This window comes from Colias philodice, chromosome 21 (genome assembly GCF_061535455.1).
Source record: "Colias philodice isolate Cphi_HAF_F1 chromosome 21, ilColPhil1 Martin Lab GWU primary, whole genome shotgun sequence".
Lineage (NCBI taxonomy): Eukaryota > Metazoa > Arthropoda > Insecta > Lepidoptera > Pieridae > Colias > Colias philodice.
Window position 1 is genome coordinate 10,474,069 of NC_143106.1, and position 72,089 is coordinate 10,546,157.

General features: G+C 34.8%; 4 protein-coding genes across 7 annotated transcripts; 1 reads left to right on the top strand and 3 right to left on the bottom strand.

The window, feature by feature from the left end:
* Nucleotides 1-755: 755 nt before the first annotated feature.
* Nucleotides 756-4,791, bottom strand: LOC149479176 (uncharacterized). The gene is made up of 7 exons (XM_089709106.1): nucleotides 4,632-4,791; nucleotides 4,361-4,536; nucleotides 4,119-4,242; nucleotides 3,274-3,387; nucleotides 2,797-2,982; nucleotides 2,574-2,677; nucleotides 756-971 (listed from the first exon to the last, which is right to left on the bottom strand). Exons 1-7 carry the CDS (start codon nucleotides 4,789-4,791, stop codon nucleotides 756-758), a joined length of 1,080 nt encoding a protein of 359 aa, XP_089565232.1.
* Nucleotides 4,792-8,904: 4,113 nt separating this feature from the next.
* LOC149479177 (uncharacterized) lies at nucleotides 8,905-22,825 on the bottom strand. The gene is made up of 8 exons (XM_089709107.1): nucleotides 22,660-22,825; nucleotides 22,259-22,446; nucleotides 17,515-17,635; nucleotides 13,559-13,705; nucleotides 13,236-13,421; nucleotides 12,903-13,012; nucleotides 9,250-9,414; nucleotides 8,905-9,064 (listed from the first exon to the last, which is right to left on the bottom strand). Exons 1-8 carry the CDS (start codon nucleotides 22,823-22,825, stop codon nucleotides 8,948-8,950), a joined length of 1,200 nt encoding a protein of 399 aa, XP_089565233.1. The 3' UTR covers nucleotides 8,905-8,947.
* A 23,154-nt stretch (nucleotides 22,826-45,979) lies between these two features.
* On the bottom strand, nucleotides 45,980-58,269 carry LOC149479178 (uncharacterized). 4 transcript variants are annotated; one of them, XM_089708916.1, is made up of 8 exons: nucleotides 58,156-58,269; nucleotides 57,715-57,899; nucleotides 57,439-57,559; nucleotides 55,339-55,485; nucleotides 52,745-52,930; nucleotides 50,873-50,982; nucleotides 48,365-48,529; nucleotides 45,980-46,141 (listed from the first exon to the last, which is right to left on the bottom strand). In XM_089708916.1, the coding sequence occupies exons 2-8, from the start codon at nucleotides 57,871-57,873 to the stop codon at nucleotides 46,028-46,030; spliced, it is 1,002 nt and encodes a 333-aa protein (XP_089565042.1). In that variant the 5' UTR covers nucleotides 57,874-57,899; nucleotides 58,156-58,269; the 3' UTR covers nucleotides 45,980-46,027. The 4 variants fall into 4 exon arrangements, with proteins under 4 accessions (XP_089565042.1, XP_089565043.1, XP_089565041.1 ...); XM_089708917.1 differs by having other exon boundaries at nucleotides 57,715-57,931; nucleotides 58,156-58,263; XM_089708915.1 differs by lacking the exon at nucleotides 58,156-58,269 and having other exon boundaries at nucleotides 57,715-58,123.
* A 5,669-nt stretch (nucleotides 58,270-63,938) lies between these two features.
* ND-B22 (NADH dehydrogenase (ubiquinone) B22 subunit) lies at nucleotides 63,939-66,342 on the top strand. Its single transcript, XM_089708613.1, has 3 exons — nucleotides 63,939-64,132; nucleotides 64,587-64,729; nucleotides 66,086-66,342. The coding sequence occupies exons 1-3, from the start codon at nucleotides 64,035-64,037 to the stop codon at nucleotides 66,277-66,279; spliced, it is 435 nt and encodes a 144-aa protein (XP_089564739.1). The 5' UTR covers nucleotides 63,939-64,034; the 3' UTR covers nucleotides 66,280-66,342.
* Nucleotides 66,343-72,089: the final 5,747 nt, after the last annotated feature.

A 72,089-nucleotide genomic window follows, 5' to 3' on the forward strand; every position in this document is an offset into this window, starting at 1 on the left:
TTGATAAAGTGTACTCAGTTTGAATTAAATCCAAAGCAGACGAGGGATCTTTGTCTGTGGCGAAAAAAAAGACAAAAGTACGCTTCGCGAATAAAAACTCCGCCGCGTATTTACCGCGGACTCAACGCACACGGTATGCGGAGAAAAGCACGCTATGGAAGCGAAAAGAGGTTACATCGCGGACTAAAGTCCGCCCGCGCCGTGTGCGTCGCTTCACCTAGTCACACGTGTTCTATTGTTTTCGGGGACTCCTCCATACTTTTGTCCGGTCCGCTGTCGCCTGTCCGCGGTTATACGGGGGTCTTTTTCGTCGCGGTCCTTAATTCCTAAATACGTAATTCCTCGTTTGCGTTTCTTGATATAGTTGTAAGTGATCTATTTTAACGGACAAAAAAATCCGCGGACTGAAATCCCTCGTCTGCGCAAGCCATAAGCGTGTTTTTAGTTGCTGTATAAATTTTTATAAATTTTCAAGTTGTTCTACATAGTTACCTAATTATATACTTATACGTTATAAACAACAACGATTGTTTTTGTTTAAAACCAACTTATGATAAATTATCCTAATTCATGAAATGCTTATGACCAAGCATAAAAATGTTTCAATCCTGAATTCTGTCTGCTGCATCACATACTGGGTAAAATAATTGACGAACTATCTCAATACTTTTTCTCAAAGCGATTTTGTCTGAAGGCTACAAAGAATGTTGTAACGAATCCCAGAATCTGAAAGAATACGTTCTAATAAGGTTTCTTTATAGTAATGTAAAAAAATATGAAACATTTATAGTTAGTAATTTTATAATAACTCTTGTGTTGAGAGATCTGTCCAAGGTGCAAATGCCAAACGGAGAGAAGGTGGGCTCGTTGAGACAGCACAGATAGTTGAAAAGCTTCAGCTCGTTGGCGACTTCCACATCATTGTACCGTTCTCTTCTTGATACATTTATTAAGACTTTTGTCATCCTTAGCTGTGGATCGCGAAGTTTATATTTATTCACTGTACTTACCTAGATTAATAATACATAATTCTAAAAAAATGGCAGCCCAGTGGCGAGAACTTCGGACTGAAAATCGATAAGTCGAGGTGAGAGGAGTATATAATGTGTGATTTTACAACCTAATTAATAAAACATTATGTATCTAGATCTCGGGAGTATCATTTGTCTCTTAGCACGCAGTCCCTATATAGACCAGTGCCAATCCCTTCCAAAATGATAAAAACCTAAAAAAAATCACAGTAGGATGAAACCCGTTAGAAAAGTAGGGGAATATGATAAAATTGAAAATATTTATTTTTTCGCCTTATTTCAACTTAATTAAAAAAAAACAACCTCATTTTCAATCGAAAATTCTGACGTCAAAATATCAGCTTTTTTCAAAAAGTTTGGGGGCTTTTTGTTCGTTGAAATATCTACTTTTTGATGGTGTAAAATATAATATATATTAGGTACCATAAAACGTAGTGATTTAAATTCTCTTTGCATTACCATAGGAAATTTACTCAGAAAATGCATACAAACAGTGTGATAATGAGCTTTTACTAAATCAATTCTTTTCATCCTACTGTGGTTTCATCCTTCTGTGGTTTTTTTTTGTTTCAAAAGTCAGCAAATTTCTCAAACGACTTGAAATGTTTTTATCGACATCATTTTGTTTATGAACATGCTGTCAAATGTTAGCTGTGGTATCGTTACTTTGATCAGATGAAATTTTTTCTTTTGAAATGTTACCGAAAAGCCGATACAAGAGAAAATATAGAGTTCGAGAAGTGTGCCTGATTTAGTAAAAGCTCATTATCACACTGTATTTATGCATTTTCATTTTTCTGAGTAAATTTCCTATGGTAATGTATATAATATTTTACACCATCAAAAAGTAGATATTTCAACGAACAAAAAGCCCCCAAACTTTTTGAAAAAAGCTGATATTTTGACGTCAGAATTTTCGATTGAAAATGAGGTTGTTTTTTTTGTATTAAGTTGAAATAAGGCGTAAAAATAAATATTTTCAATCAAATAAATTACAGTGTATTTGGGACATAATAAGGTAAGATTTCACCAAATTTTGTAGAAAAAAAAATTTTTTTGAAAAAGAAATAAAAAACCAAATAAGTACTAGGTTTTTTGAATTTTTCACCTAAATTTTGAGGTTATGTGAAAAAATTGCAAATAAAAAGGTTGTCGTACTTATTATTACTTACCTACAACTTTGCCATTGAACTTTTTTCCATAGGACTTGTAGTTTTGTCGGAAATCAAGAGAAACCATTTTTTAGCCTTAAAAGCTCCCCCCTCCCACTTCCCGAACTCGGATTGACTGTAATTTATTTTTCCTTTAATTTTTATCACATTCCCCTCCTTTTCTAATGGGTTTCATCCTACTGTGGTTTTTTTTGTTTCAAAAATTATCGGCATTGCTCTAATAGGCGAAAACATTATGATGATACTGATGATGAATGATGAAGTTAGTTGTCAGGCTATTGTTTTGAAGGTAAGTTTTTGTTTCACGTTTATATTAATTGATTTAAGGATAATGTTATATATACCTAGTTATAATTATTATTTAACTCACCTGATGTTGAGTGCGATGGCACGGTTCTATCACTAGGATCGTTTTGACGGTCGTATTTACTACCCATATAAATTCAAGACAGGATATCAATATCCAGCTCAAATCTGTAAGTTAAACATTTCATATTACGTAAATAGAAATCTACTGAGGGCAAGCAGAAAGGAGAAAATAATAAAATACGAAACGAACGGAAAGTTACTACAGAATAGATAAATTGCGTTACTTTCGCCATTTTCGGGTTCAACCAGCACGTGCGCTGACAGCATGAGCCTCGTAATGGTGCCCACAAGAAGTAAAATGCTGATCACCGCTTCGCTCGCTGATATCTCTCTGATGATGTCGCATATCGACATGTAAGCTAGCGCTTGTTCCCTGACCTTTACCGCGCTCCACGAGTGATCTATTTGATCTGACAACAAATAATAATAATTTAATCAATACGCATCCGGAAGAGATTAGGTACCTACTCTGTAGACTCGATCTCCTCTTTATCTCACCTGTGCTCGGCCCGAGAACTGTGGAGACGTTTAAGAAATTGTTTCTCAGTATCTTTGTCCACTTCACATTTGAAGTCTTCATTCCGTCTTAAAATTTTAATTAATTTAAATAATATTTAAATAACGATGAATTTCCGCGGATCCGAACAAACAGCAACTATGTAGTACCTACTTACCAAACTGAATTTTTTTTTTTAAATTACGGTTGACTGCGCTACTCGCCGAGTGTATACGAGCCATCATAAATAGATTTTGGAATGCGATCGAGTACGTGGTCAGCGTCATCGTGACTTGCATCAGTGTTATGTAGATGTTCCCTGAAAACAACCAAAACCTTCAATGCTAGAAGTAAAAAGACGTATTGAATTTATTAGAATACTAGATTTCCTCCCGCGGCTTCGCCCGCGATTGCAAAGAAAAACCGCATAGGTTCCGTTCCTGTAGGATTTCCGGGTTAAAAAGTACCTAGCCTATGTCACAGAAAATAACTAGTATTGTGCGTTTCACGAGAGAGTTCCCCTGCCGTTATGTTGGCATAGCTGACTGTCAAAAACGTCAAAGAGCTAAGAAGCGTTACAGAGTTGTCGAGGTTTTCCGAAATTTATAAATGTTTTAGAGATTGGCATCATGCCGCATACGCTTAGAAGTGGTGAAAGAGAAATGGCTCTGTAACGCTTCTAAGCTCTTTGACGTTTTTGACAGTCAGGTATGCCATCATAACGGCAGGGGAACTCTCTCGTGAAACGCACTATAGCTAGCTACCTGTGTCAAATTTCATTGTAATCGGTTCGATAGTATTTGCGAGAAAGTCAAAAGTCACAATTTGTGGTTATTTGGATTTTTTTTGAAAACCGTATAGTTTATTAAAAAAGACCTCAGACCGAAGTTCTAGATCTTATAATTCTCTACACAAATGGTCTTCATGATTTCTTTCCTAAGAGTTACTTTTCGTGAGATATCGCGATTAGAAGAGACACATTATTCAAATCTAGTAATCAATAATTATTGATCCCTTATGGCTACACTGAACACAATAAGCAACACAAACCTGCAGTGCAACCTAATATAAGAAGGTATGACAAAATCATCATTTGTACAACGCCCACATAAAAACAAATAATAATGATCCATTTCCTCTCTTTCTTCTCCGAAGTCTTACTTCGTGGTGTGATCTGAAATGTTAATAAATATATAATCTAGTGAGTCTATTGTGTCGGGACGAACTAGGTGCAAACATATTTTAGAAATTGGGGAATGTAACAATAATTGCAGTATTAAACGATGAATTACTTTGACCAGGAGGTTCAAGCAGTGGACCCAGTGACGCATGCGGCGCTGGCCGGACAGCAGCGCCGCGTTGGTCAGCAACACGTAGGAGCCGATGCAAGTCAAATTTGTCACGTATCTGTACATGTTGGTCTCCGGAGAGAAATACATTACGCGCATCCCCATCCAGCTTATTAAATCTAAATAGAACAAATAATTGTAACTTTTTTTATTGAACCAATAAATGCAACCTATGCAATTTTTTCAATCGATGCAAATCAATTAGTTATCTTACTGTATAGTGGGAGCATAATGCAAAAGCTATAGAGCGTGAAGGCGTGCCCCGCAAGCGATGCGAGCGGCAGCGGGCACAGGCCGAGCGCGCGGCACACGCGGCACGCCGCTCCCAGCGCGCCGTGCACGTCGCTCTGTGGCCCCGTTCGCGTCTCGGCCATTTACTTTATTATATAAATAATAAAAGCACTAAAATTAATTGTGTCAATGATTTGTTTAACTTATGTTTAAACCAAGAGTTAGAACAAATTTGGTAGGACATTTCGGTCACATTTACGGTGATGCTCTATTGCGGTTCTATAGCTACTAAAATCGATAGATATTAAAATCGAAATCTATAGATATTAAAATCGTGAGTGCCCATAAAAGTATCTAAGTAAGTAATTCTAATAAAATTGAAATAAAACGCATTTTAACTAAGTACTTGTGACGAGCTAGTAGATACGTGAAGCGTTTTATAGAAAGCCATTATTTCGGTGTGCTTCGATTTACCTCACAGATACCTATGTATGTCTGTGATTTACCTATTGATCTGAATTATAAATACTCAATGTATGTACCTAGTCATTATAGTGATGTTTTACCTAAGGTCAGCTCACACTGAGACAAGAGTTGCGACTCACATAAAAAGCAATTATTTTATAATGAAATTGTTTCTGAGGGTGAGCACTGAGAAATATCCTAGTTTATATACACTACAGAAAAACTGTGAACGTTGTACATATATAAAAACATAGCGGCCCGCTCCGGCTTCGCACGGGTATTAAAATATATAATACTAGCGGTCCGCCCCGGCTTCGCCCGTGGTACATATTTACGTTTTCTCTACATAAAAACCATCCTCGTACTTCAAGGAATATAATAAAAAAAGAATTATCGAAATCGGTTCAGCCGTTCTCGAGTTATGCGCTTACCAACACATTTTGCGATTCATTTTTATATATAAGACTAGCTGTCCCGGCGAACTTTGTACCGCCCTGTCAATGAATGTTGTGTTACCTTTTAGCTGAACTAATTTAGGCTTTGATGAACGTAATACAATGATACAAAATAAATATTTATATGGATTGATATGTAATAGTATTTTAATTTATTACTTCAAACACGTCTCAGAGAAAAATGATTGAATTTTAATAAGCTGTGCAGCATGGATTAACTCTTTTCATTCTTTAACTGTTATCGACCACGCCATCGTTTCGTTTCACTTTAGTTGTGATAATAATTCTACCATTATCATTAGGCGATCGACGCTGATACAGTGGGTAACCATCGTTGCTTGTGATGGTCTTTGCCATCAATTTTCGTGGATACCTTTTGGTACACTCGCTGTCAACCATGCATGGTGTTTGTTGGTTGATGGTTTCACACGGTCCATGAATCATATTCGTGATAAAAACGTCATGTCGGTCTGGATCGGTTTTAGGATTAGCAATCCCCGCACACTCATATATTTTATTCTTTCGACTAACCAAATTAAAATGTGTGCATGCTGCAAGTCAAATTTTCGTCATTCGATTGAATACATCCATCATTGAATAATCCCAAAGATGTGTTCCTTTAATGTAACTCATCAGTGATCGGATTTTTTTCTTGAAAACACGTGTGGTGATGACGTGCCGATCACTTGATATTTGTCGGGGAAGCAACAGTTGCATAATTTCCATCCATTTCGGATTACATATAAATGTAATGAATAGATCTGGCCGACCATAATGACGAACATATTATTATGTCATTGCATCTTGCACATATTCACTTGGGCTACCTGTGTATGTCGCCGGTAAAATAACCAATATACCAACATTTTCTGCATCTTCTTCTGTGCTAATTGCATGGCGTAAATGGATGCAATCTTCAAAACGCAATTTAACTTGTTTATAGCTACGCAATATTGCTGACGCAGTCGACGAAATCGCAACAAATAATTTTAATTTTTTACATTTTTTATTGAATTTTTTTTTAATTTTAATTTTTTCTAGCTGGCCCGGCGAACTTCGTACCGCCCAGTCAATGAATGTCGTGTTACCTTTGGGCTTGGAACTAATTTAGGCTTTGATGAATGGGAATACAATGATACAAAATAAATAAAGATATATACATTTTATTTCGATGAATAACACATAGGTATAGGAAAAAGAATAAAAAAAAACAATAATTAGATACTTGATTATTTCATACACGTGCCAGAGAAAAATTATCGAATTAAACTACGTTTTGCAGCCTGGGATGCATTCGGATTAACTCTTTTCATTCTTTAACTGGTGTCGACCACGAAATCGTTTCCTTTCACTTTAGTTATGATAGTTCTACCACTATCATCTTGTTGCCTGTGATAGTTTCTACAGTAAATTTTCGTGGATTCCTTTTGGAACACTCGCTGTCAACCATGCATGGTGATTGGCGGTTGATGGTGCCACACGGTCCATCAATCATATTCGTGATTACAACATAATGTCGGTCTGGATCGATTGAATACATCCATCATTGAATAATCCGAAAGATTAACTCATTGCTTGAAAACACGTGTGGTAATGTCGAGCCGATCACTTGATAATTGTCCGGGACGCAGCAGTAGAATAATTTCCATCCATTTTGGATTTCATGTAAATGTAATGAATAGATCCAGGCCGACCATAATGACGAACATATATGTCAATTGCATCTTGCGCATATTCATGCGTATGACTTGGGCTACCTGTGTATGTCGCCGGTAAAATAGCACCTAAGCACCTAAATAGCCCAATATTTTCTGCATCTTCTTCTCTGTGCTAATTGCATCGCGTAAATGGATGTAATCTTCAAAACGCAATTTAGCTTGGTTCAATCGAATGAGCCAGGGCCTCCGTTTCAATTTTAACGTTATAATATTATTTCAACGCAATATTGTTGAAGCAGTCGACGAAATCGCGACAAATAGTTGTCAGAATTTTTACATTTTTAGAGATTTTTTTTTAAATAATTAATCGAACTATCCTTCTTGGTTAGTTTCCTCACCGAAAATACCTTATCAATTTCTGAAAGCACGCGTAAACACAAATATTTGAGGAATTTTTATGTATCTGCTTTAATTGCACTTTTCAATAATTGATTTAAAAAAAATACAGACAATAGTTTATTCACCATTTTTACTTTTTAATTATTTTACACAAAATACATTTTTGAACGCATGAATGTCAAACAATATTTTGACCGTATTCAACCGTATTTGACAGGATTGACAACTAATGATTGACATGTACGAAAATCAAAATTATTTTTATATATAGTGGCCCGCCCCGGCTTCGGCCGTGGTACATATTTCGCAATAAAAGGTAGCCTATGTCCTTTCTCGGGTATCAAAATATCTCCATACCAAATTTCATGCAAATTGGTTCAGTAGTTTAGGCGTGATTGAGTAACAGACAGACAGACAGACAGAGTTACTTTCGCATTTATAATATTAGTATGGATATACAGGGTAGAAATTTTCCATGGGCCTTGGCCGTTATAAAAATATCTTTAAAGTGATCAACAAGATATAAATTTCTTATGTCTCAAAGTACCTAATATAAGTAAGTATATTACATTAGACTTCTAGAAGCACTTTTGAATCGTCATAAACTCATAACACAGTTTTTTACCAACGTTTTTTTTCATTGAATTTACTTTCTAACTTCTATGTCTGCTTGAAGTGCCTAAAAGTGCGTCCACATTTGTATCAAGTAATCGTATCCATATCACACGTATAGTATCGAGTATGTGCATGCTAACCCTATGTTCACACGCAGTCACAGTTTTTTTGCAAGTCTCTAACGAAGCGGTTTTTTGCATGATTCGGTTATGTGGTACCGTACCTCTTATTTCCAGACAATTTTTTTTTATTTCGACCAAAAAAAGACAATATACATAAAACGTACTGATAATATTATATCCTTATATCATTCTGAAATATACATTATACTTAAAACTGCTTACTTGCGTAACCACAAAGTGTGGTATAATAGTGGTAAGTAACTAATTTCTTTGTTTTTGTTTCTTATTTCAAATTTTCTTTTGTTTTAGGCACCTAGTTTAGGCACCGGTCTCAAACTTAATTCTTTGTAATGATATGTGTAAACTAATCCTTTCCTTATTTTTATTTTACTCGTCGGGGAACGCATATCCCAGAAGCAAAAATACCTATTAAAAAATTCCACCTTGTACTATATATTACAATTTACAAGTTACAACAAGTAGGCATGAAGTAGGTATCATATTTAGGATTAAATGAAACAAACAATTATTGTCATACACAGTTTTATTTTATTACTCATGAAATAATAATTATTGTTCGAAAAATTACATAGAAGTGATATTGAAGGGCAAGGGCTGGATATCCTGATTGCTGGTAGACTGAAAACTGACTATCTTGAACTGCAACTCCACGAGTGCGTACGTCATCACAATACTGAACGTCTGAAATATAAAACCCATTTTAATAATAATTTGCAATCTCACGACTGAAAACGGGCCTCACAGACTGGCATTACATGTATTAGTAACGGGCCAAGCGCAGAGTACCGCGCTCTGTTCGGCTTGAGATAGCCAGCAGCTGCTGCGCGCGCGGTATATACTGCGGTATATACAGGTACACAACTCACAGTGAGCAGCAGCGCGCGCGAGTAGTGCAGCATGCCGAACGGCGCGACGGGCGCGGCGTGCGCCAGCAGCTGCTGCGCGCCCAGCTCCAGCTCCTCGCACAGCAGCTCGCCGCAGCCCGTCCACTGGTACATCACTTTGGCCATTATGCATTTTAGTTTCGTTTTCTGCGGGTCATAATTGGAACTATTACACACGGTGATTGATTTACGTTCGAAAATTCTTAGTCAAATCATCTGGTAGGTAGTCACCTAAAAATATGCCGAAAGTTTAAAAAAACCGGCCAAGTGCGAGTCGAATATTGTAAAAATTTCATCTATCACGTTCTAGCTATCGCCACAATATAGCCCGGTCAATTTAAACCAAAAAATGAGGGTACTACTACATAAAGTCCCAACAGGCTGAATTTCTGTGAAGTTGTTGAAAACATAATTATAAACAATGTCTAAAAGTTCCCCATCATTCCCCTGTAAGCTAAAACTTTTATTCACGGTCAAAGGTCAAAAAAATGAGTTTTTCGCGATTTTCAGCAAAACGGTAAGTTTTATCATAAAGTACCTCAGGCAAAGATTGTAGATCATAAAATTGTCTATAAAAAATGTATCAATACTTTTTTTCTTACGAGCCACCGTTTCTAAGATATAACGATTCAAAAAGTTATATAAGTTTTTATAGTCATACTCGTCATACTCGTCATACGTCATACATACACAGTCGTATTTTTTCTGTAATAACTTTATTATACTTAACTACATATTCTATAATGGCACACACAAACTGTTCTGTGAATGGATGTAAATCTAGATCGAAATCCCAGGAGCAAACAATATTTTAGCTATAGACTGTATTTGTATCTGTACAATTTAAATCAATGCTATGTATATATTTTCCTCATTATTTTCTTATCAGAATCTTCGTCCGAATGCGAATGCATTACATAGTTGAATTTTATAATAGTCACGTAAATATTTAGCAGTGCAATTTATGTCATTATATATTTATGAACAAATAAATTACATCTGATTTAATAATCGCAATTATTTTGAATGTATATATGAATAAATGGTTACATCATAATTGTAATAATTACAATTATGATGTAACCATTTATTCATATATACCTTCCGCCCTGGGGGATAAGTTTAGGGATACTTTCTTTAAATATTGTAAATATATTGTAGAAGTAGTCAATAAGCGAAATAATGGGGTGTGATGTGATTCTGTGATATTAGGGATAGTTTCAATTGTTGTAGAATTTATTTTATTTATTTTATTTACCAGTATTTTAATATTTAATTTTGTATTTGTAATATTTTTATTTTGTAATAATTCTATTTTTAATTTATTATGTGGATATAAATTGTGATTGTAAATAAATAAAAAAAAATGAAAATAACGTCTCTGGACAATATTCCAGAGGTGGCGCGAACACCCTGTGATGGCGGGTGCCTTTTAAAAAAAAAAAAAAAAAAAAAAAAAATAATTACAATTGTTTAATTTCCCCTTTTGTTGCAACCTTAGCATATTTTCGTGTGGCAGCGTAAAAATTCGAAAAGTGCACCTAAAAATATAGAAAATCATCATTTTCAAAAACTTTACCAGAAAATTTTGTCATTGATTGACATGTACATTGGTAGTACAGTGATGATGCATGATATCATCACTGTTGTTGGCTCAGAGGAATAAACCTAATAAACCTATAGAGTACTTGTATCGAGCGTATACAATTTACATATATTTGTTTCTCTCTATCTAAAGAAAACGTCGTATGAAAGAATGAGATAGCTATAGACTACAAGCTACGTTTCAACATAGTCATGGCACCATTTTTACTATAGGTACGTATTTAGATAGATAGAAGGTGATAGTGATGGGATGTGCTTCAATCGATAAAATCGTGAATGCATTTTGCATTTACGGTTTCGTGAAATAATAAATAATAAAAAAAAAACAAAATTATTCATAAATTTCAGTTGAATACAATATTATTTGTTTAATCCTACGAATATAATAAATGCGAAATTATGCGAGAATGGATAACTTTCTCTTTCACTGCTGAACCGATTACAATGAAATTTTGTACATACACACATAGGATAGGTTTTATACCGGAAATCCCACGTGAACGGGAACTGAGCGGGATTTTCTTTAAAAACGCGGACGGAAAGCTAGTATATTTTAAAATAAATTTTAAAACTTGAAATGTAACTAATTTAAAATAAAGATCAATAAAGTTAAAGGAGTGAGGAGAAAGGCACAGTCAGCATGAATTTTAACAAGTTCATAAAAGGACAGTCTTAAAGAAAACATTTTCCTTACATCCTACTAATAAAGCGAAAGTTTGTGAGGATGGATGTTTGTTACTCTTTCACGCGAATACCTACTACTAAACCGATTACAATGAAATTTGGAAAAATTACTTTTGATCCCGTAAATCCCACAGGAATGGGAACTATGCGGGTTTTTCTTTGAAAACATATTAAGTATGTATTTCAATAGTAGTTTCTCATCTATGAGAACTGTCATTTAATCAACCGTTTAATTTTCACATAGTTACACATTTAAAGTAAATGTGTAAAAAAATTTCCAAATAAAAATTCACTCACACACAAATGTATTTATTATCTAAAGGAACAAAAAAAACGTAAGCGTAAGATTGCACAATTTTTCTAGAGTATCCATCTTGATAACACGCAGGCTCGAAATGCAGTGAACACAATCTAGCAAATTTCGACGGCGTCCAATCTACACGTCTCATGTTTTATACCCATTTTTTATTTAGCTCTGGAAATCTAAAACAAAATGAATTTATTAATAATCTAAAAGAGAAACAACAAACTAAACAGATAAGTCAAATAAAACAACCACGTGGTATTTTTTATTTTCCTGCTGTAGAAAATTTACATCTATTATTTGCTACAACAACTACATATAAATCTGATATAAGAAACAAAATAAATAAATCAACGTTAATATGAAAAAGATTTTTTGTCATAAATCGATAATATACGCTAGATGTGTTACATCACTACGGTGGTAAACAAAATGCCAAACGTGATAATATTGTGACATTTTTTAAAAATTATTTAATTCTTTTGTATTCCACAACCCCATAAAGTGGGTAAATGTTACAGTTACAACATAAACTTATAAAAAAGCGCTTGATAAAACCTTCAAATAGGGTTAGAACATAAATATTTATCAATTTGCTGAAAATCACTTACCGATGGAAAGATATTATTTCATTGTTTTCATCCAAAACTCCCATTCGACTAGTAATAGCCGGTAGCTAAACATACAATAGTCATTTTAGCACACTGACAAATAAAAAGAAACACTATACACTTTATATTTTCTAAATATTTCGTTAAAAACACTTGACGCACTGAGCCCACCAGCTGGTTGGAAAACAAACTGACTGCCGGCGCGCTACGTTTGAAGACAGTGCAGATACTCTATCGCTATCTCAATCTGACTTATGCTGTTATTGACTAAGAGTAAGTAGATTAGAAAATATGTATTTTGTTCTGTCTCAATATAAGAACTCTAAGGTTGTTGGCAATTTCGAATTTCCCTTAAATTTTTAAACTTTAATCATCATCATGAAGAAAACAGTGGCTAAGAAATAAGACTACGTAAATGTCGCTAGTGATACCTCATTGTTGATTTGATGAAATGATTCATAGAAGAGTATGGGTCTCAGCACCTGCAGCGTGATCCAGACTGAGTGGCGCGATATGTACCACCAGTCAGCATTCTTATATCCTGTAAAATAATATTTATAAACACCATTCTGTACGCTTAACGGGACGCAAACGCCGACCTGAGTCACTGCCTATGGTGCTACTGGCTAACAAGTGTCTTTACCTAAAAATTTATTTTCCCAGTAACTAATTGTCAGATTTCTGAGTTTTTTATGATGTTTAAATACCTATTATGTTTATTTTTTATATCTAACCACCAAAAAAAACTGAATTGTTATACTTACCATTCGTTATAAAATGAATTGCGACAAAAGAGCTCGTGTCTATCATGGTAAAGATGTTAAAAACGAAGCCAACGACACAGAAGAGGCCCGTGTGGTTGTTCATCTGAGTGCTGACGTCACAAACGGTCAGGAAGCGACGGTTCAGCTCCCGGAGACAGCGCTTGGCTTCCTCCTTGTTATCATCCTCTAAAAAGTTACATATATCGTGCTATTCCGATTATCATATTATTGTACATACCTACCGTTTCATTAAAAGCAACACAAGCAATTTATTTATTTATTTACTAAAAACGTATCCCGTAGCTTACATAACCCAAACCGACCTGCATATATCAACCGCTGCAAATCTTTAGCTATTGCCTCTAAACCTTTGTGAATCTCAAAATAAAGCATTGCAACTTGAATCATCATCATCGTAAGCATTATGAACTTCATGTACCCAAAGCATTTCAACATTGTCACAACACCAGCTAGAAGTAATAATTTAAGAAAAAATAATTATTGCATACATGCATAGTGGATAAACGTGGGATAAACACTGAAAAGAAAGTTTAATGAACAATATAAATAATAAATATACGAAAGTTTGTATGTTTGTTTGTTTGTGACTCCTCCACGCAAAAACTGCTGAACCGATTTTGTTGAAATTTGGCACACATATACCCAATATGTGACTTGTATTAACATATAGGATAGTTTTTATCCCAAAATCCATGGGTATGGAAACTATGCGGGTTTTCCTTTGACTACGCGGGCGAAGCAGCGAGCGAAAAGCTAGTTTATTATCTATAAGCGACCCGCCCCGGCTTCGCACGGGTGCAATGCTGATACTAAATACACTACAGAAAAACTGTGAACGTTGTATATAAAAACATAGCGGCCCGCGGCCCGCTCCGGCTTCGCACGGGTATCTATATATGTCGTGGCCATATCGTACATTTTGCTCATTTCATGAAATGATTGGCCATTTCAAGAAATGGTCGCATTTCGTGAAATGGCCAGTTTAGTTTGGCCACATCATGATGTGGCTTGAGCAGATCAGTGATAAGAAATCGTTTCACGATATGGCCAACTAAACGCGCGGTTTTTTCATGAAATGATCAAAATTATTTGATCATATCGTAAAATAGTTACATTAATCATTGGTAGAGGCGCTGCAAGCTCTGTGTTTATGTGACAAGATGGCGGCCGCTGGCAAAAATTTAATTATTCGCAGTTAAAAACTTCATAATTCGTTTAATAACAATATGAAGAAAGTCATAGCAAAGAATTTACGACGAAGATGTTTGAGTACTATGTAAAATGTATCTTATATTTATATATCCTACTATATTATTATAATTGTTTGTTTTTTAAAAAGCGATCCGCTTCTGGCACTCGCCGGCCGCTGCCGCGGCACGCTCGCTTTGCTCGCTCGGCTCGTGCGTTGTTTATCAAAGTCTAACCTAACCTAACTGTTTTCTATTGCAAAAACGATTCGCTTCTGGCATTCGCCGGCCGCTGCCGCGGCACTAACTTAAATGACATTAAACAAGTAGGTATTTAGAATATTCTGAATTTTTTTTATATTTTATGGACTCTTTATATTTTATACGATCTGGCCAAATGTGGATGACCAAATCGTGAAACGTTGACGATTTAACGATCTGTTCAAACTATGTTGGCCATTTCGTGAAATGCGACCATTTCGTGAAATGATCGATCATATCATGAAATGAGCAAATCTACGATATGGCCACGACATATATTATATAAAACTCAAAGGTGACTGATATAGTGATCTATCAACGCACAGCCCAAACCACTGGACGTATCGGGCTGAAAGGAGAATGACCACGGGTGGTATCGGTAAAATTTTAGTTGTGCCACGTATTCGTGATATTGTTAATTCCTATTTGTATTTATAATGATCATATGTATCACTATTAAGTCTTAATTATACCGGATAAATTGAAATAATAGTAAAAGTTTGTGTTGTGAAACATGTATGATCACGTATGGTCTATGGAATCGGTAAAATACTAGTTGTGTCACATGTTCATGAAATTGTTAATTCCTATTTGTATTTATAATGATCATATTTATCACTATTATGGCGTAATTATACCGAATAAATATATAGAAGAAATAAAAGTTTTCGTTTTGACACATATATCTATCTCTCTTGCAAGCGTCCTGCGTCATGTGTCATTGTGTTCGACACATAACACATTGTTCGACGTTATTTATTTTGAAATAATGTTTATTACGATTTACTTTTCACATTTGGCTTGTTAATTAAAATATTACCTATGTAATAAATGTAAAACTTAACGTTCATCGTTAGTTTAAACTCGATAAAGTATTTTTTTAAAGTGTTGAATAACACTATTGTTTTATTTTTATTGTCGCGAACTGCGGCTTATTTACATAAAAACTTTAATCGTTTCTAAAAGTACTAAAATCAAGCTTTAAATTGAGCTATATTTCATCTTGACACAATAAGTTTGATTGCGATACCAAGTGCCATAGTCACTTGGGCAATCTCCTTTGGCATGCAGATGGCTCCTGGTAGATGTTAGGACGTAGACGTCCCCTAAGAAAGGATTTTAGAAAATTCATCCCCCAAGGGGATCAAATAGGGGATGAAAGTTTGTACCATGAAAATTTATCTTTTCCACGCAGGCGAAGCTGCGGGCAACAGCTAGTAAAATATAATATAATAGCCGGGCGGCGACCGGTACCGCCGCAAACGCTACGTCCCGCAATTTTTAAATCTGTAATATCTTCGAAAATATTCACTTAAATCATACGGTGTAAAGGGCCATATAGATCTACATTAAATGAACAATGTATTCAAGGTATTTAATTGGTTAAGGATTAATGCTGTATTGGTTAAAATCGCTTCGAAAATTAGCCATTATTTGTCGTAAAAAGTAAATGACAAAAAAAGTTATTGTGGGTTTTCCATAAGAGATAGACATATACTATTACGGACTTTTCTGTAGACCTTTTCAATGTGTATAATGCTTAGTACATTATTTTGATAAAACTCGTAGGGTTCAGCCTGCGTTTGCAATGTAAGCGGAAAAAATGTAATTTTTTACGACATCACATTAGAAACCTCAAAAATAACAGTACTTCTCCACTATTTAATGGATGTTATTATACATATAAACCTTCCTCTTGAATCACTCTATCTATTAAAAAAAACCGCATCAAAATCCGTTGCGTAGTTTCAAAGATTTAAGCGTACAAAGGGACATAGGGACAGAGAAAGCGACTTTGTTTTATATTACTACTAGCGACCCGCCCCGGCTTCGCACGGGTGCAATGCTGATACTAAATACACTACAGAAAAATTGTGAACGTTGTATAGGTATAAAAATATAGCGGCCCGCTCCGGCATCGCAATTCGAACGGGTATAAAATACATAGCCGGGCGGCCGCAAACGCTACGTCCCGCAATTTTTAAATCTGTAATATCTTCGAAAATATTCACTTAAATCATGCGGTGTAAAGGGCCATATAGATCTATATTAAATGAACAATGTATCCATGGTATTTAATTGCTTAAGGATTAATGCTGTATTGGTTAAAATCGCTTCGAAAATTAGCCATTATTTGTCGTAAAAAGTAAATGACAAAAAAAAGTTATTGTGGGTTATCCATAAGAGATAGACATATACCATCGCGGACTTTTCTGTAGACCTTTTCAATGTGTATAATACTTAGTACATTATTTTGATAAAACTCGTAGGGTTCAGCCTGCGTTTGCAATGTAAGCGGAATAAATGTAATTTTTTACGACATCACATTAGAAACCTCAAAAATAACAGTACTTCTCCACTACTTAATGGATATTATTATACATATAAACCTTCCTCTTGAATCACTCTATCTATTAAAAAAAACCGCATCAAAATCCGTTGCGTAGTTTCAAAGATTTAAGCGTACAAAGGGACATAGGGACATAGGGACAGGGAAAGCGACTTTGTTTTATACTATGTAGTGATGTTGTAGTGATAGTGATGTATAAGCGAAAAAAGGTCGAAAACTTTCTAAGTAGATATATTATGTTCTTCATAATATATATTTTAATATACCTTTAAAAATATTATGAAGGTACATAAGCTAAGCAAAGATGACGTAAAGAAATTGTAAAATTAGAGTATACCTAGGTATACTAATTCTAATTTAACTAAGCTGTAAGCTTTACTTACCGTAAAGTAAAATTATATACCTACTTAATTGCACCTAGAGTCTAGACTACATAATATAATATTATTATAATACTCACGTTGATTGTATGTTAATTCATTGCTTATATCCCACACTTGCATAGAACAATATCCGGTGACGATGATTATTAACAAAACTGAACGCTTTCTCTCCCTTGCTACATTTTCATTAGTATTTATCTGGGAAATTACAATTAATATAGAGGTAAAAAAGAATTTATTTGAACTAAAGGTTAATAACATCCTGTAGAAGTACTTCTATCATCTAAAATGTGAAACGTGACTTTGGTTATTTTATTTTATTTATTTATTTAGGACAACTTACAAAACAGACACCATTGTCCATTACATGGTCACAGATATAAAAGATAGAAATAGAGGACTGAGTGTTTTAATAAGTACAAGTTGCCACGGCTTGTTAACAGACAATAAAAAATAGACGATTTATTACATAAAATGACTATTTTGATTATTAAAAAAATAATTCTTAATTGAAAAAATACATATTTAAGTTAAAAACTACAAACTACATTAAAAATAAAATTCATTAAAATTTAAACATTTAAATTCATAAAAATCAGTAGGGAACACAGACTAATAATAATATACCTACAATTTACATTATATACTATATATTTACATTATACAAGTAGGGAATATAAAACATAACTCTTAGCTTAATCCACATTAAAAAAATATCACAGCAAAATAGATAGGAACATAACATTTAATAGAGGTACAATAAGCAGGTAATTATAATCTCACTAAAACATTAATCCATTAGTCTAAACAATAAAACGTAAATTTAAACTACAATTACCCCTTATTAACAGTGTAAAATGATGTAAATAGTGTAAATCAATAAAAAAATCATTAGTAAACACACAAAACTTGACCGAGACCAATAAATGATGTAAATCATGGAACAAATGAAGCAATAATATTATTATTAAATTTTGAAAGACTGTCTGAGAATATGTCTATTGCACGATCTTTTGACAACTTGTTATACCTACCACAGTATTACAATATTATTTCGTAATTATAAAATTATAATTATCTAATCATATCTAAAATAAATTACATTACTAGTTACTACATTGAGGTACACATATGGAGACGACACCGCCTACATCACTTATGTTCCGCTCAACAAACGCCATCTGGCGTAACCGCACTTAGTCGCTTGCTCGCTCATTGGCGCGAACGTCACGCTCATTTTTTATTTGTTTTAAAGTGAAACGCATCAAATATGCCTACGTGTGTGTTACGATATTGCACAAATAATACAAAGAATACGGAAAAGTGCAAAGGAATAACTTTTCATCAGTAAGTAACTAGATAATAATTTTTAAAACTTAGTTAGAGCAAAATTTTTGGCGGGCGACATTTTGCGTCATTTGTCATAGATTAAAAATTTAAGATATGACATTGGGCATGAAATAAGTGTTGTTAGTAATATTTGCTGGCGTATAACTATTTTTATAGTATAAAATAATAATTTTACATATTTAGAAAAGCATAGACTGGTTGTTAATAGGCATGACGAAAGATTTTGAAATCCTCTTCCATAATGTGTGTATACGTTTACTATACAAGAAAAACCCTATATTTCGGTAATATACTTAAATTTAACGAAGATTAAAGCCATTTTTCAAAAAATATTTAATATCTGTGCCAAAACAGCTCGCAGGTGTCATGGCGTAGGCGTGACGTCAAACTTTGGTAAATACGTAATTATTTGTACGCATTGCGAAGAAAATTAAAAAAGTCTTTATTTAATATGTGTTATAGAAACGAATTTCAAAGTTTATGAGTGGTGTGCAGTATTGCAGTATGAATCCACATAAAAATAATGCTCAAAAATGTGTTAGTAATTATTTCAAGCGAGAAATAATAAGAAATGATTGCATAAAGTTGGTGCGGAGAACCCCGAACCACGTATTCGTGAATTCGCAATTGTATTTCTGTTCTGAGTCGATAAAGCATACGTGAAACAATAGAAAATAAATAAAAATGCGTATTCTCAACATATTCATAACAACAAAACACATCTGACGCGAGTTGTTTCCTTAAGCGTGACGTCACGCGTGTTTTAGTCAAAATGGCTAACTGCAGAATTTCAATGTTTTATTTTATTGATAATCTCATTAATCTTAATGGTTTTAAGATTTCTTAGTCACTATATTGAATTTATTTATTGTACATTTTCCCTTAAAAACACTAATACGATCATTTATGGATACTGTCGTCATGCCTATTGAAAAAAGGTGAAATCATGAAATATGAAAATCAATTAGGTACTTAATCACCAATTTTTTTTTGTTAATTGATTTTAATCAAGTTTTTAATTGATATTGTATAAGCTACTGACTTGAACGTATAATTGAATTATTATTTATTTATCTGCACTAATATTATAAAGAGGAAAACTTTGTTTGTTTGTTTGATTGTAATTAATAGGCTCATAAACTACTGGACCGATTTTGATGAAATTTGACACAGACAATCTTTAGACCCTGAGAAAGAACATAGGCTACTTTTTATTGCGAAATATGAACCACGGGCGAAGCCACGGGCGTAGCCAGCCAGCTAGTTCAGAGATAAGTAATTAATATTTTTTCTATTCAAGGTTTCCATGTCTGGGCCGTGAAGAAAGGGAAAAATGGGTAAAATTTGTCCCAAACAACCGCAGTGAAGAAACCTGGTTACCATCCGATAGAACTTGCGTCTGTTCATTGCATTTTCGCGATGAGGATAAATATATCACAAAAGTGGGAAGGCGTTTTCTAAAGAAGTCTGCTATTCCTTGTATTGATGTTAGTAGTAATAATAAAATTTTACGGATTTGTATAACAAATAAAATATTATTTTAGCCATCACTAACATTATGTTATATTTATTTTAGCCGAAGGTGTGCTACAATAGTACTGAAAAAAAACAATACAAGCAATTTCTGAGCCGGGAACATGTTCTGAGGATGATGAACTAAATAAACATTTTGTACAAAATTACACGGCTTTTATTTTTTTTCTAAAAAAGGCTCAATTTGTAAGGAATGAAACTTCCCATAGCCCTGACTGAACCTAAAACCATAAAAAAATTAAGTTATTCCATATGACGTCACTATTTACATCATCCTATATTATATGCCAGATATTGTTAGCCCCGCGTAGTAAAGTCAGTTTATACCTAAAATAAATATTAAGTAAGTACAAAGAAAATTTCAAGTCAACGTGCATGTAAGGAGTGGCACCCAATAAAATACTTAGACAGAATGAAACAAAGTGTCGCCTCTATAGCGGTGAGTCAGTGACATCGCATAATCTATGACCGCCGCGCTTGGCGCACAGATTTTGTTCGTGGTGTCTGCTCCATATGAAGTAATATTATCTCAATGCTATAAAAAAACTATAAAAAATAATAAATTATTAGTATCACCGTCGTATATGAAATTGATTTAATAAAAACACCAAAATAATAATATTAATTTATTCACACTGTTTAATTGTACCCTTACGAAACACGAGTTCTACATTTACATAATATAAAAATACTAGAATATACAACTTGAACATAGTTATCAATTTTCATACCACCTAGAACTAACTTCAATTTAGGTGTCGGTGTGCGCGCGCATCGTAAATTCACTCTCATCATTTTTCTCCATCGCGCCAAAAGAAGTTTAACTTCAAAAATAGTCGTCAGCTTTATATTATTATTATAGAAGTTTAGATGTAATTGTAGACTGTGCTATCAAAGAGTTAGCGATTGTGTCTTAGCTTTTTGAAATTATACTAGACTAGCAATGCCCTGCGGTTTCTCCCGCATAAATAGCGATATCGTTACAGTGAAAAGTCTACTATAGGTCGGTCGGTAGGTCTTTACCCCGTCCCGCACTACGGCCTTTTTTTTTTTTTTTTGTTTTAGTGGGGAAATCTTTCATAGATACCCACGGCCTCCGGGGGAGGGGCCGTGGGTTATGTCGGATTCCTACCGACCAAAACCCCACTGTGTTCCGTCAAGACGCATATTGGTAGAATTCCTCCGTGACCCCCGCACTACGGCCTGCTCGAACAGTATACCTACTATTTTCTGTAGATTGACACTTTTAAAAATTCGTTATATCTATTGAATGAAATATCCAATTCTTTTCATTTAAAAAGTATTTTGCTGGTATTGAAACAGTCTATAATAAAACATCATTTAATGGGATAAGAATTAATATATGTGTATGGATAACATGGTTTGATTACTATCGGCACTTCTATTTACTTTGAAAACGTAAAAAAGTTGTTGTAGTAACATAACTAGGTACTGAAGATGGACATATGGTATCGCGGACTTTCTTGTAGATATTGATCCATTCTATAATACCGTAGAACATTTTTTTGTTCTATCTTCAATAGATTCCGCAGCGCACGCGATGACAGAAGTTTTATTGAGGATTTTTTTTACACCTTGGGTCACATTATTGCATTTTTGGTAAGGATCTCTAATTTTTTTGAAAATGCAATATAGCCTATGTTGCTCAGTAAAGATGCAGCTTTCTAATGGTGAAAGAATTTTTGAAATCGGTCCAGTAGTTTTTGCGTGAAAACCATACATACATACATACATACTTACAAACTTTTCCTCTTTATAATATTAGTATAGATAAGTATACAAATTACAATCTGAAAATTAAATATGTACAATAATAAATGCTCTTATGAAGATGACCTAGTTACTAGACGAAGAATATTTTTTATCTAGTAGATTAGAATTAGAAATTTAACCTTTGAAAAAATTCCACTAGCTGACCTTCTGTAAGGCTGTCAGGTATCCGAACATGCTATGTACGAAGCTGCGCGTGCCGAGCGCGCTGATCACCATGAGCATCAATAGCGAGCAAGACAGCGGCAGGTGCGTGAATTCCGTCTTGGTGAGCGGCTCGCCGCGCACGTGGGTCGCGTATAGATTCATCAGGTCTAGGCTCACGACGTCTACGACTGGGAGTAACAAACCGGCTGTTATTCAGGAACTGTTGTTGTTTTGTTCGAAGAGTAACTTTTGAAAGTGAAGCATGAAAATATGGAAAACATTGTCATACTTCTCTATCAAAAGTTGAAACAATGCTACATTAAAAAAAACTGCACTGTATTAGACTAGAGGAAGTGTGCTCCTATGGCACACTCCGCCGAACCGGCAAGACGGTCGCTTACTGAGCAGCGCGACCAGAACGCGTCCGTAGAGAGCGCTGCGGCTGCAGAAGCGGGCTCGGTAGCCGTCCCCGGCGCGCGCCAGTCGCACCGGCGCCACTCCCGCCGCGCGCCCGCAGCGCAGCACCACCGCCAGTGCGCCGCGCACCTGGCACTCCTCCTCCCACATTCTCCCTCCCGCACTGCCACTGCACAGATATACTCTACTCAGAGCTCTACAGATATACACACCCATCCCACAGGATTATGTTTCATTAATATACTAAAAAATAATAATATAATATTATATCCTGAGATTGTATTGTTTCAGTAAGGTTTCAATGTGCCAAATGTTGTGCTGCGCAATTGACATAATAGTTTTATTCATAAAGTACTCAATTCACCATATTTTGACTTCCTACTACATATTGCACGCCTCATAAGCGAAGCGTTGAGGTGGGTACTACTGTCACTTCGCGCAAAACATCTGATTTTTCAAACTTAAAATGTCTTTATGTATCATACATTGCACTTGTAAGATAATACATACACACACATATTAAGAAAAAACACTATTTTTAACGTTCATGATATTTTTGATGTCATTTTTGTTATTTAAACTAGTTAAAAAACAGTTTAAAAAAGTTCTGTCTTGGACGTCCGTGTGTCTGTATGTGCGGATCCTTTTTCTTGTTAACACGATAGCGACCGAAATACTTTACTAATCGAGTCTTTTTTTTTCTCTTACGCTTGAGTATGCTCAGGAATAGAACCCTTTCATTTTTCAGGGTCTGATTCGATGTGGTTTAATTGTTATTAAATAAACAAAAATAATAATTAATAAATATTTATTAAAAAAAAATTATGAGGCGTGCACTTTTGGATTTTCCAAATTATTTTTTATTTCATTGTAAGCCTGATCGCCAGGTAACTTAAACCAGCAATTTAACTTACATTAAGAATTATTTTTGCAATAGTATGGTTAGGTAAACGAGTGAACCTCTAAATACGGATAGTCACCTACAAGTGCAGTGTGCACGTGGTAAGTGAAGCAAACGACTCTATGATATATCTCTCACGAGTAATGCAAATCCTCAATTATTTTAAATCAATCGATTCACTAACACAAATACCTACGTATACACGTTGCACACAGGCACAGCTAGGATGTAATATAGAAAATAATGAGAGACCTTGTACCTATGCATGAATGATGTGCCTATAACTCGGGAGGTAGGTAACTAGTAACTACCTATATGAACAGAAATAAATATGAAAAGTTATTATAACACGGTCAGGGATTACGTTCGCGTTGATAAGATATGATATAGGTAAATTATTGTGCTTTCCATAATGCTATGACCACCGCCGTGATTATTTTAACATTAGATGTAAGATTTGATATCGTACTCAAACATCGTTACTGTAATGATGTTTTATGCTGAAACGATTTAATCAAGTTTTATAATTTGATTTTATTTGATATAAGTATCTAAGTATTTTGGAGGTTTCTAATGTGAAATAATTACATTTTTCGTCATTAATTTTTACTAAACTATCAATATGTTTTTTCAAAAATTCTAATTATAAATAATAATATGTATTAAGTTGAAATGAGGCGAAAAAATAATTATTTTCAATCAAATAAATTACAGTGTATTTGGGACATAATAAGGTAAGTTTTCACCAAATATCGTACAAAAAAATTTTTTTTTGAAAAAGAGATAAATTGAAAATCAAAAAATTGTTTTTTTGAAATTTTCACCTAAATTTTGAGGTTACGTGAAAAAATTGCAAATACAAAAGTTGTAGAACTTTTTATTACCTACAACTTTGCGATTGAACTTTTTTCCATAGGACTTGTAGTTTTGTCGGAAATCAAGAGAAACCATTTTTTAGCCTTAGAAGCGTGATGTGAAGTTGCTGCATGAGTTGTTCTGCATGGGTAAAAATTTCTAGCCCATTTGCAGTTTGTCTGCATGTCAAGATGATGAAGCCACATGATGATTTTCCCGCGGTCATATGGATGGACCTGGTGAGGTTGCCGTAGACGGCTAACCCTAGCTTTTTTCAAGCTCATGTTCTTCGTGAATCTAGAGGATCGTGCGCATGAAAGCCGCCGTCCGCGTTTGCAACATTGCAATGTTGAAACACGTAGCGGTCTTCAGACATGAAGATTAACTTCCTGCAATCTCCCACGCACGGTTGGGTCACTTACAAACTGCTGGTGCTCCTTCTAGAGCCTTTTGCGTTGCGCTGCTGCGACATTGACTCGTCTTCTTGCGTTCATTTGGAGAAATTCTTTTTTCTGCATTATAATACAATATTCACCCATATATGGCTGGTCAACCACATCCCTGGTACCTACTGCATTAAGTACTTATCCGAGAAATTTAACTAGGGATCAAATACTTTACAAGTACTTTCAAAGAACGCGGGATCTCATACCGCTACAGGACATTCGTATTAAGTAATAACAACCGATTGTGATGGTAAATGCTGACAACAGCTGAGTTGCGTTTTTTATCTCATCGAAGGTGGACGTCTTTTAGTTCTTGCAAAAATCAGTGACTCACCCATCCAACTCTAACCGCAACATCACAACTACCTGGCAAGTCGTCACTATTACCATCGAGATAGTATGTACTACGTACTAGAGGGGCGATCGCTACTACACTCTCTTTAACACGAGCTAGAGGCAAGAATCACAAGTCTCTTTAGTCTGTGCCGTACTGTGCCCCCCGCTTGCCGCGTCAACACGTGTTATTGCTCTGTTCAAAATGCCCTTCGTGTGTGCTAAGATATTGTTTTAACAGTTCCCATAATACAAACAAAGCCCGAGGAGTGACTTTTCACCAGTAAGTTTCCTTATTATGAGTAAGTCATGCATTTTACTAATATTGTTATCATTTTGCGAAAAATCACCACGCGTTCTGCGTTTCGCGCCATTTTTCATAGACTAACAGCACAGACGTGACACTATCGATGAGTCTGTTAAAAAAATGTAACTGGATTTTTTAACTATGAATATACAATATATGTATACTAGGAAAGATTACCGTGGTGTAGTACCTAAATATTTATACTTTTACCCGACTACGCCAAGTAAAACGGTAGGTTATATTAAGTAATATTTATTTATTTACTTATTTTTATTTATTAAAAAAAGGTTCATCAACAGTTGTTCCAATAGGATTCATAAATTATTATGCACAACAATTACAAATAAACACAACATTCACAGAAACTAATAAAAGTTCCTTAATCGCGCTTCCTTTATTCGCGTTTTCACTATTCGCGGATTAAAAAAATGCGACCCAATTTCTATATTCGCGACTAAAAATTTTTTTTATTCGCGGATTTAATAAGTACATACATAATAATAAAATTATTCCAATAGGTATCTTACCCAATATCCTTGTCAAATGGACTAATAAGAAACTAAAATAGATCTTATTACAAGTTTGCCTAAAGTACATAATATTATGTTCTTAAATGATATCGCCGAGGCCTTTGACACAAGCCACCTTTGTCGCAAGCCGCCTCTGCGGCGATTGATGTTTTTGAGAATGTAAATAAACAGAATGGAAGCAACCTTATAACTCAATAAATAAAGTATATTTTTAAATGTAAATAGTAAAAGCCGCTTTGCGTATTTATTGTTTCGTCTTTCACATTAGTTACAAAAATTGTGATCGAGTAAGGGGGCGTCCATAAATTACGTGAGGTGTTTTTTTTTAATTTTCTGCCCCTCCCTCCCCCCCTGGTGAGATGTCGTGAGATTTTATTCAACCCCTTCCCCCAGCCTCGAATCTCACGTGAGATTTTTTAAAATGTGAGTTTCTTATACGTAAACGCCATCAACATTGAATCATCGTATCCATTTAATTAGGGCTATTATAAACCAATACTCCAAAATTCGATTACATCATGAAGCAAAAACTGATAAAACTATTGATTACTACACAAAACGACAAAAGCTTACTAAATTGATATTATTTAAAGGAAATTAAAATACATAGTTTAATATAAAATCCTCTTTTTATTAATTCCCTAGTATCAGTACCACCAGATAGTACCGAGTAAACAGATTGCACAATGTGTCGCATCTGCACGCATTGCTTAATCTTTGAACTTGAAGCCACGCCTCTCTCGTTCCACACGTACCCCACCACATCGGCCGCGCGCAATGTTTTTGTTTGGAATAACCTCTCTAGTAGTACATATATCTCGATGACTATTACTTATCTTTTAATCCTATTCACCGACGCATACTGTCATTTGACATGAATAACAACTGCGCCGCTTGTAACAAGTCACTAAAAACAACTTTTATTAAATGCTGCAAATGCGAACTTTCATACCATCCCATATGTGTTAATGTATCGAAAATATCTGAAGAAATTAAACAGCATTGGGCATGTCCTTCGTGCTTATGCAAGGAACCGAAGCGAGACAATACAAACACGCCGGTGCGCAATAATAATTTAAGTATCGAGCGCGACAACGTGACCATCCGTCCCAGCGGCCGACGACCGATTGCTTCGTCGCAGAGCCCGTCGAATGAATCATCTGTCTTGTTATCGCTCGCAAACGATATTAAACTCCTTCGCTCGGACATGAGTGAATTAAAAGAACATATGAAAGCCGTTACTGATCATCTTTCCAATTGTAGCACTCGCCTCGACGACTACGAGACTCGAATTAAAATTCTAGAATGCCATAGCAATGAAATAATTAATTTAAACAAAACTATATCGAGTCTCCGTGAACAACTGGAGTCACAAATCCAAACATCGTTAACACGTTCACTGCGGCATGTCCAGTATCGGGCCATCAGCGACTACACCACAGTGCGGCGCCCAAAATCGCAGTTTTCACCGTGGTGCGGCGAGGTTTTTTATATGTTAATCAATGACTAGAAAAGAGACAAATATATTTTTGTGATCACAGTTTGAAGTAGGACTCAATTTCGTTTAAAAATCGTATGGCAAAATATTGGACCAACGCATAGAAAAGAAACCGTTTCTTTTGTGTGCGGCATGTCAAATATTTTGCCATGGACAAGCACCTCATGCCGCACTGTACTGCGAGCGCGCCGCGTGTCAGTCTCGCATAGTGATGCACCAGGACCGAAGCACTTTTCTTTTGAGTTTTTTTAATTGACAATGATACCTTAAAGGCTTTAGTTTTTTTACTTTCTTTTATTTCGTAGCATAAATGCAAAAATGTGATGACAGTTGTGAAAATAATATAAAACATTAAAACAAAAGTTACTGAACAAATTAAAACAAAAGTTACTGAACAATTTCCTGATAGTACTCTATCAAGTACCTTGTTTTATATGTGTTTTTTTTTTTGTATCGACGATCTCGTTATCTGTTAACAAACAGACTGAAATATACAAAATTGATTTATATCGATATCGATGTTTTATTTTACAGTGTTTCCCATCGCTATTACTGTAAACATGCCGTATCAACGCAGTGCGGGATGGCAAATAATTTTTCACAAAATCAGGGGTTTACATTTTCCCTCATATCTTTTAAACTATTCGGTCAAACTAAAAGCTATTCATGCGGTATATACTTGACTATATATACTACTATCTGAAAAAAATTTTTTTGAAATATCTTGAAATTTCATGAAATTATTAACCTTCAAAGTCAGAAGGTGCGATGTGATAAAAATGGCTCATGACGCACAGTGGTGAACTTGCCGATGTGAAGTATGGAAGACATGCCGCAACAACGGTAAGTTTGGCATTTTAGGTGCCGCAGTGAACGTGTTAAGAAACGAAATCGAGATCTCCGGCGTTAATGAATTTCCCAACGAAAGCCCGCTTCACATAGTTAAATTATTTGCCCGTGAAATAGGAGTTTCTTTGGAGGACAACGACATCGATTATTCTACAAGGGTGGGGCCCCGGCGTCGCTCGCCTAAGATACACCGCCGAGGCATCTCGTCGTCCGATTTCTGCGCCGGCTAAAACGCGACGAATTCCTCAAAGCAGCAAAAAGTAGACATGCACTATCGTCATCCGATATTGAAGTCCCTGGTGCGCCAAAGACACTGTACGTTAATGAACGGCTTACTAGTTCAAATCGCCAGTTATTTCGTATCGCAAAGCTTCGCTCAAAAGAATGTGGGTTTAAATACTGCTGGACAAAGAACGGCTCTATACTTCTGCGAAAACAAGAAGGAAATCCATCAATCCTCATTCGGACCACGCAAGACCTGGAATCGGCGCTCGGTTCCCCGACCTCCGAAAACCAATAACTGCAACAGCTATGGAGCGTTCCAAGGCAACACCGTAAAAGTCCTCAAAATCCTTAATTATTATTATATAATAACAGCTAGCACTCCTAATTTGCATAAAACTTATGTTTTAATTAATTATCGCATGAATCTTCTTGTATTATTGTTACGTTATACCTTTAAAAGCACGCAGACACGCATCATATATCATACACAACACACTAACCACAACTCTCTATTTTACACAAATACCCAACTCACAAACACTCTTTATCAATATTGTTATAGCTAAGTAATACCATGGACGAATATAATTTAAAATATTTGTCTATGGTAATACCTTCAAATTCACGCAGACACACATTCTATATTACACACTATACACACACTACAACTTTATACATATTACTAGCTGTTGCCCGCGACTTCGTCCGCGATTCGGTCGTTTTTCGTCATTCGTCGTTTAAAAAAAATACGTGACACTTTATTTTTGAATGTTCTTAATTGTCTCTTATAAAATTTAACTACATTAAAATTGAATACTCTGGAAAATCTTAAAATCATCGAAAATCATAGACATCGAATATCTGAGGAAAACATGAATGAATGTGATTTAAATTCTACATTTCTTAGTAATTAAATTAAATGTAGATTAACAGTTTGAGCGCGCCATTATAGAATATGTACCTAAGTAATAAATTACGTTAGTTTAGATAGTAACTTTACTAAAAACACGATGACTTTCTTTCGCGCTCGGTACCACAAACTAAACATGTTTGTGGTACGTGGCCCGCGTCACTTTACCCCCCACGAGTTCCCCTCCGTTGCTATGCGAAAATACATTCGTCGCCCTACTGTAGGAAAAATTGTAATACTGTGGCCTGGGCGTTATAACACGCTCAGGGAATTCCTGAGTGCTGATAGACTTCCGTCTATCGGCATTTATACCAATTTTATATTAATATCACCATCTTGAGGAAAAGCTTCTAATGTCGATTTAAAACGCATATATACGGATTAACCTGATGAATTAACATATTCTAAAATTGTGAAATGAGTTCAGTTTTAAATTCGAGAAATATTGATTTCTTGTATTCGATTATTCGTCGTAGTCGAATACAAAATATATTTAAAGAAACTTAGGTTGGCCTTCAGGCAAAAGGGATCCTATCAAATGATAAACTTGACCTTGTATCTTAAAAGTAAGAATGAAAGGAGCATCTGATAATTGTTGAGCACCAAAGGATCATTTAAAACGCAATACTATAAGAGCTAATATTGTCTAAGAACTGTTTAGATTGCACATGTTCCTCTAAAACTTAAAAGTAGTGATTTCAAAGGTTCCGGCGTATCTTCAAACGAAAGCCGACTCCTTACTCCACTTTAAAGCATTACAAAAAGAACATACGTTAATATCGCCTATACAGAAGATGATCTGTAATCAATTGTGAGGTTATAAGCAAACCCACTTTTATATTATTTTGTCGGACCACACCACCGAATTTGTAGATTGATCTTCTATGTTTACCTCTAAGTCATTAAGACTGTGTCGAAATCTGTCTGCAGTAAGACGGGCCTCTCGCTATTCGTCCGTTTAAAGAGACCAATAGTTTCAATGCTTAATCTTTCATTAAACAAACTTATTAATCGTTCTTGTCTCAAATAATGGTAATATTCGCGTCCCTACTCTAGTCATTGCTTATGCTCATGTTCATCTTCGAGAGATCGAATAATATTATGGTGCACCCTATTATTTGTCAAACGGTCTTCATATTGAGTAAAAGTTTCAGAATTCTCGAGATAAAATATGACGATCGTGATCAGCTGTGAGACGTAATTCCCTCTCAGTGAGGGTTTCGGTCTGTACGGGATAGTACAATATGCCATTTGCGATCAGCTGTGAGACGTTATATATACCCTCTCAGTGAAGGTTTTGGTCTCACAGGATAGTATATGCCGTTCGCGGTCAGCTGTGAGCCGCAATTCTCGTTGTGAAGCGGTTTCAGGTTCGGCATAACACATGTTGTTTTCGGTCAATAGTAAGCCTCTTATCTCTAACGATCCTTGAGAACTCTTATTTCTCATTTTCTTAACTTTGCTCGAATTTCGATAGGTATATAAAGATTTTTTAGGTGGCACTGATGCGGGTGAATAAAAATTAAGTTAAAACGGACTAAGAGTGTTATAATCTCAATCATCATCATCAATACATATAATAAAATTGTGGAAAAGTGATGTCTGTACAATTAAAATATGTAGAAAAAAATTAGCAGGTGTTATTATTATCGAGAAATCGAGAGAAACCTCCCCCCCTCGCACTTCCCGAACTCCGATTGACCGTAATTTATTTTTCCTTACATTTTTATCATATCCTTTTCTAATGGGTTTCATCCTACTGCGATTTTTTTTTGTTTCAAAAATTATCTACCCTGGTGTATAGGTAAATTTTCCACATAAAATGTCCTTTAAATTATGTCGTATTATATTTTTAACCCCCGACGCAAAAAGACTGGTGTTATGTGTTTGACCGCTATGTATTTCTGTGTGTGTGTGTGTGTCTGTCTATGGCACCGTAGCTGGCTAACAGGTAAACCGAATTAGATGCGGTTTTTTTTGTTAGGCAGAATATTTTCCGACGCTGGTTCTTAGATAAAGTGTATCAAAATTGGTTCATCCACTTATTATACCTACATAGGGGTAAAAGTGGGAATGAAAAAAATGAAAGTTATAATTTATTTTTAAAGATCGTCGGGAAGTTTATGAAATTATTTATTCCTTTTTCCACTTTTCTTCGTCTCAACGGTTTAGTTACGTACTCTCTCTCTCTTCAGCCTTTAGTTACGTGCGTGAGACAGGAAAGATCTAATTTGGATTTTTTTCTGGATTTGATAAAAACTGAGTATCGATTAAGCTGATCAGTGGCTACTGGCTACACCATAGATTATTAAAAACATCCGTTTAAGAAAGGAAGGAAATAGAATTTGCTCCTCTCCCCCCCTGGTTCCTAAAAAATAATATGACATAATTTAAAAGAAATTTTACGTAGAATTAGTTAGGCATTTCTTTTTTGATTTTCGATATTATATACTAATCATAATTTTTAATTACAATAATATGTAGTAACTATTTGGTATAGGTTAGGCATTTCATTTCTTGATTTTCTTTAATAATTTGGTACGTAAGTTTTTTAGCTCAGTTTAGTAAGCAATTTTAATAACAATTCTTTTAATTATTTATGGTAAGTAGTACGTATTTACTCAATAATTGTATGTTAAGTAGTAATTCAGCATGGGCGTAGCCACGGTGGGGCTGGGTGGGGCGCTTACCCTGGCTTTGATCTGGTAGGTACTAATTGTGAAGGGGAGTGGGCGTGGGCGTGGGATTAGGACTGAACGTGGCATATGGCGTGGGAGTGCGAGTGGGCGCGGGAGTGGGAGCATGAAAATAAAAATGATTTTTTATTGTTGCCCCACCCTGAGCCCATGGTCATAGGTCCCATAGTCACTATTCCACGCGAACGAAGTCGCGGGGACAGCTAGTAGACAAATATAATCAGAAAGCTTTGAACTCCTAAGCTCAACCATAAAAGATAGACATTTATGATGTCGGGAGATATTTTTTATATAATATGGAGAACATTTCTTTCATACTTGATTTCTGTGTAGCTTTAACCATTAAGATACACGCATTAAGAACGCACACGCGACGAAAGCTTAAAAATGGAGTTGCTGCTCTGCTCACGAATATGAAAAATAATTGTACCAAGTTTCGTTTAAATCCGTCGAGTAGTTTTTGTTTCTATAACGGTTATACAGACAGACAGACGGACAAACATTTTTGACGTCGATGTCGATCTCTAATCACCTCGTGATAGTTATTTAGGAAATATATTTCATGTGCAGAATTGACCTCTACAGATTTAATATAAGTAAGTATACATATATTTAGATTCCAATTTCCATGTAACGTTAAATTCGACTATATAATAACTAACAGACAACGCAGGTTACTCTCGTTTCCGTAAGTTGAGGCGGCTACATATTCGGTCCTAATAACATGACTTTTTGTGAACGAAACGACAGCGCGGTTTAATTCGATGGCAACACCATCAGAAAAAAGGAAATATTTTTAACTTTGAAAAAATATTATGATTTACACTATTAATACTATTTTAACATTAACACAAAATATAAGACTGTGAGTGTGTAAAAATAAATCCAGCTAGTTTCACATCACACTTATGTTTATAATTAGGTATACGACATGAAAATATATTAATTACCCAGCAATAATCATACAGATAAATACTGAACAAAAGTATTAACAGTCAAAGTATATTTTTACTAACAACATGTAAATGATGAAGGAATAATAATTATCAACGAACTAACCTTTTTGTATTAGAGTCCCGCCTCGTGATCGAATTATTAAAACACGAAGATTTTTAAAAATGTAACCAATGAACACAATCAATATTAGATTAACTGTAATGGTGTCTAGTTTGACTTAAAATAATATACATCTACCCTCACTTTTAAAAATGTAGTATATTCACACGAATTATATAAGCGCACCTTATAGAGAAGGGAAGATTTATTATGGGTTAAAGAGTTAAATAAATAAATAACATAATTATATTTAAATTATTAATTTTTAACATTGTGTTCAGTAGTGATAACATGTAAATTGATTTGATTTTTACGAAATCTCATAGATGGCGCTGAATCAAATTTGTCTTTATAGTACTAAGATTCATTAAACAGTTTCTCTGCCCAAATTACGTAAATGACGTAGTTTTTGTAGTGTAAAGCTAGATAATAGCATGGCTTACTCAAAAACAACATTTAAACATGAGTCTTTAGATTGTACGCTGTCGTAGTACACGGAATACGTAAGAAAAGTAAAGGTTCACAGCTCCTCCCCCGGAGGTGATAGCATGATAATATGTTTAAAAAAACCTCACACGACCTGTTAGTAATATTCATGCAAAATTTGAAGTCAATCTATGCAGTACTTTTTGAGATTAGCTCGGACAAACATACAGACAAACAGACAAACAGACAAACAGACAAACAGACAAAAATTCTAAAAACTATATTTTTGGCTTCTATATCGATTATAGATCATGGATTATGTATTCTTTTAAAAAAATATTCAATGTACAGTTTTGACTTTCCTACGATTTTATTATATGTATAGATTACTAGCTGTTGCCCGCGACTTCGTCCGCGATTCGGTCGTTTTTCGTCATTCGTCGTTTAAAAAAAATACGTGACACTTTATTTTTGAATGTTCTTAATTGTCTCTTATAAAATTTAACTACATTAAAATTGAATACTCTGGAAAATCTTAAAATCATCGAAAATCATAGACATCGAATATCTGAGGAAAACATGAATGAATGTGATTTAAATTCTACATTTCTTAGTAATTAAATTAAATGTAGATTAACAGTTTGAGCGCGCCATTATAGAATATGTACCTAAGTAATAAATTACGTTAGTTTAGATAGTAACTTTACTAAAAACACGATGACTTTCTTTCGCGCTCGGTACCACAAACTAAACATGTTTGTGGTACGTGGCCCGCGTCACTTTACCCCCCACGAGTTCCCCTCCGTTGCTATGCGAAAATACATTCGTCGCCCTACTGTAGGAAAAATTGTAATACTGTGGCCTGGGCGTTATAACACGCTCAGGGAATTCCTGAGTGCTGATAGACTTCCGTCTATCGGCATTTATACCAATTTTATATTAATATCACCATCTTGAGGAAAAGCTTCTAATGTCGATTTAAAACGCATATATACGGATTAACCTGATGAATTAACATATTCTAAAATTGTGAAATGAGTTCAGTTTTAAATTCGAGAAATATTGATTTCTTGTATTCGATTATTCGTCGTAGTCGAATACAAAATATATTTAAAGAAACTTAGGTTGGCCTTCAGGCAAAAGGGATCCTATCAAATGATAAACTTGACCTTGTATCTTAAAAGTAAGAATGAAAGGAGCATCTGATAATTGTTGAGCACCAAAGGATCATTTAAAACGCAATACTATAAGAGCTAATATTGTCTAAGAACTGTTTAGATTGCACATGTTCCTCTAAAACTTAAAAGTAGTGATTTCAAAGGTTCCGGCGTATCTTCAAACGAAAGCCGACTCCTTACTCCACTTTAAAGCATTACAAAAAGAACATACGTTAATATCGCCTATACAGAAGATGATCTGTAATCAATTGTGAGGTTATAAGCAAACCCACTTTTATATTATTTTGTCGGACCACACCACCGAATTTGTAGATTGATCTTCTATGTTTACCTCTAAGTCATTAAGACTGTGTCGAAATCTGTCTGCAGTAAGACGGGCCTCTCGCTATTCGTCCGTTTAAAGAGACCAATAGTTTCAATGCTTAATCTTTCATTAAACAAACTTATTAATCGTTCTTGTCTCAAATAATGGTAATATTCGCGTCCCTACTCTAGTCATTGCTTATGCTCATGTTCATCTTCGAGAGATCGAATAATATTATGGTGCACCCTATTATTTGTCAAACGGTCTTCATATTGAGTAAAAGTTTCAGAATTCTCGAGATAAAATATGACGATCGTGATCAGCTGTGAGACGTAATTCCCTCTCAGTGAGGGTTTCGGTCTGTACGGGATAGTACAATATGCCATTTGCGATCAGCTGTGAGACGTTATATATACCCTCTCAGTGAAGGTTTTGGTCTCACAGGATAGTATATGCCGTTCGCGGTCAGCTGTGAGCCGCAATTCTCGTTGTGAAGCGGTTTCAGGTTCGGCATAACACATGTTGTTTTCGGTCAATAGTAAGCCTCTTATCTCTAACGATCCTTGAGAACTCTTATTTCTCATTTTCTTAACTTTGCTCGAATTTCGATAGGTATATAAAGATTTTTTAGGTGGCACTGATGCGGGTGAATAAAAATTAAGTTAAAACGGACTAAGAGTGTTATAATCTCAATCATCATCATCAATACATATAATAAAATTGTGGAAAAGTGATGTCTGTACAATTAAAATATGTAGAAAAAAATTAGCAGGTGTTATTATTATCGAGAAATCGAGAGAAACCTCCCCCCCTCGCACTTCCCGAACTCCGATTGACCGTAATTTATTTTTCCTTACATTTTTATCATATCCTTTTCTAATGGGTTTCATCCTACTGCGATTTTTTTTTGTTTCAAAAATTATCTACCCTGGTGTATAGGTAAATTTTCCACATAAAATGTCCTTTAAATTATGTCGTATTATATTTTTAACCCCCGACGCAAAAAGACTGGTGTTATGTGTTTGACCGCTATGTATTTCTGTGTGTGTGTGTGTGTCTGTCTATGGCACCGTAGCTGGCTAACAGGTAAACCGAATTAGATGCGGTTTTTTTTGTTAGGCAGAATATTTTCCGACGCTGGTTCTTAGATAAAGTGTATCAAAATTGGTTCATCCACTTATTATACCTACATAGGGGTAAAAGTGGGAATGAAAAAAATGAAAGTTATAATTTATTTTTAAAGATCGTCGGGAAGTTTATGAAATTATTTATTCCTTTTTCCACTTTTCTTCGTCTCAACGGTTTAGTTACGTACTCTCTCTCTCTTCAGCCTTTAGTTACGTGCGTGAGACAGGAAAGATCTAATTTGGATTTTTTTCTGGATTTGATAAAAACTGAGTATCGATTAAGCTGATCAGTGGCTACTGGCTACACCATAGATTATTAAAAACATCCGTTTAAGAAAGGAAGGAAATAGAATTTGCTCCTCTCCCCCCCTGGTTCCTAAAAAATAATATGACATAATTTAAAAGAAATTTTACGTAGAATTAGTTAGGCATTTCTTTTTTGATTTTCGATATTATATACTAATCATAATTTTTAATTACAATAATATGTAGTAACTATTTGGTATAGGTTAGGCATTTCATTTCTTGATTTTCTTTAATAATTTGGTACGTAAGTTTTTTAGCTCAGTTTAGTAAGCAATTTTAATAACAATTCTTTTAATTATTTATGGTAAGTAGTACGTATTTACTCAATAATTGTATGTTAAGTAGTAATTCAGCATGGGCGTAGCCACGGTGGGGCTGGGTGGGGCGCTTACCCTGGCTTTGATCTGGTAGGTACTAATTGTGAAGGGGAGTGGGCGTGGGCGTGGGATTAGGACTGAACGTGGCATATGGCGTGGGAGTGCGAGTGGGCGCGGGAGTGGGAGCATGAAAATAAAAATGATTTTTTATTGTTGCCCCACCCTGAGCCCATGGTCATAGGTCCCATAGTCACTATTCCACGCGAACGAAGTCGCGGGGACAGCTAGTAGACAAATATAATCAGAAAGCTTTGAACTCCTAAGCTCAACCATAAAAGATAGACATTTATGATGTCGGGAGATATTTTTTATATAATATGGAGAACATTTCTTTCATACTTGATTTCTGTGTAGCTTTAACCATTAAGATACACGCATTAAGAACGCACACGCGACGAAAGCTTAAAAATGGAGTTGCTGCTCTGCTCACGAATATGAAAAATAATTGTACCAAGTTTCGTTTAAATCCGTCGAGTAGTTTTTGTTTCTATAACGGTTATACAGACAGACAGACGGACAAACATTTTTGACGTCGATGTCGATCTCTAATCACCTCGTGATAGTTATTTAGGAAATATATTTCATGTGCAGAATTGACCTCTACAGATTTAATATAAGTAAGTATACATATATTTAGATTCCAATTTCCATGTAACGTTAAATTCGACTATATAATAACTAACAGACAACGCAGGTTACTCTCGTTTCCGTAAGTTGAGGCGGCTACATATTCGGTCCTAATAACATGACTTTTTGTGAACGAAACGACAGCGCGGTTTAATTCGATGGCAACACCATCAGAAAAAAGGAAATATTTTTAACTTTGAAAAAATATTATGATTTACACTATTAATACTATTTTAACATTAACACAAAATATAAGACTGTGAGTGTGTAAAAATAAATCCAGCTAGTTTCACATCACACTTATGTTTATAATTAGGTATACGACATGAAAATATATTAATTACCCAGCAATAATCATACAGATAAATACTGAACAAAAGTATTAACAGTCAAAGTATATTTTTACTAACAACATGTAAATGATGAAGGAATAATAATTATCAACGAACTAACCTTTTTGTATTAGAGTCCCGCCTCGTGATCGAATTATTAAAACACGAAGATTTTTAAAAATGTAACCAATGAACACAATCAATATTAGATTAACTGTAATGGTGTCTAGTTTGACTTAAAATAATATACATCTACCCTCACTTTTAAAAATGTAGTATATTCACACGAATTATATAAGCGCACCTTATAGAGAAGGGAAGATTTATTATGGGTTAAAGAGTTAAATAAATAAATAACATAATTATATTTAAATTATTAATTTTTAACATTGTGTTCAGTAGTGATAACATGTAAATTGATTTGATTTTTACGAAATCTCATAGATGGCGCTGAATCAAATTTGTCTTTATAGTACTAAGATTCATTAAACAGTTTCTCTGCCCAAATTACGTAAATGACGTAGTTTTTGTAGTGTAAAGCTAGATAATAGCATGGCTTACTCAAAAACAACATTTAAACATGAGTCTTTAGATTGTACGCTGTCGTAGTACACGGAATACGTAAGAAAAGTAAAGGTTCACAGCTCCTCCCCCGGAGGTGATAGCATGATAATATGTTTAAAAAAACCTCACACGACCTGTTAGTAATATTCATGCAAAATTTGAAGTCAATCTATGCAGTACTTTTTGAGATTAGCTCGGACAAACATACAGACAAACAGACAAACAGACAAACAGACAAACAGACAAAAATTCTAAAAACTATATTTTTGGCTTCTATATCGATTATAGATCATGGATTATGTATTCTTTTAAAAAAATATTCAATGTACAGTTTTGACTTTCCTACGATTTTATTATATGTATAGATTACAGTATCTTAAGATAAAATATTATAGTATCTTCACCGTGTGTGACGCGCTTTATTCATATACTTTTCTGCATTCCATCTTTTCTCGCACGTTGGCATTCCACGGCACTTCATATAAAGCAACTCCACATCGTTATACTTTCATTCGTTTTAATTCACATCTATGGCTGTAGTTAATATTATTGAAGATTTAGATAAATACTTACAGGTGGAATGCTTTACTTTTGAAAACACAGAAGATTGCAGAAAAAAGCTTTCCAACACACGACTTAACTTCAAATTATTAACGCTCAATGTAAGAAGTTATCAACGCAACTTTGATGATTTTGCAGTTACTTTAGTAAACCTCAACCTTAATTTTGACATTATCGTTTTAACCGAATGTTGGCTTTCTGATGGTACAATACTAGATGTTTTACCTGGATATACTGTAGCTAGGACAAATACACAGAACAACAAAAATGGCGGGATAATTATCTATCTGCGAGACATCTACACCAAGACCATTTTACAATCGAACATAAGATCGAACATAACTGACTCCGATAGTCTCCTCATTCAAATTAACACAAATACCGTTATACTAGGGCTATATCGTTCTCCTTCTTACTCAAACATGTTACAACAAACAAAGACAGGTTCTTATTCTCTCTAGACGAAAACTTGCGTACATTAAGCAGATACCAAACAGTAATGGTTACAGGGGATATTAATATCGACATATGTAATCCGGCTCATAACAAACGAAACGACTACTTGAATGTCATGGCATCGCATGGGCTTGTTCCGGTCATAAACGCTCCGACTAGAGAGAATGCGTGCTTGGATCACATATTTATTAAATCACCCTTTGGGCAAACTGGTACTGTATACAAAAGCTCTATAACAGACCACGACATCGCTATTGCTGCAACTACAATCAATCACAAAGAGAGCTCCTCTCCTCGTATCCGATGGAAATTTTTTATCGACGAGACAGCGGTTACTAATGACGTCAGTAATTTAACGTGGTCAAACGTACTTTCATGCAGCTATCTTAATACAGCAGTCACTATATTCACAACTTTAATACAAAACATCATTGATAAACACTCAAAAAAATCCATACTAATATTATAAATGCGAAAGTAACTCTGTCTGTCTGTCTGTCTGTTACTCAATCACGCCTAAACTACTGAACCAATTTGCATGAAATTTGGTATGGAGATATTTTGATACCCGAGAAAGGACATAGGCTACCTTTTATTGCGAAATATGTACCACGGCCGAAGCCGGGGCGGGCCACTATATAAAAATAATTTTGATTTTCGTACATGTCAATCATTAGTTGTCAATCCTGTCAAATACGGTTGAATACGGTCAAAATATTGTTTGACATTCATGCGTTCAAAAATGTATTTTGTGTAAAATAATTAAAAAGTAAAAATGGTGAATAAACTATTGTCTGTATTTTTTTTAAATCAATTATTGAAAAGTGCAATTAAAGCAGATACATAAAAATTCCTCAAATATTTGTGTTTACGCGTGCTTTCAGAAATTGATAAGGTATTTTCGGTGAGGAAACTAACCAAGAAGGATAGTTCGATTAATTATTTAAAAAAAAATCTCTAAAAATGTAAAAATTCTGACAACTATTTGTCGCGATTTCGTCGACTGCTTCAACAATATTGCGTTGAAATAATATTATGTATAACGTTAAAATTGAAACGGAGGCCCTGGCTCATTCGATTGAACCAAGCTAAATTGCGTTTTGAAGATTACATCCATTTACGCGATGCAATTAGCACAGAGAAGAAGATGCAGAAAATATTGGGCTATTTAGGTGCTTAGGTGCTATTTTACCGGCGACATACACAGGTAGCCCAAGTCATACGCATGAATATGCGCAAGATGCAATTGACATATGTTCGTCATTATGGTCGGCCTGGATCTATTCATTACATTTACATGAAATCCAAAATGGATGGAAATTATTCTACTGCTGCGTCCCGGACAATTATCAAGTGATCGGCTCGACATTACCACACGTGTTTTCAAGCAATGAGTTAATCTTTCGGATTATTCAATGATGGATGTATTCAATCGATCCAGACCGACATTATGTTGTAATCACGAATATGATTGATGGACCGTGTGGCACCATCAACCGCCAATCACCATGCATGGTTGACAGCGAGTGTTCCAAAAGGAATCCACGAAAATTTACTGTAGAAACTATCACAGGCAACAAGATGATAGTGGTAGAACTATCATAACTAAAGTGAAAGGAAACGATTTCGTGGTCGACACCAGTTAAAGAATGAAAAGAGTTAATCCGAATGCATCCCAGGCTGCAAAACGTAGTTTAATTCGATAATTTTTCTCTGGCACGTGTATGAAATAATCAAGTATCTAATTATTGTTTTTTTTTATTCTTTTTCCTATACCTATGTGTTATTCATCGAAATAAAATGTATATATCTTTATTTATTTTGTATCATTGTATTCCCATTCATCAAAGCCTAAATTAGCTCCAAGCCCAAAGGTAACACGACATTCATTGACTGGGCGGTACGAAGTTCGCCGGGCCAGCTAGAAAAAATTAAAATTAAAAAAAAATTCAATAAAAAATGTAAAAAATTAAAATTATTTGTTGCGATTTCGTCGACTGCGTCAGCAATATTGCGTAGCTATAAACAAGTTAAATTGCGTTTTGAAGATTGCATCCATTTACGCCATGCAATTAGCACAGAAGAAGATGCAGAAAATGTTGGTATATTGGTTATTTTACCGGCGACATACACAGGTAGCCCAAGTGAATATGTGCAAGATGCAATGACATAATAATATGTTCGTCATTATGGTCGGCCAGATCTATTCATTACATTTATATGTAATCCGAAATGGATGGAAATTATGCAACTGTTGCTTCCCCGACAAATATCAAGTGATCGGCACGTCATCACCACACGTGTTTTCAAGAAAAAAATCCGATCACTGATGAGTTACATTAAAGGAACACATCTTTGGGATTATTCAATGATGGATGTATTCAATCGAATGACGAAAATTTGACTTGCAGCATGCACACATTTTAATTTGGTTAGTCGAAAGAATAAAATATATGAGTGTGCGGGGATTGCTAATCCTAAAACCGATCCAGACCGACATGACGTTTTTATCACGAATATGATTCATGGACCGTGTGAAACCATCAACCAACAAACACCATGCATGGTTGACAGCGAGTGTACCAAAAGGTATCCACGAAAATTGATGGCAAAGACCATCACAAGCAACGATGGTTACCCACTGTATCAGCGTCGATCGCCTAATGATAATGGTAGAATTATTATCACAACTAAAGTGAAACGAAACGATGGCGTGGTCGATAACAGTTAAAGAATGAAAAGAGTTAATCCATGCTGCACAGCTTATTAAAATTCAATCATTTTTCTCTGAGACGTGTTTGAAGTAATAAATTAAAATACTATTACATATCAATCCATATAAATATTTATTTTGTATCATTGTATTACGTTCATCAAAGCCTAAATTAGTTCAGCTAAAAGGTAACACAACATTCATTGACAGGGCGGTACAAAGTTCGCCGGGACAGCTAGTTTATCATAAGTCGTAATAAACTAAACATAAAACCCTGGATAACACCGAATCTTATCAAATGTATAAAACGTAGAGATAAACTGCACAGTCTCACCAAAAAACATCCCTATAATGAAAATAGGCGTCTTACTTACAAGAAATACAGAAATGTTTGTAACAAGCTTCTATTCACACTAAAGTCCGAGTACTATAGCAAGCAAATAGAGGACACCAAGCATAACCCAAAAAAATCTCTGGAATACACTTAAATCTATCATACATCCTTCCGCACACAAAAATGACCCGATAAAACTAGCTAATGACACACACAACAACACACTAAATTCACTCAATCACTATTTCACGACAGTTGGCAAAAACCTCTCTAATACAATCTTAAACAGGCTCTCTGCAACAGAACAAACACTCATAAATAATCACTCACTGGCCACCCCGTCGATAAACTCTTTTTTCTTCCTCCCTACTGATGAATCCGAAGTCGACAAGTATCTCTCACAGATTAAAACTGATAGCTCGCCTGGACCTGACGGCATTACGGCACGTTTATTGAAAAAAATAAGGCTTTTTATTGCTAAACCTCTTTACATCCCTGAAAACTTCAGACCCATCGCGCTATTAAACATCTTATCGAAACTTCTTGAGAAAATAGATTAACAGAAGACTACTTAACTACCTAGATAAACAAAATCTTATTAGTGACAGGCAATTCGGATTCAGAAAGGGTAAATCGACGGAAGACGCTGCCATGCTACTAACTAACTCAGTGGCCTCGCATATACAAAATGGCGAACAAGCTTTGGCGGTATTCATCGACCTAGCCAAAGCGTTCGATACCATATCGCCGAGTCTGCTCATAAAAAAGTTAGAATTAGTCGGAATAAGGGGCCTTGCGCTTGACTGGTTCTCTAGCTATTTGACTAACCGCAAAAAATATGTAAAAATAGACGGGATAGCGAGTGAGGTCTTACCAATTAAATTTGGCGTACCGCAAGGCAGCATACTCGGTCCCACTTTATTTACCCTGTACATAAACGAAATAGTAAACTTACCCCTAAATAGTGCTCAAATAATATCCTACGCAGACGACACAGCCATTATATTCCATTCTTATGGTTGGGATGAGGTGTACAAGCTCGCAGAATCTGGACTCCAAACTTTAGCTAAAGCTCTTGATAGAAATCTCCTAACTTTAAATATAAAAAAAAAACTAAATTAATTGCTTTTTCCAAAACACAGGCATCGAAACCAAATCAAAATCTCCAAGTTAAATTTCATACGTGCAATAATCCTGAATTAAACAACTGCGACCAAAACTGTACTATAGTGGAACGTGTAAAAACTATAAGATATCTCGGAATCATACTGGACGAAAACTTATCATTCAAATCTCACATAGAAACATTGTCTTCGCGAACTAGAAAACTCATTTATGTAATGAAAAAACTGCGAGATTGTACTCCTCTTCCAATTCTCACCTCCGTATTTCACGCGCTCTGTCAATCTATTCTGCAATATGGCATATCTGTTTGGGGGGGTGCAGGAATAACTAACTTCATCACTGTGGAGAGAGCGCAAAGAGCCGTCATAAAGGTGATGCTGAGAAAACCCTTCCGCTTCCCAACAGCTGAGCTGTATAGCGAGCTCGCAGTCCTAAGGGTCAGGCAGCTCTTCATTCTCAAGGCTGTGTTAACTACTCACAGAACCTTAAAAATAAGAAAGGACTTTAAAAAACTCACCTCAAGGCGTACATTCTCACTGCCATGTCCTCGTGCATCCTCCCTTTTAGCTAAACGATGTCCAAAATTTTTGTTTCCTCGGATATACAATAGTGTCAACAAACATTGTAACATAACACTACTACCTATTGAACTACAAATGCAAGAAGGTCATAATGAAATGGTTACATACGCTGTCTTTTGAAGAAACTGAACAATTACTTAAAGGAGGTAACGTAACGGCACCAGTCTTGTACAGATTAAGGAAAAAATTGAAGTTTTTTGCAAATTTCTTGTAGGTTTTTTAACTTTATTGGATATTGTTTAGTTATACCTTTAGTTCAATGTTAGTTTAACGTAACCAATGTTAGAAAAAAGATTATCGTATAACAGATAAACTATTGTCAGATTTTCATAATCTTTTTATTTGATTTCCATACAATCGTGATTATACCTTTACTATCGACTGAAAATAAATATTGTCAGTAAGTAAATTTATTGTTTTACTTGTCCATTACAGACCGGTTTTAGTGTCAAAGTCGACTCAGTAGTCAGTAGGTTAGGTTTGAACTACGACCCCCACGCTAGAACTGACTCGCTATTGTTTTACTTGCCTATTACAGAAAGGTTTAAGTATCAAATTCGACTCAGTAGGTTAGAATAGGTTTGAACTGTGACCCCCCATGCACGAGCCGTGCGAGCGAAGCGAGCGTGCCGCGGCAGCGGCCGGCGAGTGCCAGAACCGACTCGCTTTTGTTTGACTTGCCCATTACAGAAACCGACTCGCTTTTGTTTTACTTGCCCATTACAGAAAGGTTTAAGTGTCAAATTCGACTCAGTAGGTTAGGTTAGGTTTGAACTGTGACCCCCCATGCACGAGCCGAGCGAGCGAAGCGAGCGTGCCGCGGCAGCGGCCGGCGAGTGCCAGAACCGACTCGCTATTGTTTTACTTGCCCATTACAGAAAGGTTAAAGTGTTAAAATCTATTCAGAAGGTTAGGTTAGGTTCGTGCGGCGTCCCCCTGGAAGGATTACGTTTTGCTGGATATCGTTTATTTGAATTTCAAAAATCTGGACATTGTTTGTCTGGATATCAATTAACTGTATTTCAAAAATTTGTGTTTTAAAAATCTGGCTTTCGTGCATATGGATTACGGTCATCTGGATTTTGTGCATTTAGATTTCGTATGTCTGGAACTCATTCGTCTGGATTGTAAAACGTCGAACAAATAAAGAAATGGGCAAATGAAATTCGGAGCTGCGATTATATGGCAAACAAAACTTCGAAATTTTAAAATTCGGGGTTATGAAAAAATGTCCAAACGTTTTCTGGATTATGATATTCGGAATATTAAATTCGAGATTAAGATAGGTAACCTACTAGTAGCCTATGTCTTATCTTCAGCAAACCGTAGAACTACCAATTTTCCACCAAATTTCTTTTCTTCTTTTTATACCGCATTGTAATCGGTTCAGTAATTATTAAAAATTATTTGCGTGAAATAATAACAAACATCCAACCATCCATCCTCACAAACTTTTACAGTTATGATATTAGTAGGATAAAATATGAAGGATTTCCCCACTTATAGCACAGATAAACACAGTTACAACAAATAAAAATGTTACCTAGTGTGGAAATCTTAAATGCCTAACAGGATCCTATTTCACCTTTTTGGGTATGGAACCCTGAAAAGCAACAATGTAGATAGGCGGACATTCAATCGATTTTATCTATTATAATTATTATGCATAAAATGAAATAAACAATAGTCAAACATGATTTCTTTATTACTCATAAAATCAAGATTAGTTACGAAATTATATTAAAGTGGTGTTGAACGGTAAGGGCTGGATATCCTGGTTGGAGGGCTGCACGCTGACGATCTTGAACTGCAACTCCACAATTGCGTACGTCATCACAATACTGAACGTCTGGAATAGTATAATCAATTTAGTAATAATTTACTACTACCCGTTCGCCTCGAGTTGGCCGCTCCCACCCTTCCCGCTTCACCGCACCGCAGACCCTGTCAGTACCGACAGCAACGCTATCACGTGCGCGGTGCGCCCGTCCGTCACTAATATACTGTATACAGGGTGTCCCAAAAAGTAGTGATGAACGGAAGCTGGGAGGTAGAGGACCTAGAGGGCTATCCGAATCACCCCCATGTATTTTATGTGATTTTTCGTATTTTCGGAGTTATGACATTTTTTTCAATTTTTCATCTATCGCTGAGTACGATGAGATTTTTATTTATGGTGACGTGACTTATTGCGCTAGATGCTTGATTTTTTTTGTGTGGTAAGCTGAAAGATAGGCCAATTCATTATGGTAACATTTACTATCGTTAGATCTTCGAATGGAATAAAAAAAAGAATTAAATGCCAAGAAAGATAAAAATACCCAGTATGTTCACAACTTCAAGGGCTCATAAGAAAATAAAATCACATGAAAAAAGTTTTCCATTTGGCTTTTAAAAACTCGCTCTATCTATCAGGTAGCTACCCTAAAAATTTCATTTTATTATTCAGAAGGCTTCATTCGAAAAATTGAAATCTAAATGTGGTAAGTGCAAAAATTTTATTAACATGATTATCATTAAAACCAAATGAAAACCCATAAATAGGTGTTTAATTACCAGAAATTTTTAAAATAACCCCGCTGTTGCTCAATGCAAGTGCGATATCACCGTAAAAAGTTGTCTTTTAAATGTCTGAATGCCCTTTTATCATTTTTAATGGTTTCTTCTGCTACTATGAATTTCCGGGTTATTTCGTCCAAATTGTGGCATTCTCTCAAGTAGCCGAGGTCTTTTTAGTATCCCCATTGAAACAAATCAATGGGGTTTAGGTTGAGGGAACGTGCAGGCCAGGCTTTAAGGCAGGCGTCACCAGCGCATGCGCAGGCTGCAACGACCAATCCATCTTTCAGGGTATCTTTGCCCTTTAGCCTGGCCTCGACGGTCCCCGGTCATAAACCCTATTGATTTGTTTCCGTGGGGATACTACAAAGACAAGAGACTGCCACAATTTGGACGAAAAAACCTGGAAATTCATAGTAGCAGAAGAAACCATTAAAAATGATAAAAGGGCATTCAGACATTTAAAAGACAACTTTTTACGGTGATGTCGCACTTGCACTGAGCAATAGCGGGGTCATTTTAAACATTTTTGGTAATTAAACATCTTGTTATTGGTTTTAATTTGTTTTTATTAATCATCATGTTAATTCAATTTTTGCGCTTACCTCATTTAGATTTCAATTTTTCGATTGAAGCCTTCTGAATAATAAAATGAAATTTGCAGGGTAGCTACCTGATAGATAGAGCAAGTTTTTAAAAGCCAAACGGAAAACTTTTTTTATGTGATTTTATTTTTTTACGGGCCCTTGAAGTGGAGAACATACTGGGCAATTTTATCTTTCTTAGCATTTAATTCTTTTTTTTATTCCATTCAAAGATCTAAAGATAGTAAATGTTACCGTACTGAATTGGCCTATCTTTCAGCTTAGCACACAAAAAAAAATCAAGCACCTTCCGCAATAATAATTGACGTCACCATGAGTGAAAATATCATCGTACTCGGCGATAGGTGAAAAATTGAAAAAAACGTCATAACTCCGAAAATACGAAAAATCGCATAACATTCATGGGGGTGATTCGGATAGCCCTCTAGGTCCTCTACCTTCCAGCTTCCGTTCATCACTACTTTTTGGGACACCCTGTATATCGCTCCCGTTGTTTTTGGTTATGTTATTTGATCGTTTTGTTAAGTTTGATTATTATTGCTAACTTTTATATAGTTTTTTACTGCTATTAGCGAGGAAATCGCTGTAGTAAGTAATAATACGAACTGTTTTTGTTATTTTATTTTGCGGAGTGTTATTATTTTTTTTGTCCACGGTATCAGTTGATGTGCCTGTGACGTCATTTTGTAACGGTCATCGACGGCCAACTCGAAGCGAACGGGTAGTATACAGTATCAATTTAGTAATAATTTACTGTTTCACGACTTAAAACGAAGCTCACATAGGACTGGCATTACATGACGTGTTAGTAACGGGCCAAGCGCAGAGTGCCGCGCTCTGCTCGGCTTGAGATAGCCAGCAGCTGCTGCGCGCGCAGTATATACCGCGCGCACAGGTACACAACTCACAGTGAGCAGCAGCGCGCGCGAGTAGTGCAGCATGCCGAACGGTGCGACGGGCGCGGCGTGCGCCAGCAGCTGCTGCGCGCCCAGCTCCAGCTCCTCGCACAGCAGCTCGCCGCAGCCCGTCCACTGGTACATCACTTTGGCCATTATATACTTTATTTTTGTTTTCTGTGGATCATATTTGAAACAATTACTAATAGAGAATTGAATGATGTTAACTTCAGAATTGTCTAGTCAGTTGCTATATAGCTGTATCAAGTAAGTTTTCCAGGAGATTTGAGAATGGGAGATTTTATAAATTTTATAACCATATTATACCTACCACACTTTGCGATGGTTGTTCGCGGCAACTATAGCTTATAAGTTACTAGCTTTCCGCCCGCGGCTTCGCCCGCGTTTTTTATTTATTTATTTATTTATTTATTAAGCCAAACCAACAGTAAATACATATAAATCATTGCAAGCTTAAATCTAGAAGTATATAAATGGAAAGGATGTATCTACCAATTATAGGTAAGGACAATTCATTTAGAATATCATAAACTTACTTAAATTGTACCAACTAAATCAACATAGCGTTTCTTATGTTAATTTATTGTTATGACTATCGTAACTATATTTAAAGTAATTAACAATATATTTAGAAAAAAAATTATACGAATCAAAGCAAATATCCACCAAATTAGGCTGAGATGCACAAAAAACATTAAGGGTGCGTATAAAGCAAAATTACCAATTTTCTATTAGATGATACGTGTAATATTCTAGACCAAATCTAAAAAATAAAATATATATCAAACTAGATGATATGTTCAACGATTCTGTTTAATCAAAAACATAAAATATTAAAATTTACTCGATAAAAAAAAATCGCCAAGTTAGCTCTAATTTTCACACTTTTACGTTTTCTACTTGACATGGTAATACTTATTATGATTTTTTTTTCATAAACAATTATATTAAAACATTTGCAAGATATTTGTCAGAGCATTTTGTATAATTACTTTTAGTTTTGGTTTTATCTGCGATAAACCACTTTTGGCCATCGCTTTTGGCGCTCTTTTTTTCTCGAGATAAACGTTTGGTTTTGTCACGATAAAAGTGGTTTATCGCAGATATTTGTGGACATACAATAATACCTCTAATTATTTTGTATAAAAACAAGATATCCCTTTGTTGCCTACGATTACGAAGAGATATCATATTGAAGAACGCTAATCGGGTGTCGTAAGGATTTCTATGAGATATAATACCTTGAGAGATAAACGCAATGTGCCGGGTGAACTTACGTTGAATATTTTCAATACGTTGAGAATGCACTGAATAGAGGGGACTCCAAACCACACTGGCGTATTCTAGTTGGGATCGTACTAATGAATTAAAAAGAGACAGTTTCGTTTTTACACTAAATGATTTGGTATTTCTTTTTAAAAAGCCTAACATTTGAGACGATTTTTTTACAACTGTATTAACATGAGAACAAAATTTTAATTCACTATCAATAAGAACCCCTAAGTCACGGATTTCATTACATTCACACACAATATCTTTGTTTATACATAGTATAAATTGCTGATGTACGTATCTTTCTCCGGGTTAACATAATTAAGAAACATTTCTCAGCATTCAGAACCATATTATTGTCAATGCACCACTCTACAATTCTATCCAAATCTGATTGCATTAATGAGACGTCATGTTGAGATATGATCGTTTTATATATCCAATATTATATTATATATTTTACCGTTTTATATATTATATTTCAAAGAAAAACCCGCATAGTTCCCGTTTCCGTGGGATTTCCGGGATAAAACCTATCCTATGTGTTAATCCAAGTTACCTTCTATATGTGTGATAAATTTCATTGTAATCGATTCAGTAGTATTTGCGTGAAAGAGTAACAAACATCCATACATCCATACTTACAAACTTTCGCCTTTATAAGCGCACCCGCGGCTTCGTCCGCTTTGTCTAAAACCTAATAAATCATATACAAAAACCTTCATCTTAACTCATTCTATCTATTAAAAAAAAACCGCATCAAAATCCGTTGCGTAGTTTTAAAGATTTAAGCATACAAAGGGACATAGGGACAGAAAAAGCGACTTTGTTTTATACTATGTAGTAAAGATGATTTGAGGAAGAATGTAACGAGATAGTGTTAGAAAATTTCTTTTGTCTATATTGCACATAAATTAATCGGGAAAAGAGATTTGTTTTGAAAACTGCCTACTTTATATCGCCATTTTTTTAAGTGAAATTTCTTTAGTCGCATTGAGTAAAATTTCAAGGTCGCTTCATTACAATACCGTCATGGAGTAAGGTAACGATTTTGGTTTCTTTGAATCTTGCCAAAGAAGTTTCACTTCTGACACGTGTGCTAGGCAAACACGCTCCCTTTTATTTATTTAAAACTTTTAAAAGACAAACACAATGTTATAGATAGGTAGGTAATTATAGATAGGTAGTTGAAACGTCTTTAGAATTCGCAAATGTAGCTAGAGTTACCTCATTGTTGATTTGATGAAATGCTTCATAGAATAGTATGGGCCTGAACACCTCTTGCGTGAACCAGACTAAATGGCGCGATATGTACCACCAGTCAGCAATCTTGTATCCTGTAAAATATATTATAATTTATAAGTGTCGCCCTGCCTTTTGTAGAAAGAGCCGCAAGTCGCAACGCCAAGTGCGTTGTCACGACTCACGCCGCGGCTTTTATATCTAGAAATTATCTTTGTAAAATATAGATGCTTATTGCACGAATGCGCCACGATTCAAAGGAAAGCGGCTTATAGTACCTATTCGACAGCTAAACATGTTCGGACAGGAAATAGTGACAACAGCTATTCATCCACAAAAATATTTAAATCAAAAGTTAGATCTAACAATATCATATAAAACAATACACTGTATCCACGCAGGATACAGTGTTATAATATTAATATAATATTAGATAACATTAGCTGACATTATTTATTTATTTAAGAAGGATAGCCAACAATTGTTAACACTAATTATAGACATACAACGAAAATACAATTAAACATATCAAATGCAACAATTAATTATAGGCTAACACCACATGCTTTTAAAAAACGGTTATGATTTAAGAACAAAAAAAAAATAATTTGGAAAATCCAAAAGTGCACGCCTCATAATTTTTTTAATAATTATTTATTAATTATTATTTTTGTTTATTTAATAACAATTAAACCACATCGAATCAGACCCTGAAAAATGAAAGGGTTCTATTCCTGAGCATACTCAAGCGTAAGAGAAAAAAAAAGACTCGATTAGTAAAGTATTTCGGTCGCTATCGTGTTAACAAGAAAATCCTCCGCACATACAGACACACGGACGTCCAAGACAGAACTTTTTTAAACTGTTTTTTAACTAGTTTAAATAACAAAAATGACATCAAAAATATCATGAATGTTAAAAATAGTGTTTTTTCTTAATATGTGTGTGTATGTATTATCTTACAAGTGCAATGTATGATACTAAAGACATTTTAAGTTTGAAAAATCAGATGTTTTGCGCGAAGTGACAGTAGTACCCACCTCAACGCTTCGCTTATGAGGCGTGCAATAACTATCACAAAATAACATTTAAGAAATTATCAATAAAACATTTAAAAAAAATAATAATAATAATGTCAGTCATATTAAAATAAAATCGGCACACAAAATTACAATTTAAAAATATCAAATTAATATACATAAAAATTCATTTTTGTTATATCAATAATATCTATATAGAAATAAAGTTCGAAACACATAATATATATTTATCAGCAATGTAAACATTCATATTAAAATAACATCGGCATTCAAATTATATTATAAAAACCGACACAAAAATTCAATTTTAATAATACATATCTACCTACACAAAAATATAGTTTGACAAACATAAAAAAAAAACTATTTATAGACAGCGTAAACAATTCATATTCATATTAAAAATTAAATCGTCATTCAATTAAATAATTACAATATTAAAATTAAAAAAAAATATCAATAACAACAATATAATAAAAATTACAATAAAATAAATAAAACAATTATTTTAGTACAATTCTTTTTCCTTGAAATATTTGAGAGAAGCATTATAGAACTTAACCACACTGTCTGCATTTATATCTATTAGATCACTGTATTCGTTTAGGGATTAAGATAATCTGCCGATGCAGATGGGTGAATTTGCCCCAAGGACCGTTCTACGTAGCGGCGGACACAGCGGAGTAATACATTTACGTGGATACTGGAACACGAAAATTTATCAGACTCAATATGCCCGAATGCCAATTATGCCAAACAAGGCGGACTAGTAATTTATATAGGTACGTACAACCTTTGACAGAAATTGATTAATTACCATTTTTAATGAAATGCATTGCAATATAAGAGCTCGTGTCTATCATGGTAAGGATGTTAAAAACGAATACTATGACACAGAAGAGGCCCGTGTGTTTGTTCATCTGAGTGCTGACGTCACAAACGGTCAGGAAGCGACGGTTCAGCTCCCGGAGACAGCGCTTAGCTTCCTCCTTGTTATCATCCGCTAAAATTTTATACCACAGGTACATACTTGTATTGTCTTATTTATCATTAAACTAATTGTTGCTAGAAACAACAAAGACAAAAGAAAAGTCCACATTTGGGAATTACATAATGCATACATATACTTATATATTACCGGAAATGTATGAAATCAAGGAATTGTATACAATTCCTAGGAAATGTGTACAATTCCGATACCATTTAGGAAATGTATAAAATATTGTTTAAAAAACTATTTAATGCACAGATATCCTAGGAAATGTATTATCTTCCTAGGAATTGTATACAATTCCAATATCGTATTAGGAAATGTGTAAAGTAAATGCTTTCTGTAATAAAAAACGTTGTTGTTTTTTTTTATTATAGCTCTTATTGATACAATCGGGTAACAGTCATACCGTAAAATTGTAATAATATTATTTTCATATTATTATCTTACTAATTAACATTTTAAAAATCAACTATCTATTTTTTAACGTAAATATCACAAAATAAACTTATATTTATTCTTATAAAATCAAATTTTCATTTGGCAAGTAATCAGTCCCCTCGTCCCGCTGTCCCCGCGTATATTTGGCGCAGTCGGATTGTATAATCCGCCGTATTACATTACGGCTAGCTGTTTTAATAAGCCGAAAATTCTTCTTTTTCAAAAATTCTACAAAAAGACGGTCGCGAGCCGACGGAGCCCCACTTCGTGGGGCTCCTATTTCTGTGTAGTTTTAAAAAACACGAACCTAACCTAACCCACCCCCTTATCCAAACCAAAAATTTCTGATTACGAATTATCGGCATAGTTACTACAAAATGCCGGCCGTTTGTAAACGGCCAGATTATATACAATTAGCCTGCGACATATCAATATCTTAAATGTTTTACATTTCCGATAGCTATTTAGGAAATGTGTATAAAATAATTTATTTCACACATTTCCGTGCGATTTTAGGAATTGTATACAATGACGGATTACATACATTTCCGGTAACATATACAATACTAGCTTTTCGCCCGCGTCTTCGCCCGCGTTTTCAAAGGAAAACCCGCATAGTTCCCGTTCCCGTGGTATTTCCGGGATAAAACCTATCCTATGTGTTAATCTAAGTTACCCTTTATATGTGTGCTAAATTTCATTATAATCGGTTCAGTAGTTTATGCGTGAAAACCATACATACATACATACAAACCTTTCCTCTTTATAATATTAGTATAGAAGTATAGATAAATTCCAATAATTCTTGATTTAATATTTCTATTATCTAAGTTTTGTTTTGGCATCACTACATAGTATAAAATAAAGTCGCTTTCTCTGTCCCTATTTCCCTATGTCCCTTTGTATGCTTAAATCTTTAAAACTACGCCACGGATTTTGATGCGGTTTTTTTTAGTAGATAGAGTGATTCAAGAGGAAGGTTTTAGTACATAATTTATTAGGTTTTAGACAAAGCGGGCGAAGCCGCGGGCGGTAAGCTAGTTATTATAATATAATAATGAATATTGTCCAGTGAGTTATTTAGCTCAGGAGTAGGTACCTACACGATAACTTTCAAACAAGGGACCTTGCAGGTGTAACAGGGGACTTTATTGTATGTAAATGTTAAGAATGATGGATTACGTTGCCGTGTACTTTCACTTCATCATCACTACATAGTATAAAACAAAGTCGCTTTCTCTGTCCCTATGTCCCTATATCCCTATGTCCCTTTGTACGCTTAAATCTTTGAAACTACGCAACGGATTTTGATCCGGTTTTTTTTTTATTGATAGAGTGATTCAAGAGGAAGGTTTATATGTATAATAACATCCATCAAATAGTGAAGAAGTACTGTTATTTTTGAGGTTTCTAATGTGATGTCGTAAAAAATTACATTTTTTTCCGCTTACATTGCAAACGCAGGCTGAACCCTACGAGTTTTATCAAAATAATGTACCAAGTATTATACACATTGAAAAGGTCTACAGAAAAGTCCGTGGTGGTATATGTCTATCTCTTATGGATAACCCACAATAACTTTTTTTTGTCATTTACTTTTTACGACAAATAATGGCTAATTTTCGAAGCGATTTTAACCAATACAGCATTAATTCTTAACCAATTAAATACCTTGAATACATTGTTCATTTAATATAGATCTATATGGCCCCTTACACCGTATGATTTAAGTGAATATTTTCGAAGGTATTACAGATTTAAAAATTGCGGGACGTAGCGTTTGCGGCGGCCGGCACCGGCTGGCCGCCCGGCGCGGTGCGGGTCGCTATGTTTTTATATATGTACAACACGTAGTATATTATTATTAGTCTGTGGTACAACGTTCACAGTTTTTCTGTAGTGTATTTAGTATCAGCATTGCACCCGTGCGAAGCCGGGGCGGATCGCTAGTCTTACTAAAAAACAGAAAAAAATTAAACCTGCATATATCAACCCCTCCAAATCTTCAGCTATTGCTTCTAAAGCTTTGTGAATCTCAAAATAAAGAAGAGCCACTTGAATCATCATCACAATCAGCATTGGATACTTCAAATATGCAATAAATCTCAAATATACAACAACTACATCTGAAAATTATAATTACTATGATTAAATTAATAAGCCTAGCATTCTCTACAGATACCCTGAGCCGAGCCGAGCCGATTTGAAGAATGAACCTTGCTCGATCCAGTATTTTAAGTATTTCCAGTCCAAGACCCATAGAAAATTCTAAAAAACAGGAAATTTATATAATGTACAATGTACATAAGGTAACGGCACCAGTCGTGGACAAGCATCCAGTAATGGACAAAATAAATACTAAATTTAAATATTAAGACAAAAATTAACGTTATATAATTTGGCAATACTTAAAATAAAAGTTTGGTTCATAAGCTATCAAAATACGACACTTCATCTTATTCGGCCAAAACGTTTGAAGATGGCAGAACGTTATGTTTAGTTGCTGCGACTCGTTTCGAAGAAATCCGTTTTTACTAAGAAAATCCTTAAGGAAATGAGGACACAATTTTGGTTATAAGAATTTTTGTATACTTAAATGTCAGCAAAATTTGATATTACTTTTATTTATAGTGGTTAAGTGTACGAAATATTACACGATTTAGTATCATGATAGGTTATGTTGTTTAAATAAAATTCATTAGTGTCCATAACTGGATTTAATTCTATGGATATATCCATTTATGGACATATTATGTCGAAAATAAACTTTTTTTAAAGGTATTAATTACCTGCGCTTTTCTGTATTGTCTTTTCTTTCTGATTAATAATATACCTATCACGACCATTTCAAACAGCTTTGGTTCCTATAATGGACATTGATATTTTTTGTTAAAATTACACTAATGGGTCCAACAACATAATATCTATCTAAACATGAAGAATATATTTTAGAACAATGTGGTCATTATGTGCTGTGCGACTCGTTCTCGGCTTCATTCTCTATCACTGCGTAGAGAAGTCGCATACTTATGCGTATTGTAACGCATCTATCATAGAGAGTTCTCTGATGAACCGTTTGGATCGTTGTCTGCTGCTAAATTCCACCACCATAATATAGCACACACGCTTAAATTTCATCCACGCCATCTTGACAACAGTTTAAAAAAAGCTTTTTGCCTCATGCTACAATTTGGAATCCATATCGATGGACCGATCAGATTAAGGCTGCTGGCGGATTCAGATCACTTCACGAATGTAGCGGAATACCAGGAAACAGAAAGATATGGCGAAACATCGTGAAGCGGGTAACATCTACCCCCCTAGAGTGATATGACGAAGAATAAGAAGTCCCAATATGGATGGAATGGCAGTACTTTTTTTAGTTATATTTTTCATCCCTGACTTATTGAGAAAAAAAACCATATTGGTGTTTCTTAACGGACATAACTCGTATATAACGATGCATTTGTCCAATTTTTGCCTAGAAAATGGAAATTAAGACTGTTTTAAATATTATAAGTATGCAAAATAATTAATAAGTACTATTTTTTATAAATACATCCCCGATTTATTGTATTCCAATCATCATTTTCAAGATTCTATTGATAACTATAAGTCTTCTCCAAGTGTAAATAACTGGAGAAACAACATTAGGTACAGTCCATAAATGGGTGTTCATAACTGAATGTTGTCCAAAACTGGGTGTCCATCATTATATTTTTCACTGTCCAACACTGGTGCAAAAAAGTGGTTTTATAATTTATAAATAACTTCATTATTTATGCATTGTAATCTTTTTTCTAACATTGGTTACGTTAAACTAACATTGAACTAAAGGTATAACTAAACAATATCCAATAAAGTTAAAAAACCTACGAGAAATTTGAAAAAAACTTCAATTTTTTCCTTAATCTGTACAAGACTGGTGCCGTTACGGTACAGTATAGTTTAATATACTCTCGCTACTAATGCGTGAAGTTTCCTTTTTTGGGTAAATTTCTTCTGACATCAAAATAACAAGCAAACACAACATACAAAATAGCCTTCCAACACCAGCTTCATGGTACATAAAAACTAACCTTGACAATATTTGAATTCGTGGCTCATATCCCAAATTTGTATTAAACAATATCCAGTGACGATAATTACTGATAAAACTGAATGCTTTGTCTCTGTTCGAACGTTAAAATTAGTATTTATCTGGGAAATTAGATTTAAAATTAATTTGTGTGAGCTATGCTCTTACATGTCAAATTGAAATAAAATAACAGATGGTCAGTGGTCTAGTAAAGTTTATGTATGGTACAACATCAGAACAAAAATCTTGACGGTTAAAATATCAAAAAATAGATAACCTTCTGTAAGACCGTCAGGCATCCGAACATGCTGTACACAAAGTTCCGATTGGCCAGCGAGTTGATAACGAACGTGAACAGCAGGAAAAAAGACTGCGGTAGGTGCAGGTCCATCTTGCTGACCAGCTCCGACCTCGTGTACATTGCCACCAGGTTCATTATGTCGAGACCCAAGGCGTCGACGGCTACGGGATACAAACCTAAACTTATTCAGGAACTGTTGCCGTTTTGTTCGAAGAGAAAGAGATGCATGAAAATATGGATAACATTGTCATACTTCTCTTTCAAAAGTTATAACAATGCTACATTAAAAATAAGTATATTAAAATAAACCTAAAAAACACGCTGTCAAGATAGATAAAACAAGGGTCAAGGATTCAACTAAAAAGTAAAAAAAAAATAAAAATAATTAATTTATTGTTTTATTGAATTTAAACTGACCATTAAAAGTGGCTCAAAATTGTATGTAAAGAAGTCGATTACTATACAAAGAAATATTGACGATCCTTATCAGGATAATAAGATGAATTTAAGAAATTGTTGTATTGTCACTGGTCCTTGATTTAGATTTAAGTACTTGAGTGTAGAAAATTTGAATAAATTCTGTCCGTTAAAAGTGGCGCCAAAATCGAATCGAAAGGAGTCTTAAACATATAAACATACAGGTGAAGCTAATAAAAGCGTCTTAAACACTTCATTATATTCTCTTGGTGCATGTAAATTGTCAAGAGTATCAAGCATAGAAATATAAAGGAGAGGAAGTGTGCTCCTATGGCACGCTCCGCCGAGCCAGCAAGACGGTCGCTTACTGAGCAGCGCGACCAGAACGCGTCCGTAGAGAGCGCTGCGGCTGCAGAAGCGGGCTCGGTAGCCGTCCCCGGCGCGCGCCAGTCGCACCGGCGCCACTCCCGCCGCGCGCCCGCAGCGCAGCACCACCGCCAGTGCGCCGCGCACCTGGCACTCCTCCTCCCACATTCTCCCTCCCGCACTGCCACTGCACAGATATACTCTACTCAGAGCTCTACAGATATACACACCCATCCCACAGGATTATGTTTCAACAATCCCTTTCATCTTATAATATTATATCCTGTGATTGTATCTTTCAATATGCCTAATGTAATTACAATATCACATATTTTAACAAATACTCTATTCACAACCATACTGTGACCCTGTTCGCCAGATAAAAGCTATCTACTTGATATAACCTACGTGATTTTCTAAAACTACCTCCCTAGTCCCCTTTATAATAGATCTCTCAAGGGCAATGCAAATCTCCAATTATTATTTTAAATTCATATCAATCACGATTTGATTCTCATCGTACCTATATAATAAAAAATAAATGAGACCTTGTATGCATTTAAAAGGTTCCCGAGACCCTCGAGAGATATATGGACAGACATAAATATCAAAAACCAGAATTATTATAAAAACAGTTGGATGTATCCATCGATGTATGTTATCAGCTTTACACTATGACCACGTCGTATGTTATAGGTAAGTACTATATTGTGATGGCCACTGTGATTATTCATTAGATGTAATATTCGATATGGTACTCAAACATCATTATTCATTACAATGTAGGTAACGACGTTTCGTGGTAAAACGATTTTATCAAGTAATTTATGATGGGTTTTATATATAAACATAAACTAGTTTTATAGTCATTTTCAATATTTTACAAATTCCAAAAATGTACCAATGTAGCAAATAGTGTAGCTTTTATGAAGCACAATATTACTCCTCTTAAATCGATTACAAGTTAGTGAACGCCAGCAGCTGGTAATGATCGATTCAGAACCTCATAGCCTCATACCTGCATGATAGGATACAGACTGTAGTTGTTGGAGAACGTTCTAGCGGTGCGTCAATTAACATTGGTGTTCCACAGGGGTCTATTTTAGGTAGGTATTATAATTAGTAGGGATTTGTTGCAACCGTAGCATATTTTCGTGTGGCAGCGTAAGAAACTACACTGGCGGCGGCATCGCGCGACATCAAAGGCGTTGCCTTACTGTAGGAAAATATAATATTGTAATAGGTACTGTGATAATATACCTAAGGCTACGAGCTACGCTACCTGCTCATAATATTATAATATTGCACGCCTCATAAGCGAAGCGTTGAGGTGGGTACTACTGTCACTTCGCGCAAAACATCTGATTTTTCAAACTTAAAATGTCTTTATGTATCATACATTGCACTTGTAAGATAATACATACACACACATATTAAGAAAAAACACTATTTTTAACGTTCATGATATTTTTGATGTCATTTTTGTTATTTAAACTAGTTAAAAAACAGTTTAAAAAAGTTCTGTCTTGGACGTCCGTGTGTCTGTATGTGCGGATCCTTTTTCTTGTTAACACGATAGCGACCGAAATACTTTACTAATCGAGTCTTTTTTTTTCTCTTACGCTTGAGTATGCTCAGGAATAGAACCCTTTCATTTTTCAGGGTCTGATTCGATGTGGTTTAATTGTTATTAAATAAACAAAAATAATAATTAATAAATATTTATTAAAAAAAAATTATGAGGCGTGCACTTTTGGATTTTCCAAATTATTTTTTGACTTCTTTAGGCGCGCTGCAGCTGAGAGTAAAATTTCAAAGTCGCGTCGTGGCAATACCATCAAGTTATGGCTTACGTTATGTAGTAAGGCCACGATTTTGGTATCTTTATCTTGCCAAAAAAGTTTCAATTTTCACCTAGGTATTCATTTATTTCTGTTAAAATAAAACAAGCAGCTTTTTCAGCAATTCTTTGTGATGTTTATTCGTTTTAGCTGACCCAGCAGACGTTGTTCTGCTGTATTGCCCCTTCTTCATGTTTTCTCTCCATATAAATATAAAATCTGCGTTATTTTTTTGGACATCCTAAATTGTTTTTAGGGTACACAGTACAAATGTATTTAGTTTTATTTTAAACTTTAGGATGGATAGAGTTTTACACTGTAGTAGTTAAAATTACAGCAAAAACAAAATTTCATACTTCTTGAAATACAAACTGTTATATTATTAACTAGCTTCCGCCCGCGACTCCGTCCGCGTGGATGTCGGTCTTCGCGTGGATGGTTTATTTCTCCATTTTGAGTAACTCTGACAATGACATCTTATAAATATCTATTGGACCCAAATACGGTTAGGCCTATAATACGCAACGTGTGTTCGCGGTTCTACAGAACAACGTCTATGGATAAAACTGAAAAATTAAGATTATTTTTTTTTTCTACGTATTTTTAGAGGATAAAAAGTATCCTATTTTACGCCCAGGATAATAAGGTATAATTATACCAAGTTCAATCGAACCGTTAGTTTTTACGTGATGTCTTCACATACAGACAGACACACAGACAGACAGACAGACAGACAGACAGACAGACAAAATTTTTTTTAATCACATATTCGGGTTTGGTATCGATCCAGTAACACCCCCTGCTATTTATTTTTTCAATATTTTCAATGTACAGAATTGACCCTTCTACAGATTTATTATGGGTGTCTTCCGATATGCACTGCAACCACTGCACAGTGCTATCACTGTAGAAAAATTCGTTCCGTTATGGACTGCCAGTATACTGCCGCAGTACCCTAGGGAAATTTATGACGTCATTAATCGCCGCCATATTCTACTGTGAGCACTGGCGTTTTCGAGGTAAGGTACTCGCAGTACTTTGATCACGTGATCAGTCCACAGAGCAAGTAATATGATCAGTCAAAACCACTCGAGTGCCTAACGTCTTATAAACAAAGCTACAGTATAATCAGAAAATTTTAAAGTTCTGTAATTAGTTTGGATTAATAAAACAATGGAAGAATTGCAAAAATTAACTTTATTAGACTGTGTTGAAAATGTTCAATACGAGCTGAAAGTTCTTTTTTATTCTTTTTTATGAAAAAGTACTTACTTTTATTATATTATAAATTCAATTTACAATTAATATTAATTAAAATATTTTTAATTGGACAGTACTCCAAAACAGTTTATTTTTATGTTCTAGAAAACTTTAATACACTCATTTGAATGCTGCGTCAAAAAATGCGGCTGACAGTATACTGGATTGCGTTCCGTTTTAAATCGTAACCAGATTGCTCTGAGGCTAAGCTCTGAGGTAACCAGTTTATCTGGCTATAAAGGAACGGCTTCACAGTATACTGAATTGACGTCACACCTTAGAGCGTTTTCACATTATCCGATCCGATATCGGATATCGGACGCCGATAGCCGATATCCGATATCGGATACAATTTTCCCTTTCACATTGTCCGATAAAATCCTTCCGATATCATCATGAGTGTTGCCAGAAATTTTTAGAGAAAACTAAACTAAATTGAATGATAAAAAAAGGTATAATTAAAAAAAATTCAAATGATAGATCATAGTTATCATACATTAAAAATAATTACGTAAAAAAAAAACAACTTCAAAAGAAGAAAAGTAAAATGTAAAAAAGATTTAATATGATTAATTACTGCATATTATTTAGATGTGCTATTTACTAAATAGTTTTGATATCGGTCATTTGTATATGTTAACCTGTGATGTTAGTTAACACATTATAAATTAAATAAATTTATATCAATACCTACTACAACCTAGTATTAGTTAATAGTTTTAGTAATACATATTATGTATCAGTAAATAACTTTCAAAATCTATTAATTATGTATTTTTAACAAGACGTACCTAGTCATTTAATATACATTTATAAAAGTTCATGTAGTACCTATGATAAATTTATTAAGTGATACAATCTTTGTTCACATTTTCTATTCTTTTTCTTATTACACTGTAAATAATATTGTCACCCGTTCAAATATATATTTTATAATATGATTGTTGTAATTTCCCGTAAGTAAATACATAAATTATTTTATTGTCATAAGCAATTATTTTAGAATTAAGAGTTTTCAAATATTCTTTGTTGTTAATTCAAAATAAAAATAAAATCGGTGTGAAATCTCCTCCTTTTTTTGAAGTCGGTTAAAAACAAAGCACTCAATGACAACAATACAATAAACAGCACAACCACAGAGCACAACCAACATCCAAGTAGGAGGAGGAGCGAGGCAGAATGAGTTAAAATAAAGATGATAGACACTAATATTTTCGAAGATAGACATTTGAATTTAAGAACGCAATATATTTTTGTTTACTTCAGTTCAGCCAATTGCCGTATATTTTAATACGGTAATTAAAATAGCTCCCGTATAAATCGTATTTTTAATGCCTATAAATACTTAAATGTGTGATTTCTTAATAAAAAAAGGTTTCTTTTAATAGAAAGGATTTTAGGTTAAAGCAAAGAATTTTTTTAAAGATTTAGCGCCCTATAAGACTGAAAATACACAAACTAGTGCTTTTTTGCTGTTGGTATACTGCCTTTTCGAAAATTGAGTTGGCAACACTGAACATTATCGTCCGATAGCTCACGGGCATATCGGTGTCGGCTCCGATATCCGATATCGGATCGGACAATGTGAAAGACAGGTACATACATATTTCATACATTTTACTTCCCTCCGATATCGGATATCGGCTATCGAGTTCCGATATCCGATATCGGATCGGATCGGTGGTCGCAGTGCATATCGGAAGACACCCTATATGTATAGATTCTGTGCAAAGCACACAGGTTGTTTTCCAATTACAGAGCATAATGCGACTCAGTGGCGCACAATGCCGAATTATGCTGATGCTTAATTGGAACGTGAAACGCACCAGCAGGTTGCGCTAAGTTCAGTGTTGAAAAAAAAATATTCCATAATATATATAAAAAATATATTCAATAACCTCATTAATGTGTAAATAAAGTGGTATACATAATAATTGGTTGAAAAATATTTACGGTTATTTTAAATAATTTGGATTTTGATTATTTCATTAACATTTTTTTCAATGTTTGTACCTTCATCCATACTTATATTTATTTTTTTTAACACAATTTGAATTAACTTTGATTATTTCGAAAAAACTACAATGAAACGAAAGCTTTAAATTTTTTTCCAACAATTAATAATTACTAACGATAAATCGATTGCACGCATCAATTCACGCGCATTACTTATAGGAGTGCTCGATTGTGCGAAGCGTTGCTGTAGTTGGAACATTCAACGTTAAGCATTATGCCGCATAATGCGCTCTAGTGCTGTAATTGGAAAACACGGACAATCATTTGACGCTTGTCAAAAATGTCATATTGCACACATGCATATTTATTGACGTTTGACTTTGACGTTTGATTTTATTTTATTTACAAATTACAATTTATTACGATATTATAATATAATCGGGCTGCGCTACAAAAATGTCGGTTCTACCTTTAGGAATTAAAACACAAACACAGAAACTATGTAGCCTTTATAAAAGAACACTGCGCAATTTAGAGTCCTATTATGATAGACGGTAAGAATTGATTTAAGACTTTGTCATCCTGCAGTTCGTCTGATTAATTACGTAATTTTATATATATCTTATTTTTCTACCATTTTACAGCTATAAATTATGAAAACAATGCAGTTCCTAATATCTACTTCTGTAAGATATCTTTCATTTGTATTTTAAAGTTTAAATATAATGTATGGTAGAAGAAATAATCATTTTGTAGTCATAGATAACCTTTTAGTTTAATCGCGCTGTTATTTTACGTACCTATCCACAATACTAAAATGTCTAGGTACTTTAAAGTAGGATGGAACTTCTTCATCTTTATGTCATAGTAATATAGTAATTCATATGTTGATTATGACAGTTATGGTACTATTGATGTATATGTATAAATTTGATTACAAAATGTGTAGTTATGTTGAAAATTTTTGTGGTATTTGGATTATGCAATGTAAATGTTATCTAATTTCAGGCATGTATACCGTTTCCAAGCGGTGCTGTGTCGCGAGAGGTTCGACCAGATCCTGGCACTAAAGGACCAGCAGGAGTTCAACCGACGCCTGCAAGAGGAGGAGGATGCTCTCTTTGCTATCATACATCCCATTCCTAAGAAGTGTAAGTTGTGGATGTAGAATACACATTACAAACAATTATATGTATAGATAAGACTAGCTGTGTCGCACGGTTTCACCCTCGGACAAACCTGTGGGAAAAAGCTCATGTGTTATCCTGGTTCATAAACTATGTATATCACTGCAAAGTAAATTATTAATTTCCTTGAATTTTAAACATAAATCAATCAAGAGGATCTTTGCATATTCTTTATGCTTTTGTTGAATTCAGTTGAATGTCTTGGATAGCTCAATATTTAATATAAAATATAAAGGCGCATAATATATATTTATATTATGCGCCTTTTAATAACTCAGGCCCCGGAACCACAGACACAATAGAAAATCTATTGTGTCGTGGACCGATCGGGCCGCTTGGGGCTCAATGGGTTAACCATACTTTAGTCATATGATGTTTGATAAAATTGTTTATTTGTAAAGATTTGATAACTGTTCTTTTACTAGAATGTTGCTATATACGTAGTTTGTTTAATTATTATCAAACTACACCCGCGTTTTTAAAGAAAAACCGCATAGATCCCGTTCCTGTCAGATTTCCGGGTTAAAAAGTAGCCCATGTCTTATTCTGGATTCTTATTCACCTATATACCAAATTTCATTGTAATCGGTTCAGTAGTTCTTACGTGAAAGAATAAAAAATATATTGGTCATCTGATTTATCAAATGTGCTACCGTTGCTTAAATTTTGCTGAACATTTTTGCAGATGTTGATCAAGGCCCATTAGTTCTAAATAATAAATATTAAATATGATACCAATAATATTTTGTAGAAAAGACAAATGTAAGACCTATTTTTAACATTGTTTGGATTGGAATGTATTTATTTTTTGGTCGATACCCGCGCATGGTATTTTTAATATATTATTTTGAATGCAGATCTAATAATTTAAAAAAATAAAGGAATGTTCCCTTTCAGCCAGCCATCTCCAGTATTTCTCCTTCAGGGACCATAGAAGATATTTCACTCTCTATAGTTGAAGTGTTTGTTTGTCTGAATGCATTAACCTCAGGAACTACTAGACCAATATCAAAAATTATTTGACCTTTTGATATGATTATGATCCCTGAGTGTCAAAAATACAACGGGCAAAGCTGGGACAAACCGCTCAGTTTATAGGACGTAATATAGTATAAAGTGTCTAGCTGCGCTTTATGGTTTCACCCGCATGGCTCCGCTCCTTTTGGTCTTAGCGAACCCTATAGCCTTCCTCGATAGATGGGCTATCTAACACCGAAAGAATTTTGTAAATCGGACCAGTAGTTCCTGAGATTAGGGCGTTCAAACAAACTCTTCAACTTTATAATATTAGTATAGCTTATAATGGAATCGTTTGCGCAGTCCCGAACAGCGTGGGCGGTGTGGCGCACAACCGCGTGGTGACGCCGCCCGACTGGGTGCTGGACTACTGGCACCCGCTCGAGAAGGCGCAGTACCCCGAGTACTTCCGCCGCCGCGAGGAGCGCAAGAAGGAGTTCGTCGCGCTCTGGGAGAAGGAGTTCGGCAAGCAGGACGCGCAGGACAAGCACCACTGAGCGCCGCACTCCAACGATTTATAGTTACATTAATACCCGATTAAATAGTTGTTGAAAGGAAAAGTTCTTTGATTTCATCTCCAATCTGTCACGACCTTAGATCATTAAATATAACATTTCAACCTACATTTCAAAGCAATCTGTAAGAAAAATAATTCACAAAAAAGGATAAAATAAAAAATAAATGGGAGTCAAAATTTCAATGATATTATAGATCATACTTAATTACCAATTGCTTACATTTACGGAAAATATAGGTAACTTGTATATTTAAATATTTAAAAAAATGTGAAATAAAAGAAAAGCATTACTTAGTTACTTATACTTTTAAATAGTAAAAAAAACTTTTAGTACCATCTTGGTTTAGATATTATGTAGTTCCCATATTAGGTAGGTAGTATAACTGGGTTTCACAAATTTAGGTTTCCATATACAACATAATATTATGACGTCTATGCTATTTATGCATTTTTTTGTGAATTTACATTGACACAATGCAGTTTGCACGGGCTGTCGTCTGCGCTCTGCAGCAGTGTTGTCGCATGTCCCCGATCGTTGTGTGGTCACTACTCACTGGACGTCGCCGCCGCTGCCCACAGCCCACAGCCCACTGGCAATCGCTGTACATCGCTTTTATCATGATAGGGAATTAATGACTTGCGATAACTCTTGATACGATCGAAGATTCAATCACTACCTACAATAACTATATTTTACATTCCTCATTAATTAAAAAGATTTACAATTACATTCAATGATCGAACGTAACACATTTGTATATCTAGTTAGTATGTGTGCGTGTACTAGTGTACACACGTAAGAAGTGAAACTTCTTTTATATCTTTATGACCTTATTTTTCAAAAAATAATTTACTATATGCAACTTTACAGAAATACGTCGAATCACGCGTGGTAGGGATAAGAAAAAGATGGCGCGTAACGGAAAAATGTCACGCGTAACGTTACACTAAATTTTTTTTCCAAACCCGATAAAGAAGTTTCACTTCAAAAAAACAATGGCAGACTTCCATGCTTGAAAATTGTTGAGAAGAAAATATATATAGTAGTTAACTAGTTAGACCGGGAGATACTGACAGAAAATTTCGAGTCATTTGTAACAGGATGGCGGTTCTACAGGGGTCTTAGTACGCAATGATAAAAAGAAAAATGATGATGTGATCGCTGGTATCGGTGGTTTAGTCTCGTGGGCGTTAGCCGAACTCGTCGGAAAAATAGCGAAAGTCAAACGATTTGTAACACAAAAATTTTAGTATTTACCGATAGCCCATAAAAAAGAAGTAGGCGGTAGTGTCATGCCATACTTTTCCGGTGTGACTTACAGCCCGCCATACCGACGCGAATATGTTGATTTAAATAAAACAATTATTCAACCATTTGTACCAGGCTAACTTTTGCACAGGTAACCATCGTCGTGCAGCCATTTACGAAAATCGCCATGCCATACTTTTCGGACGATTCCAAATGGTCGCCATACCGCCGAAAATCTGCAAAATTTTTTTATTTCGCCAAACTTTTTGTACCAGTATTGCATTTGGATTTTTGGAGAGTATTTGATAAAATGTGACCATTATTATATTTGCCATACTTCTAGTAGGGGGAAAAAGTGCTGTCATACTTGAAAAATTAATTTAGTATTAATTTATATAAGTGAAGATTTCCAACACCTAGATCTTTGAAATTTTGTATTTATATTCTTTGATCCTCAAACTTCCAGGAAAAATAAGTGCCATACTGTTACAAATCGTTTGACTTTCGCTATTTTCCGACGAGTTCGACTAACGCACACGCGACTAAGCCGCCGGTACCAGCGTTCACACCATCATTTTTCTTTTTGTCATTGCGTACTAAGAACCCTGTAGAACCGCCATCCTGTTACAAATGACTCGAAATTTTGTGTCAGTATCTCCCGGTCTAAGTAGCGTCTATAAATGAAGAATATTTTAAGCTTTAGTTATAGACTGGGGTAGAAGCCTTTAAAAATAATGAAAAGATAAAAAAAATCGCAGTCGGATGAAACCCATTAGAAAAGGAGGGGAATATGATAAAAATGTAAGGAAAAATAAATTACGGTCAATCCGAGTTCGGGAAGTGGGAGGGGGGAGCTTTTAAGAGAAAAAAATGGTCTCTCTCGATTTCCGTCAAAACTACAAGTCCTACGGAAAAAAGTTCAATGGCAAAGTTGTAGGTAATAAAAGGATCTACAACTTTTGTATTCACAATTTTTTCACATAACCTCAAAATTTAGGTGAAAAATTCAAAAAACCAAGTTTTTGGTCTTTTATTTCTATCTACTTCAAAATTTATTTTTTTTCTACGAAATTTGGTGAAAATATACTTTATTATGTCCCAAATACACTGTAATTTATTTGATTGAAAATATTTATTTTTTCGCCTTATTTTGAATTAATACCAAAAAAACAACCTAATTTTCAATCGAAAAGTCACCCGTCAAAATATCAGCTTTTTTCAAAAACTTGGGGTGCCTTTTATTCATTGAAATCTCTACTTTCATATGATGTAAAAAAAAAATAAACACCACCATAGTAAATGTTCTCAGGAAATGCATACAAACAGTGTGATAATGAGCTTTTACTAAATCAGGCACACTTCTCGAACTCTATATCTTCTCTTGTATCGGCTTTTCGGTAATATTTCAAAAGAAAAATAATTATCTGTTCTAAGTTTAATATTTTACAGCATATTCAAAAGCAAAATGATGTCGATAAAAACATTTCAGGTAGTTCGAGAAGTGTGCCTGATTTAGTAAAAGCTCTGTTTTCACACTGTTTGTATGCATTTCCTGAGAACATTTACTATGGTGGTGTTTATTTTTTTTTACACCATATGAAAGTAGAGATTTCAATGAATAAAAGGCACCCCAAGTTTTTGAAAAAAAGCTGATATTTTGACGGGTGACTTTTCGATTGAAAATTAGGTTGTTTTTTTGGTATTAATTCAAAATAAGGCGAAAAAATAAATATTTTCAATCAAATAAATTACAGTGTATTTGGGACATAATAAAGTATATTTTCACCAAATTTCGTAGAAAAACAATAAATTTTGAAGTAGATAAAAATAAAAAACCAAAAATTTGGTTTTAAGAATTTTTCACCTAAATTTTGAGGTTATGTGAAAAAATTGTGAATACAAAAGTTGTAGATCCTTTTATTACCTACAACTTTGCCATTGAACTTTTTTCCGTAGGACTTGTAGTTTTGTCGGAAATCGAGAGAGACCATTTTTTTCTCTTAAAAGCTCCCCCCTCCCACTTTCCGAACTCGGATTGACCGTAATTTATTTTTCCTTACATTTTTATCATATTCCCCTCCTTTTCTAATGGGTTTCATCCGACTGCGATTTTTTTTTGTTTCAAAAATTATCTACTCTAGTCTATTAGAGCTTAGAATCATATAAAAATTGTAAAGCCTCAATAAAAAGATTACTAAAAAAAAAAGATTTGAAAACATTACAATATACCTAATTACAGTAACTATTATAAGTAGATAATAATATAACTACGTATCTTAAAATATAAACCGCCTTCAAAATAATATAAATATCCGTAAACTTACTACTTTTATTTGTGACGAATTACCTATTATATATCCGAACATCAAAAGGTAAAAACGGAAACCGACCGAACTCATGAACGCCTACGTGTATTAAATATAATATGTACAAGTATATTGACATCAAAAATTCAGGTCTATAATAATTATTAGTGATGGGCCGAATGTGGATTGAACCGAATTCGAACTTCGGCCGAATGACGAAATTCGGTTTAATGTGCCGAATTTCGGTTAAACCGAATGTGAAACGAACTTCGGCCCATCCCTAATAATTATTATTATACCTTTAAGCTGTAATAAAATTCAAATTCTATGTCAACGCAATCGGAAACAAAATTAAAGCAATTAAAGCCGCATACCTATTCTGAAACTCGCAACTACTTGCAAGGGAATCAAAACCTCCAAAGGTACTTCCCATCGCACTTGGCTGGTTTTAAAAAAGGTAACAATTACTAAAGATTATTGAACAATACCTACCTAGTCAGTATGTGTCAGTACTCAGTAGTCACCTAGATAAAATATCTACATCAAATTAATAAATTCAATACAGATTACAGAATACTAAAGTTAATTAATATCCTCAGATACAATATCTTTGTTATCTTAGAATATATTTAAGATAAATATAGAAGCAAAGTACATAGGTCGAGTATAATTTTAATAATCAGTAATCAGTTTCATTCAAGGTTAAAACAAGCCTTGTGTGAACCGACACGTACGTGATACCCGGCGGGACACGCGGGGGCCGGGGCGCGGAGAATGAGACTCTACTCAACTCACAATCGTGACTTTACAGCAAAAGAGTCTTCACAAAGTAAACTTCGGTCATACAAACCGAAGTAGTACCGAAGACACACCGACAACTCCCGAAGCGTCACCCGAACGCGTGTGACGTCATAATGTTAATTTTCACTCATTGCAGTTGATAGAAAAATAATAATTATACAGTATTTTGTTGGTTTTGATCTATTTAATTTTGTTGTCATTATTAAAATTATATATTATTTATATTAATTATATTATTTAAATTTATATTAACCCTTAATAGGGCGGAGGTAAAAAATATTAAAAAAACAGCTTTTGTGTTATTATTTATTCGTATATTAGGACCTATTTTAATCGTATTCAAGAAAATCTAAGAATATATAATCATAAGTACGCGAAAATTGGGTGGTAATTATTTGACCTTAGCCCGTCAAGGTACAAGAACTAGAGCTGCTACAGTCCCTAGCTTCTCCTTCTTCTGGAGCAATATGAAAGCTTTTGAAGCATGGTGTAGCACATAAAGCTACTTTGCAGATGTTACAAATAATTCTCGATCGTTTTTGAATGCTTTTCGTGCTACATAATCGACATCTAGTAAATTTTTCCTGGTTTTCTGGGTAGTGTGGTACAGAAGAGCGTCTGATTTCAGCGGGTACTCCAAAATTCCCACCTTGTTTATTCTTGAAAATAATACTTGTTGTTCTTTTTTTGCATGTGAATCCATCTATTAGACTCCGAGCCAAACGCGCATATTTACAGTTAGCACTTTGGGATGCTATGCCTTGGAATCTTATATGACCCATTTTGTGCTACACGAATGGGTACTACTAAGTGTATTACTGGGTGCTTCATTATGCTGGGCTAAGTCAGACAGAGCTGAAGTCGGTTGATAAGATTCAGGAAAAGCGCCAACAAAGACGTCCGAATCATTATCATTTTGCGTACTAACTTCTATCACCGGTTCTTCACTCAGCAGTTCAGCACTTTCTATAAATTCCACCGAAACACGTGGCCCAGGAAGGTCTACAAAATTTTCGATTATATCCAATTCAGGCTCTTGACCAGATATTCGTGACAGACCTGGCGAAACATCATCATCGTAATCTTGGACGCTAGTAGTGCCCCAAAGTGGTTCTTCCGAGATACTTAAGTCGCTGCTTTCAATATCGGAGGGATTTCCTTCTAAAATTCTCTGGATTGCAGTGTCCGAAAGCTTCTTTTTCTTGATGTTAGTATTCGACATTTTCTGAAATAGCAATTGCGAGAAGGGTAATGGTAACTATATAACCACCAAATACTATAGTATGTCGGTGTAACCAGGCAATGGTATAAGTTTTACCACCGAGTTTACAATGATTTTCTGAATAGTACAAACTTCATTTCAAAATTTACTATAACAGTCATGCAGCTAAACATATTCAATAATGCTACCAAATATCACAAAACCACTTACCG

Bases quoted from the DNA above. Each gene is read 5' to 3' on its own strand.
- LOC149479176 (XM_089709106.1), bottom strand. From the start codon at position 4,791: ATGGCCGAGACGCGAACGGGGCCACAGAGCGACGTGCACGGCGCGCTG. The intron at 4,537-4,631 runs GTAAGATAACTA...TGTTCTATTTAG, and splicing joins CATTATGCTCCCACTATACA to ATTTAATAAGCTGGATGGGG. The intron at 2,678-2,796 runs GTAACGCAATTT...TTTAACTTACAG, and splicing joins TGAACCCGAAAATGGCGAAA to ATTTGAGCTGGATATTGATA.
- LOC149479177 (XM_089709107.1), bottom strand. From the start codon at position 22,825: ATGTGGGAGGAGGAGTGCCAGGTGCGCGGCGCACTGGCGGTGGTGCTG. The intron at 22,447-22,659 runs GTAAGCGACCGT...TGTTACTCCCAG, and splicing joins CGTTCTGGTCGCGCTGCTCA to TCGTAGACGTCGTGAGCCTA. The intron at 13,422-13,558 runs GTCGGTTTGGGT...GTAACTTTTTAG, and splicing joins GCAGCGGTTGATATATGCAG to AGGATGATAACAAGGAGGAA.
- LOC149479178 (XM_089708916.1), bottom strand. From the start codon at position 57,873: ATGAACCTGGTGGCAATGTACACGAGGTCGGAGCTGGTCAGCAAGATG. The intron at 52,931-55,338 runs GTTTAATTTTTT...ATAAAATTTTAG, and splicing joins GGAGGGGTTGATATATGCAG to CGGATGATAACAAGGAGGAA. The intron at 50,983-52,744 runs GTAATTAATCAA...TATATTTTACAG, and splicing joins AATGCATTTCATTAAAAATG to GATACAAGATTGCTGACTGG.
- ND-B22 (XM_089708613.1), top strand. From the start codon at position 64,035: ATGTCGGTTCTACCTTTAGGAATTAAAACACAAACACAGAAACTATGT. The intron at 64,133-64,586 runs GTAAGAATTGAT...ATCTAATTTCAG, and splicing joins GAGTCCTATTATGATAGACG to GCATGTATACCGTTTCCAAG. The intron at 64,730-66,085 runs GTAAGTTGTGGA...TCGTTTGCGCAG, and splicing joins ACATCCCATTCCTAAGAAGT to TCCCGAACAGCGTGGGCGGT.